This window comes from Castanea sativa, chromosome 7, assembly GCF_040712315.1.
Source record: "Castanea sativa cultivar Marrone di Chiusa Pesio chromosome 7, ASM4071231v1".
Lineage (NCBI taxonomy): Eukaryota > Viridiplantae > Streptophyta > Magnoliopsida > Fagales > Fagaceae > Castanea > Castanea sativa.
In genome coordinates, this window is record NC_134019.1 from 31,526,608 (window position 1) to 31,598,696 (window position 72,089).

The following is a 72,089-nucleotide window of genomic DNA, read 5'->3' on the forward strand; positions in this document are numbered from 1 at the left end:
TTGTGAATATAGAAGGTTTTATAAGGAACCCTTATAGAATTTAAAGTCAATTATCACATACACATACAAACATTATAATAATGATGTGAAAAATTGTAATGCCTATATTAGAATTATTTATTCTAGTTGTAATTTGGGCTATGCAATATAGAGGAAAATTTAACAAATTATGACTATGGCGGGCAAAAATTGACACGTCAACATCCACTTAGTTTCTTAGCTTTCAATTTTTACCCGCCACAATTGGTGCTATCTGTGGGGAGGTCTCCTAAGGTACCCTTGCAAAAATATTACTGTTATGGCCAGTCCTAGGCGCAGTGGATCGTTAAAATCCATGGGCTCTTAAAGCAGAGACCATTTTGTTAATCTCGAGCGAAGGAGGGACCTTCATGTGGCTCATACTTCAAGTGAAAGGGCACTCTCCATTCATTCTGAGCGAATTGGCCAGCATGAAGCCAATCACCATTTGAGTGATGAGGAGCTGCATAACCTGGAGAAAAAAGTGGAATGATTGCATCGACATCTTCGTCGCAGAGCTCGAATAAGGGAGGTTAGAACACCTTCCCCAGATCAAAATTCAAGTATCGGAGTAGATTTTCGCCTAGTGAATCATTCACGTCGTCATCCCATCAAACTTTTGGACGAAAGCAATATCGTAGAAGGTCCAGAACTCCACCAAGAAGGAGCTACGGGCATAATGCCATGGGAAAGGCTCTCCTTCAGATATCCCACTCCTTTTTTTCTTGGCGCATTGAACAGGCTGAGCTCCCTCGTTGCTTTAACCAGCCTACCTTTACCATTTATAATGGTAGGACCGATCTTGTTGAACATGTTTGTCACTTTAATCAAAGAATGACTATCCACTCCAAAAACAAAAGCCTTATGTGTAAGGTTTTCCCCTTAAGCCTTGGTCTGGTTGCCATGAGGTGGTTTGATAGCCTTGAGGAAGGGTCCATACATTCCTTTGAAGAGCTAACCAAGGCATTCTGGGTAAGGTTTGTGACATGTAGCCGAGTTCCTAGACCCCTAGACTCTCTATTGTCAATGTCCATGAAAGAGGAGGAGACTTTGAAAAGCTATTCAGATATGTATTGGGAAGTTTATAATGAAATCAATGGAGACTTCAAAGACGTTGCTGTGCGAACCTTCAAGGTAGGCCTCCATACACATTTCGACTTGTGAAAATCACTAACTATGAAACCACCTTGGAGTATGCATCAGCTGATGAATTGGATTGAGGAACATAAAAGGGTTGAGGATAGTCGGAACTCTGGCAAGGGAAAAGCCAAGGTCTTCAATCCTGATCGAAGGGATATCTCATCGGGTCAGTTCACATCCTCCCAACCGAGGAAGGAGTTTTTTATTCAGGCTTCTCGTAGCCTTGTTAGCCCTCAGGCAGTAAACTCGGTGTTCAAAGAGCCAATATATCGAGTGTTAAAGAAGATCAAAAGTGAGCTTTGCTTTAAATGGCCGAACAAAATGGGAGGAGATCCCACTAAAAGAAACCAGAGTTTGTATTGTCCGTACCACCAGGACCGAGGCCATACAACCAAGGACTGTAGGGCTTTACAAGCCTTCCTTAACTAGTTAATCAAAGCTAGCAAACTAGAACAGTTTTTACAACAGCCAGATGGTCAAAAAGATTAGCTCGCCGCAGGGCCACAAAGAAATGGAGCTCCCCAATCATCCCTGGGAACAATAAACGTCATTTTTGAGGCCCCGAGGGAATACTCTCATTCAGTCGGTAGGGTAATGGCGATATCTTCGCAGTTGGATGGATATGAAGAAGTACCGTGCAAGAAACCCATGATTTTGGAACAACCAATTTAGGGATTTTCGGAGAAGGATAAGGAAAGGACAATTCAGCCGCATAACGATGCGTTAGTGGTAACCTTGCAGATAGTGGGATTCGACGTGAAAAAAGTAATGATTGATCAAGGTAGTGGGGCTAAAATTATGTACCTTGATCTATTTAGGGGTCTAGGGCTTAAACTGGAGGATTTGAGTAACTATGACGTTCCTTTGGTCAAGTTTGATAGGAAAGTTACGATTCTAAAGGGTATAATCCGATTACTTGTACAAACAGGGGAGAAGGCGGTGAGTGTGAATTTCATAATGGTCGATGCCTTTTCTCCGTATTCTGCCATTCTCGCGAGACCATGGCAGCATGCTATGGGGGCGGTCTCCTCAACTCTGCATGTAAAATTAAAATATCCCACTGGCAAGGGGGTAGTTGAGCTGGTAGGATGCTAAGAGGTGGCCAAGCAATGTTTAGTGGTAGCGGTTAACCATCGTGCTCCCAAGGTCCAAGGTAAGTCCTTTGGAGATAGGTCACGCCTCATTTTCCTTAAAAGTAGCCTATTTTCACTATTAGGATTTAGAGTGTAATTACTTGTGGTTATAAGTGGTATTTTCGTGCATCTGCATGGTTCCTTCTTTATTTATTTATTTATTTTTCTTTTTTGTGCTTGTTTTCAGGTAGTTAACTAGTTATCATCTCCTTCTAGGCTTCAACTATCTTCCCCAAAATTTAATAAAAAGAAAAGAAAAGAAAAGAAAAGAAAAGAGAGGGCTATGTACACAACATTTTTACAATATGTTCACAATAATAAAAACATGAATATAGGTGGTAAGTTGTTATTGAATCTACTATTGAAATTACATTTTTGCTCACCAATAAAAATATGTAATAACTTGTCACTGGCATTTTTCAAATAAAAAGCCTTGAGCATGAACACAATAGTAAGGCTAATATAATATCAATATAATTAGGAATGACTTGGAGACATTAGTCAATTACTAAACAGCTTATTATTATATAATTTCATAATTCTCATATACACTATCAAAGATCTTATAAAAATGAAATAAAAGGGCAAAAAAGATAGCGTTCACTTGGCACAACCATAACATGTAGGACACAAATATTTATTTTGTAGTATATGACATAATATGATATGAACATAAGTTTATATAATATTGTGAATGTTTTGCTAACAATAACTAATGTCTAATTAACATACAATTTCACAATTCTCATATATATATATATATATATATAGTGTACCAGAGATTTTTATAATTTCTCATCAAATATTTTTTTTAAAAATTTATGTTTAGACATATTTTAGTCATAGTTGTGCAATCTATTACTGTTAGTATAGTGACTCATTAAGAGCATGAATTGAAACAATTGAAATTAATGATTTTGATGACTTAAAAAAAATTTAGGATTTAATTTGAAGCTACTCCCAAATGTAAGGAAACTTCGTAATTTAATAAAATCTTTAGAAAAGGGTAATCACTTAACGCAACCAAAACTAATAGTACCAAGATTTTAATGTATGATGCGGGAATAATGCTAATTCATTTGATGAATTTTTTATTTTTTTTATTTTGTGTGGGTTCTAGTTAGCTCAGCTGGTAAGTCTCTGATGGTTGTATAAGAGATCTGGGGTTCAATTCCCGCCTACACAAAAAATTGATTAGTGTTTTAGTCTGATAATAAAGAGCAATTACCAGGAGGGGACGCCATAGGTTATAACTCTATCAAAAAAAAAATTGATGAATTTTTATATAAGTTTCACTATGTATGGTTGCAAGACCCCTTAAAAAAATAATAAATAAATAAAAAGAAGAAAAACTATACGAGCAGAGTTGCACAATTGATACTGTTGAATAAGACTAAATTTATGTACACACCTAAAAGATGGGTTATGACTCCTGTAAGGTATTGTCCTAACTTCAAGAGTAACGTTAATTTACCATCAGTGCTCAATTCTGGTTCCGAGACTGCCACTAAAAGTTAATTAACAATGGAGATAATACCATATATAGTATAGCAGTGGAAAATCATGGTAGATGAAATTTAAATACATGCCATAAACAATTTTCTGGCTCAAGTAGAAAGCAAGTCAGGAGAGGAAGTTAGAATGGTGTAGCGAATTCATACCACTGGCTCGATTAGGTTAACAAATGCCTGCTATTAACAGAGGAAGCATTTGAATGCCCTGAGCATTGTACAAAAAGAAAATGGAAAAAGGAAAACAGTGACTTTACTACAGTACTGTTCTTCCTGTGGACTGTCATGGAGGTTGAGCTACCCTTACCAGAAGATACCAAATTTGGCCAAGAAATTAGTTAGTTAAAAACTTAAAATAGGACCACATTGTGTGTGTCCTTAATTTGGTCAGATCACTCTCTGTGTCCCAGTGTGTAGGTACTCAGTTGTTCAGTGATTTTCTTACTACATGCATGTACTAACAACTGGGCCACCATGGTTCTAGCTCTACCATCATATACTCATATATCGGAATGGTTAACACCTGCCCCGATTACAACACATTTTTTTGCAGATTAATATTTAGTACATAAATGGGTTAGTAATTGTATCACCATGTTCAGATTTAGCATAATATACTGGTTTGTAAAGCTTTGAATTGTTAAGAGTTCAACATCATCAAATGTGTATCTGGCCTATGTGAAAGATTATTTGCTGGATCGATACAAAGCTTAAACTATTTAGAAAAGATTTCAATCTTTTAAACTTATTTTCATTAGTTTTTTTTTTTAATACTTAAAAATAAAGTTGAACAAAATTACAGCTTTTTATTTTTTATTTTTAAACTACAGTAAAATGACAGCAACCAAACAGCTTTTTCTGGCGAGGGGGGCCTTTTTTCTATTTTTAATTGTTTTTTATTATTATAAATATTCTGGGTTTAGTACACACTGCATGTTTTAGAAACATGCGTGTTTCTAGAATAAAGCTGGCAGTGGTCTTGTTCCTCTCAATTTCAAAAGCATCTCTGTTTTGTCTAAAACTTTTAGTACCACTGAAAAGTGTTCCAAAGCTAGGCTTTCAGGCTCTCACTCACATGAACTTCAACAAATTCCTTTGAATTCAGGCTGGTGCCATTGTTACTTACATAAACAAGATATATATATATATATATATATATATATATATATAAAATCATATAAACTTGGATCTCCTAGAGGCACATAGAAAAGCTGAGTGTATTTTCATTTTGCTATGATCTGTATTCACATGCAGTGTCATAAACAACTTTTGCATAACAACTGTAGCATCTTTTGGACTACTGAGCTTTAACAATGCCAACTACCCAGTTCTGAAAGCATTTATATATTAAAAAAACAGTCAACTATTTGCTTTAGGAACACAATTGTTCAAATTCTCAATTCCTTAGGATACCAAAACCCATAAATTTTCCATTATGACTAAGATTTTCATGTTTTTTTGTTAGAGGAACTTTTTCTTAATACCTATTCATGACTGAAGCCACTTCTTTTATTCACCCAAAATTTAATCCTACTTGTTTGTAGGTGGTAAAGCTAGGAAGAGATTACTACTAGTTAAGTTTGGAGGTAGTTAATAAGGTACACCATGTCGGTCCTGATGCTATGATACATCCACAAATGCATCAAATGCTAAAGGCTTGAAGGACCAGTTGAGCAATGAGCATTCACAATTCACAAGCACAAGTTGGACATAAATTGTGTACTTAGATAGGGTTATCCAAGTAGGGGACCAAAGGTAATAGCTAAATAAGGATGGAAACACTGAAGGAGGAGGAAGCTCCCATAATTATTGAACAATTCTTATCATTATTCAGTATCAAGATGCCTTGGGTGTGTCAAGATTGTTAGGTCTCTGCATAATTGTAGCAGATCATAATAAGAGTTTCAACTTTCAAGCTATACAAGGTTATATTAAGGCCAGGGGTGGTGCGCATACAGTTGGTACATCATAGACTACTTATTGTGCTACAGAAAAATCTTGAAATGTATATTGATTTGCATATAATGTTAGTAGATGGTTTTGCAGAATTACTCTGATTGTACTTTGGAACTACTCTCTTTCTCTCTCTGCATAATGGAAAATACCAAAACTAGTTACTACTACCAATTAATTTTACTATAAATGCTAATAAATTGGTCCCAATTTAATACCATAATAAATTCAATTGTTTAAATTACTTTTTCTATAAGGTTTTTGGAGTAAAATCTGTATTTTTTTTTTTGAGAAAAAAAACTGTAATATGGATGGCAATAATTACATATTATGTGTACGAGACATATAGTTGAAATTGTGTTTTCAAAATTTTTTAATTAATTAAAGTCTATGCTGTGTATCCAAGAGTTAGACCCTTTTAAATATACACCACTGTTAATTCTTTAAAACTTTTTTTTTTCTCTCCTTGTGTGTGTGTTAAAAAATATTTAGTATTCTAAAAAAAAAAAGTTTAAAGTATATACGACAGTGGTATAACTGAACGTGTATAACAACAATTAACGTTATAATATTACCAATCGTTGCTGTTACATAATTATTGAATCTTGCAAAACATTGCGAACTAACTCATACCATATTACGAAATTGGAACAACTAAAAGATACCATTACATATTAACCCCACAAGAATCCAGTGGAAGAATAATGGCCAATTCGAAGCCTTTCAAAAAATTTCCTTGTAGAAATGTTGGAAGAAAATGCAGGTTTCTTAAATAATTTAATGACAATCTCTAAGAAAGATAAGACAATGGTAATGCTGCAAACATTAGCTAGGATTTTGCCAAAAGGGAATCATGGAGCCAAGGCTCAAAAGAGTCAAAACTAACATTAATGGGGTACCATATCAGAGGACACCTTCTTCTTCTTTTTTTTTCCCTGTTGTTTGTCCTGGTACTGAAAATTCGGCTTAATTCATGCGACACCACATTAAGAATCAAAATGGAGGAGAAAATAAAAATATCAGAGGTTAGAGGACGACTAATTTAGGACTAACCTACTTTCATGGAGGGACATAGCAGCCAGTAGGAAGAACTGAGTAACAACACAACCATTTTGAGAATATACGTACATGTATCCAAAAAAATATATATATATACACGTACGTACATGAAATTAAGACCCATTCGGCATACCATTAAAACATATTCACCAGAAATTTTGATTCTACCTGTACTGTACTATTGAACGTGAATGGGAGGTGGGGGATATCATATCGCAGATACGGCATTCCATTATAATATATTGTAGGGTATTAATAGTTCAGTAAAACTAGTATGAATGCCAAAAACTACTTCTTCTGTTATCCAGAGTCTTATGAGTTATGTCTCTTTCTCAAATAAAGGAGTTTTATGTTTCATTGCCCAAAAGAAAAAAGAAGGTTTTTGTCTCCTGATCCAAAAAAAAGAAGGAAAGTAGTATTTCTCAATGTTCTCCTTTGGTTTGAATCCCGGTCCCTTCCTCTATAAAAAAGAAGAGAAGCTTTTAAACCCTAAGAGCAATCCCATCAGTATGTGTATAGTCTTCTAAAATAGAAAAAAGAGGTAATTACACTAAACCCACCTGTAGTTTGAGCGAAAATCACTTTGTCTACCCGTGGTTTGAAAAGTGTCACTTAACTCACCTGAGGTATGTTCTGTTTGTTTCCCGTTAGCCACTTTTGTTAAAATCAGGGGTAAATAGGTATTTTTGCTCAAATTTTATGCCTCTCTCCTCTCAAAACAAAAAATAGCACAAAAATTCAAGAGAAATAAAATAAAAAAGTGAGAGTTTTGAAACCTTCCCTGGATCTTTCAAAAAAAGAAATATCCACCTCTCTCGTAACTTCATTTATATCCTGAAAAATCTATCAACCTCACCATACAAATACAATCAATCTCAATCTCTCTTCCTTTGTACTTCTCTCTCTCTTCTTCAACACTCAGATCTACAAATACCTTCAAAGCTCAGAAAAGCTATGGCCATGTGCAATGATGCTTTCTATGATTCTCATTATTGCTTCTAATGTTAGCATTTTCCCAACGTTACTTCCTTGTAGATTCAACAACAGACCCAGCAAATATTAAGGTTCTCAAAGATCTGAAAAATGGTCTCAACCCAAAGTCCATTGTACCTGGTTCTTGTCTAAGTTCACGAGACTTTTCGTTGGACCCATGTGATCACATCTTTAGCAACCAGATCATCAAGAAGAACATACCCAAAAAAATAAAACCCAGATCATGAAGAACATACCACTTTTTGGGTATGTTCTTAAGAGTTCGGTAATCAAACATCACCGACCACCCAACCCCATCATCAGACTTTCTGACCTTCACCTCATTGTAGAACATCTTCCCCACTATCGAACCAGTCATAAACGACATCGGCATCGTCACGGACAACGACGACGCCGTTTGGGAATTGGAGCTCGGTGCCTTAACGTAAATGCTATTGTTGTTGTCGTTTTTGTGGGTTTTACCATCGGATGAGAATGTGAAGGTCGAGGAAGATGAGTCCTCGGATTGGGGTTCTTGGGTGTTGGCAATGGAACTGAAGAGATGAGTTTGGATTTGGGATTGGGATGTGAATGTTGTGAAAAATTTTGGGTTTCTTTTGATGGAGTTTAAGGTTTTGATAATTAGTGAATTTTCCATTGAATTGAGATTTTGTTTTCTGTGCTCTGGGTTTTGCTAGAAATGTGTTTGGGTTTTGACTATTTTTTATTCCCAAAAACACTTGCATTTGCAGAGAAATTTTACTCTTGGAAAAGCTTTGAGTTGGTTGGTCAGCTTAGGGTTTGGGCCTGTGTTGGATATTGTTTTTGGGTTCAACTTCTAGTAATTTTTCAAATTTTTGGGTATGTTCTTCATGTTCAAGATTTGTGTGAATGGAGAGAGAGACAAAACCCTCCCTTTTTTATCTTGTTTTTCTTGAATTTTTGGGCTATTTTTTTGTTTTGGGAGGAGAGAGACATAAAATTTGAGCAAAAATACCTATTAACTCATGATTTTAACAGAGGTAGGTTACGAAAAACAAACGGAACATACTTCAAGTGGGTTAGGTGACACTTTTCAAACTACGGGTAGACAAAGTGATTTTCACCCAAACCACAAGTAGGTTTAGTGTGATTACCCCTAGAAAAAAGGTATCCATTTTATTCATTTTGAGCAAAAAAACACACACATCAGTGGGTGTAAAATTGTGCATTTATGCACAATAGTTATAGTAACCATGCATATATATACGATTACTGTAGCTCTTCTATTTAATATTTTAATATTTGTTTCTCTCCTCTCTGTACCTCTAACTCTCACCTCATTCTCTCCCTCTTTTTCTCATTTCATCATATCAACTCTCTTAGCTCACAACTCTCTCTTTCAACTCTTAAATAATCAATGGATTTGCGATTATAGATCTAGAATTGGAAAATTTTGGACCTAGTTAGGGATCGGGTTAAGGAAAAGCACAGACTTAGCCACCACGAGCTTCTTCCTCTGGGGACAGCGCAGACTGTAGATCCTGCTAGAGAAGCAGAGGATACCGTTGGTGAAGGCATTGACCGGAGCTTGTTGAGCGACGGCGTTGGAGGGCAGTGGAGATGACAATGGGGTTGCACGGTGGAGAGAGATCGAGGAGGAGAGGAGGTAGAATAAGTTGACTCGATGAGTTTTTGTGCATATATGCTGGGTTTGTTTTTGTGTTATGGCTTGTGGGGAGGTTGGTATCGGCGATGTGGCCTGTTGGTTGCCTTTTTTTTTTTTTTTGGTTTTTTGGTTGAGCTTGAAGCTGCCGTGATAGTGATTATGGGTGTGGGTTGGTGGGTTTTGTGGATTCCGGTGTGATCGGCTTGTTCTTTGGGGTTTTTTTTACTAGTTTTTTTTTTTTTTTTGTTGGATGCTGGTGTAGATCTTGTTGCACAGTGGGAGGCCGGAGGCGTCGATCTTGATGATGGTGGTTACTTGATGATGGCGGCTGCGTGGGTTGTGTTGAGTCTGTGAGAGAGATGACAGTAATAAAGAAATGAATATTTTATTGAATAAATGTGTAGAATAGATAAACTAAAGTGGGTATTTTGTAAAAGTGGGTGTGTAAAATAAAAAAAGTAAGTTTTTTTTGCAAAATAGATGAAAATTTTACACTAACTTATGTAGTTGCTCTAATAAGAATAGAAGCTTTTAAAGGGAAGTTAATTATGGGATTTTTTTTATAAAAAAAAAATTGAGGGAAGTTAATTATAGTTATCCATCTTCAACTATGAGAATTACTGAACTTACAAACTAAATGACAATTTTAATCAAAATTGTAATTCGAAATTTGCAATCCAAACTATCGGATTAATAGAAGTTTGGCCTTATAAGCTAAATTATGTGACGCTGCCCTAAATTATGGGACCATTCACAAGAACAGTATAAATTTTTTTAAAAAAAAATTGCAATCAATACCCTAATTTCAATATTAATTTTCCCAATAATCCATTAATTTGATTGGTGTAGTGAACATTATAAAATTCATTTCAAACTAGGGTATCGATTACAAAATTTTAAAGAAAGGCAAAGAGGTTCTTCAATTTAAAAAAGCTAATTACCAACTGGTGATTAAATCTGTTGAGCCTACGGATGCAGAATAAATAAATTCCTCTTCCCTAAACACCTTCATAGAATTGTTTTAAACTCACAGAACATGGATATAACCATAAATTCATTCCTCTTCGTTGAAATTAAACTCACAGAACATGGATATAACCAAAAGAACAGGAAAGCTACAGAAGGGAAACACCCCCATAAGTTGCTTTGTGAACTGTTTTAATAGAAGCAACATTCATCATGGGAGATGGCATCCAGAATAGTTTAAATTTTAAACATGGGTGAAAAGAGAGAAGGATAACACCACTGTTGTAACCTTACATTTTTAAGGCATGAATAAATTGAAATGTCTTTTAGCACCGCTGATATGGTACAAGTTTCATGTTACAAAAAGTTCTTACTGTAATCTACTATCACTGAATTCTGCTTCTACATAAAAAATTTGGAACTCTTTGAGATATCACAGTGAAGAAAAAATTGTATCTGAGAATTACCCATCCTCGGCAGCATTTTTATTTTTATGGTCTTAGAGGGCTTTCTTTATTTGAAAGAAGTTAGAGCATTCCTTGTGAGCGGCTTCAACATCATCTGGAGATGCCACCGCAACCACAACACCTTTATCTTTAACTGCCTCCACTGCATCCGCAAATTCCTTGAAGTCTTTCAAACTGTGAGGAAAAGAGGATAAACTTAATATATTGAACTAAATGTCATAGGTCATATACCAAAAACAGAAAACTTTGAATTTATATGCGATGAACAGATTCTAAGGCATCGCCCAACCATTGCTTCGACGCTAACTAAAATTTTATTACTTTTTTTTTTTGAGAGATAATTACAATATGCTGTTAACTCTGCAACTCGAATCTTTCCCCCCTTAAACCCCCAAGCACTTTATGCATAGAGATGTGCCAATTCAGCTACAAGGCCTTTGGCAACTAAAATTTCATTACTTGATTAGCTTAAAAGAATCTATATGCAATATGAACATTTTAGGCCTTTAATTTATAAACCAGGCAAAGTCAATAAAGCTGTCTGCAGCAAAAAAGCATTATTTTAGTGGAAGTGAGTACATACAGAAAACCTCAGATAACAGTAACTTTCGGGTTTAATGAAAACAATGTCAATTAGAAGGAAAACTCAAATTCTCTCTCTACCTACAGATCATTTTGCATCAATTTAGTCCAGTTTTCTTAGAAGTGCCAACCATTTAAAATTGCTCAATCCATTTTTGTCATAATTTCCTCAATGGGAGAAAAATAATCGAACCCCCCCCCCCCCCCTCTTCCCTTTTTCATTTCATAGTCTCTGGCCTAGCTTTGGCATACTTTACAACACGAGTCCATGCATCAATTAAGAAACATCCTCTTTTACCTGGTTGATAATATCTCTCCCCGTCTTCTTTGCCTTTCTTCATCTGTGATGCCCAACAAATGCCGCAACAAACTAGAAAAAGAAGAAAAGGAAAGGGTAAATTAGAGTTTTACTCATGCTAAAAATAATAAGAGTATGTGTAGAGTCCAATTATTATCTAACATTAGCAGTGACCTCCCCTACAAGGTATTTTGCCTTTGAGCCATGATGTGAAGTTACATCTTCAGGCTTATACAGTTAATATTTTTCAAAGTAACTGTTAACTTCAAGTGCAGAAGCCACCTTTTAAAGACTGCTGTCCACATACCTGCTATAACCTTTGGCATCAGGAAGCTGATATGAATCCACATCTCCGATGGTCCCAATAATAGCTTTTGTAAGAGTATCGTCATCCATTTCTAACCCACGGAGAAAGTCTCCAGTTCCATTGTATACATCAAGTGTCTTTAACAAGTTGGGGTCACGATAAGATAAGAAGGAGAATACTCCTAAACAACAGAACCCAAAATGTAAGATTCTTGAACAACGTATAACCCCTTAACAAATAGGTAAGGGCACGAAATGTTACCCGAGTGAGTATCAAAGTCACAGAAGCCTCCATAAGCCCCACCACTAACACGCACACGATCCCATAACCAAGTATTACTAATGTATTTTGAAATTACATATGCACTCCCATCAAGTTGATAACCAGTTTCATAAAGGTTAGCTGCTTTTCCAACATAATTAACCTGCAGAACGTAAATAATAACATGTTATAAAGAAAGCTACAAGGAAAAACAAGCAGCAGGAGGCAGGGGGAAAAAATCACCTGAGTTGGTATCACAATGGCCTCATTTTCTGAAGGAAGTCGAGCATTCCAAGTAGCTGTTCCAACAAGAGGGTTGCTGGGAAGTGAATCAAGAAATTTGCTAACAAACTTTCCAGAGTCTGAGAGGATTCTTCCATCAGCAGTCATATTTATCAAGCAACCATTCCTCGAAAGTATGGACTTGCGAATCTCCTCAAGAGATGAAGAAATTTCATCCCAATCTTTATCAACTTTCTCTTCAAGAGTTTGTAAGAATTCCAGGTAACTACAAGACCAGAAATATAAACTATATCAGGGCCATCCAGTTTGTAATTCTGAGAAAGTGGATCTCGAAAACATATATACCATAGAACTTGAAACTTTTGACATGTGTACCAAAGCATAACATCTATAGCTATAAGAAACATTCAAGTCCTCCAAAGCACAAACACGAGTACAAGTACAGACATGACATGGCAACACAAGCAATTTCTGAAAAATGATAACATGACATGGCGAATACAACACAGATATGACACTGGTACTGCACCCCAAATGAGGTGTCTATGCTTCCTAGTTCAAGTCATCATGTGTAATTTTACTGCATTCACAAAGTCCTGGACATGAGCCTAGTGTTTTTTTTTTTTTTCGTGAGACCTATAATCAAGAAAAGGCATTTCTATAGTTCAGTATATAATATAAATGTTAATTCCTAGACAGTCCTCTCACTGGAAGGGTAAATGCTTAAACAGAGTAAGGAGTAAGACAGATGTCAATGTAGCCTACATAGATTAGTCCAAAAGAAAGATCACTTCAAAATATTTAAATAGTCCAACCTGACACCACCCATCTGTTCAGAAATCCACCCAGCAACATTTAACTTAGCATCCATCCTTGCAGCTGCAACTCCATGACCACCACCTCTTAACCGGTTCTGAAAACAAATATAAATTGAGATTTAATGACGAAATGTTAAGGTCCAGCTGGGTTGCCTATTTTTTCCACAAAATTCTGTACATACCTCCATTCTAGCTTTGCTTTGGGCGACAAACTGCTTAAACCGCTGCTGATCCGTAAACTGGACTTGTTGAAGAACACGGGTAACCTATATATGCATGAATCCCTCAGTCACTCATTATCCACAGAAGTGTACTAAATTAATGACACTGTATAGCAAAAAGCTAAACAAAGTATGAAGTAGAACTGGCTGGTTGTATGGTTACTATGGTATACTATAGTGAGAAGCGGTCTCTATAGACATCCATTTTTATAATAGTTGAAGAGGCCTCATCAATGAAGAAAACATTTGCAAACAGACGATAGTCAATTGGTAATAGATATGAAAAAATTTAATAGGACCCAGTAACTAGACAAACAAGTGTTGATTTATAGCTGTCTACAAAATGAATAATCAGGCTTGCAGCCCCCAACTACTTAAGCATGGAATCTCTATTCTTTGCACAATGTTTTGTTCCTTTCCATTAGGTGTTAGAAATCAATAAATCAACAAAAGGTAACAGAAAGCAGTTAGAAGACTTGAGAATAGGCAGAGGTTCTAAATAAGCCATACAAAGATCCAAATTTCCTGAGCAGTGAAAGCTATGTAAACTTTACATGTATATATATAAATAATAATAATAATAAGTTTTGGCTCCAGAGGGGAGGGAGGGAGAGGGAGAGATTTAAACTAGTGATTTCCAGGCCAAAAGGTGTGGTCCCCAGCCAATGTAAACTAATTACCACAATATTTAAAATGATTCAAGTGGTTCAAATTATGTCATTGTCAATCTTGATGATTACATGTGAACTCTGAAAAGAATAGATACCAGGTTGAATAGGTCTTCAGCACATCCTGCCATGGCTTTGCCTCTAACAATTATATGGCAACATGGATCCTCCCTGCCCCGTACAGATGATGTGAATGGAAAAACTGATATTCCTCCGGTTTTTCTTCCTATTAACTGATTAAGTTGCACAAAAGTCAAGTCTTTTGTACCCATCTCCAGCAATGATTGGCTGTTAAGAACAATATTAAATAGTCAAAATATGTGATCTAAATCATCCTAGAAGAAGAAACATATACATTATCATCAGTATTAACACTGCTGTTACATTGGCATTAACATCCTTCCCTTTGCTTTTAGTGTCAATATACATTTACCCTATCGAATTAACATTCTAGAGGTTGCTCTTCCTTTTTATGAGTTTTGGTAGAGCAAAAAGGCTATAGCTATAAAAGAGACATCAAGCTGAAAGATTGGACAAAAGAAGCCCTCACACTCAGGCACCACAATAAGGAAAAGAAAAATGGAAACCTCAATGTAATACACATTTGGCAGGTCCTTGAAGGATATTGTAGCATAGTTAACAAAAAACACTGGCCTTTTGAGCAGTACATATAATCTTTCTTTTCAGAACTTAATGTGGTGAAACATCTTGTTCTGTTCAGATACTGATAGAATGGAATTATGGAAAATGACATATCAATACCAAGTTCAGCAACAAAATAAACAGTGGTTCTTTAAGGCAACAACAACTCACCAAAAAAGTGGTACCAAGGGGAGAAGCTCTTGCTTCAGTGAACCCATATTGAAGACAACCTCAGTGTAAAGGACATCATTTGTGAAGAGGTCATGCTTCAAAACTTTTACTCCATCTATATCCCCAACCTACAGTGAACAAAGTGCTCAGTATGCTCTATAACAGAAAAGCAAAAGAAGAAGCCATGTAGGACATCCAAACACGAGTTACTAAAGGTAATGATAACCTCTGTAGGAATGTGAATAGGTTCTTTTGGAATGTCTAGTAGAGAGAGGCTTGGGACACTTTTTAGAGCTTCTGGTGGGTCAGGAGTTTCCTGCTTCAGTCGCAACTCCTGTGTAGCACGTGCTAGCTCAGCAAGATCTTCCTCAGTCATACTTGCTTTAAGTTTCTTCAAGATTTCTTTCTCAGCTTCTTCTTCACGAGAAGCTTTATCAGGATCAGGCTGATGCAGAAAATACCCCCAACATATGATTAATACAAAAGCATCACATGCACACAGCAACTGAAAACATTTACACTAACAAGATTTGGTGACTACCTGCATTTCTACTGTAACTCGATGAGGATTCTTCAAGATGAATTTCTCTATTAGAGGAGAAAAAACAGCTTTAGAGCCTTCCTGTGCTATTCTGGCTTTTAGGGCCACTAAGGGTTTCTCATACTTTAATGGCTCAAAGGGGTCCATATCATATATCCATTTCCCCTGAGAAAAAAAAGAAAACGGAACAAAGAACATACGTGAATATAAATAAATTATGATAAGGATGCTGGGCTTGTAAAACAACAGAGACAGGCATATCATATCTTACAATGGATCGAAGCATCAGTGACAAACCACGAGGAAATGATCCAGTGTTGTTTTCCCTGAGAGAAAACTCAATTGTATTCATGGATGCCTCTACAGCATCTGCATCGAAACCTTCATCTGCTAATTTTTTAAGGGTACTCACTACTAATTCTTCTACCTTTTGAATGTCATCTTCAGAGACGCCCTTCAACCCAATGCTAAACTGAGGCTGGAGGAGCTCATCTTCAACCCCACCACCAACAATGGCATCTCCTAATCCACTTTCCAGCAAGATTTTCCTTAATGGAGAAGCAGGAGTTCCCAACATAAGATGGTCCAAGAACCCAAGGGTAAGCTCAGTTTCCAGATCTAGGGGCTTATCAGAGAGCAACCAATTAAGGCATACCATATTCTTCTTCTTCATATCCCCACCCTCACCAGCAGGATATTTCTCAACAATCCTCACTGGCTCTGAAAATAGTTTTTGTGTTCCAACCTTTGATTCATTGGGAGCAGTACTTGCATCAAACATATCTAGATACTCTGAGAGAAAGAGTGTAACGCGTTACATTTTAAATGAATTTCACAGAATCCTAAAATTATCATTGAGCTAAACAAAAAATAAAAATAAAAACTTGACATCAATGTAGACTGTAAATGCTTGGTAGCGATTGGTTTGACAACCATTCAAAATTGAAAGAATGAACTTTTTTATCATTAGTTTAAGTGTCATTTTTTGTGAAAGAGAGACAGTGAGAGAGAGAGAGAAAAAAAACGTAATGTCTTTAATATAAGAAACAGATAATGTAGTATGGTTAAACACCAAAAATTACAAATTTGTAATTTTTCTTTCATATGTAAAGAAGTTATGCACAAGCCACCAAAGAACAGTTATTAGTTTTAGCCTTTAGGTTTCCATGGTTTAATGGTTACACAAGTCTAGTTTTGCATCAAATTTCTTTTGGGACGAATCACTCATGTACATCAGGGGCAAGGCCAGGGATACAAGACAAAAGAAGAAAGTTATTGGGGCCGTATATTCATAAAAGTAGATGTCATTTGTTACCACTCAAGATCCGAAGGCGCTCAATTGGATCATCATCTCCATAAAACCATATTCTGGCATTGCTGGGGTGATAATATTTACGGTGAAATTCCTGTAAATTTTTTTCAGAAGAATAGCACCAATCGTGTCAAACCAAAAGAAAGAATATTCATAACTTCATTCGAGGTCACATGCATAATAATGTGTGCAGATAAAATTCATGTATGCTACTGGAAAGAAGCCTAAAAATTTTCTAAGACATGCTAGAGAAACCTTGAATGGTAAAACACCAAAAGGTTTTCACAAACTCCAAAATAAGGAAGTTAATAACTTGTAACCCAATCCTAAATATTAAATCTATATATCAATGACATTGAAAGAGTCCTTGCAGATGTCACAAAAATCAATCAACTATCTCCAAGTAAAGCCGCAATAGTAATAGTATTATTATAAATACAATGTTTGTAAAAGTGTGAGGTGCATTTAAGCACAAAGGCCTCCAGGAGCCTAGGTGCAAAGCACAAGTGCTCGCTTCATTGAAATAAAGTGCACATTCTTAAATTATGATCTAGTACATTTGAAAACACTTAATATTGTACAATATGACAATTAAGTGATCAACTAATCATAATATCAAATAAATTTGAAATCAACTAATCTATTAATTACAAGGAGAGAAAATTTATGATATTAACAAAAGACATTGATGGGATGCCACCCATGGCATGCATCCAATCATACAAGGATCAAAAGATAGCCTCTGTTTACAAAATTAGGATGTTCAACTCTATCAAAGACCCTCTTGTTTATATCACTTAACGAGTCATGCAATTAATATATGTGGATGGTCATTTAAATTGCCACATACTAGGTTGGAGTAGATTCCTCTAAACCAGTTTAACGGAAAACTTGTACTAAATAAAAAATAGATTTTGAGCTATTGAATAGGCCCCCCAAAAAAAACCAATTGATATCTACCAACAATGGTGTGAAAATTAAAAACAAAATTATTGCATGGGCATATACCAGAATTTCATTCCATTTTTATAAATAAATAACTATCATGATACAACATTTAGGTTAAGGTAATAACTTAGTTACCACAAAGATACATCAGCTAAATTACTGCTATTTGAAAGTTACACAATCTTAATACTAACATAGTTAAACAAGAATCTCAACATGGTGCACGCATCAAACCTTGAATTCCTCATATGTCAGTTTGGGAATAACTCGTGGATCACCCCCACTATCAACACCATAAGTATTGTCTGGGAAAAGAGCCTGTGCCAAAATTTACAAGAGCTATCAATAGAATAAAAATAGAAACAAGTTTTTTTTAAAATAATAATAATAACACAAAGCTTTTGGAGAACAATGGACATTTGGCAAAAATAGAGATCATACTAGTAACACTGAATTCAGAAGTTCCTTCCAGCACAAGTCAAGCCATATGGTTTTACTGGTCAACTCCAAGTAACATCAACATACATTGTGACAAATAAATGTGTGCCTTAGTGGGAGTACTATTTAAAACTGCACCTTTCCAAAGTATAGCTTTTTAATACCACACTTTTTCTAAAGTACAACTTTTTCAAAAGCCCCTTTTCAAAAAAGGGAAAAACAAGCTATACCAAATGGGCACTTGATATGTTAGTAACACGAATATTTGGCATGGCCTAGACCCAATGACCCTATCAAACTCCCAAATGCATGAATCACTATGATATTTGAGCACAAATAAACACTGGATTCTTTTCTTTTTTTTAATCGGTAAGAAAAGAAATTCATTGATAGAAAAAAAGAAAAAAAGAAAAAAGAAGACTGACCGAGGCCAGTACACAGGGAGTATATCACAGACACTCCAAAGGAGAAAAAAGAAAGCATAAATTAACCAAGAGCATGTCCATAAACTTTAAAATGTCTGAAACTAGACCAGAAAATGGAGAATGAGCTTGCTACCACTCAGAAAGTGCCCCCGCTAGCTGCAATCTAAGTTGAACAAAAATGGTCTTTCATTTCAAAGTTACGCAGATTTCTTTCTCTCGAAATAGTCCACATCACACAAGACAGAATAGCCCCCCCAGATACTTGAATACGTCCTTTTACCACATAGACCACAGCAGATTTCTCTCCTCAAATAGTTTACATTAAAAAAAAAAAAAAAATTTGCTCTAAACCATGTAGTTTATGATTTTGTATTTTGTATTATGTATGAGTTTCTAAGTATGATTTATTTGAATCTACTTATACAATCTGCCATATTATTAAGAACTACTAGAGTATGATACACAATAACACAGTACCAGCGAGAGAGAGAGAGAGAGAGAGAGAGACCATCACACGAATGATTGATTAATGATCAATGCATAATAAAAATGGGAAAAAAAATAAATAAATAAGTGAAACCAATCCAGATGGGATCAAAAAAAAAAAAAATTTACAGTCAAATTATCAGCACATGGTATAAGAAGATCCTTTGGCTGGACTGATCAATAAACTTCCAACAGATCAAATTTTATTGAGAATGCACCACTTGTTCTGCAAAGGTATCAAAGCCTAAGAAATAATACACACACACACACACAAGAGACTTGCCTGTTGAGCTGCCCGTCCTAATATATTATCAGGCTGAGAATAGACACCTTTCATCTCGTTGAAAACAACACCTACAAATAAGAACAAAATCATTTAGGAAGGAAAGGAAATGCATCATATGATTAGGAGTCAGATGGATTCCAAAAACAGGAAGCTTGAAACTCATCCCAAAGGTATAAAACACTCCAGAACAATCTGCAACAGAACTAATGACCTTTATAAGATATATCTTCTGAAGGATTGTTGAGTTCATAATGCCAACCCTCCTGTTGGAAAGTCTGATAATCCTCCAAACATTTAGGGAAGAAGACAGCATCCAGGTATACATCTACCAGATTATAGAAATCCTGTTTGGAGAAAATAAACAATCATGCATTAAAATCCGAACTAGACCCAAGATTTAAAACATCACAATTCCCAAATTCCATTCTATCTCGCTTTTACCTTTGTGTTTGTTGAAGCAACTGGGTAACAAGTCCTATCGGGATATGTGAAAGCATTCAGAAAAGTGTGCAAGCTCCCTTTCAATAATTCAACAAATGGCTCTTTCAAAGGATACTTTCTTGACCCACACAATACACTGTGTTCCAATATGTGTGGAATCCCAGTGGAATCATTTCTACATTAAAATTTGGATACAAGAAGGTGATTAGATCTTGAGCAACTATCACTCAAACATTAATGAGAGTAATTTCCACAAGAGTTCCAAACAGTGCAATTGTTCTTCCATAAAACTGCTTGTAGCTCAAAATAAAAATAAAATATAATCCCAACATACAGCCATAAATTTTCTCTACACTCAATCCTTTATTTTATTTATTTTTAAATATTTCCTAACAACTAAGAAAGCACGAGCTTGATTCAATTGGGGGGGGGGGGGGGGTTTCTATTGTTAAGTTGCACACGCGTTTGGTGAGTATTTTTGCTTGAATACACGTTTCAGAATCAGAATTACAATTGTACTTTTTGGCCCAAAAACACTGAACCAAAACGGGCACTTGAACTTGTAACCTCACTCTCCATCCCATTATTATGGGAGGAGGAACTGCCAGTTTGGTGGCAGCAGCTTGATCCAATGCTAAACCTAATTTAAACACTGTCGCATCTCACATTCATGCAGACCGGATTCCCTCTATTCCAAAAAAAAAAAAAGAAGAAGCCTTAGAAATGACTAATTGACAATAAATCACATTCTTTACTGCTAATACAATTCCATTTCTAATAATAAATCGTAGTCTGCATATATATTCATTTTTACTCTTATTGAATGTTTCTAAATTAGAACATGCCTGAATCAAATTCACCATTACATCAAAACGCAAAATCCAAAAACCGTAACTTGTAGATTAAATTCGCACAATGAGAATACTTACGGTGGAGTGCGAAAGACAATGCCGAAGACCTTGTTCTCGTCGTCGTTCAGCACCGACATGACCTCGGCACCGGTCTTCTTGTGCTTGAAAAGCACGGCTTTCGACTTGCACTCTCCGATGACCTCTTCGGAAACTTTCTCGAACCCGAGCTTCTCCGCAGCCTCATTGTCAACCCCTGCAAACTCTGCAAAACGCTGCGTTTCAGCTCAATGCAAACTCCAAATCCATATATCATAGCCTTTAGGGTTTAAAAATGAGAATTTACCTGAAGGAGAGTGAGTGTGGGAAGTGGCGACGGCGCGTGGGGAGAGAGAGGAGAAGTGTTTTCTGAGGTTGAGTGAAGCGGCGGCGGCGGCGGCGGGGGAGGAGGAGGAGGATGAAGTGGCGCGGAGCAGTCGGTGGCGGAGCGAGGATTTTCTGGTGGCGGGATTGGGGATTATACGGTGGCGTTTAGGAGCGAGAGAAGAGGAAAAGCGAGAGAGTCTGTGAGAAGAGCGGAAGAGTAATCTGTTGGAAGAGAGAGAACGAACTAGTAGAGTTGTTCTGTCCATTTTGGATAACAGAACAGAATAGAAGGACCCTAAGCTATATGAGAATTTATTAAAGACAGAGAGAGTTGGGGTTGTTTTTATATATTGGGAGTGGAGGGAAATATCTGGAGAGAGTAGAGAAGTGTAGCGTGGATGGGTGGTTTTGAAAGTGACAAAATGGTGAATTCTTGCCCAGAGAAATATAGTTAAGAGGGTGAGCTTGGTCTTTTCTTGCTGTGCCGTGCAAGAGATAGACAACAATTATTAGGAAAATAAAATAATTACCAAATTTAGATTATTCTCTAATTCCTCAAAAAAAAAAAAAAAAACTTCGATGAATCAAGAAAATTGAAAATTGAATTTGTTCTTCAAATTTTTATTACAATTTTAAAAACAATTAAAAGAAGCCTTAATATTTTTATAATTCCATTTTATTACATATACATTACCTTAATATTCATATCCCTCTTATTACACGTGCAGAACCTTAATATCCATTACATTGACACCAAACAAGAGTTCATCTTGATTCAATATTAGAATTATATTGTTTTCATATATATATATATATATATTAGACTTATATTGATTATTACCAATAATTGAATAATTTGTGTTGGCAAATATTTTATTCATAAACTAGTGTATAACTCGTGCATATGCACGGTACAATTAAAAGAAATTACAATCACACACATATATGAATTTAAATTATACTCTCTTTTATTTTATTTTTATATTTTAATTCCTTTTGAATATACACATGAATTTATTATTTTTTTATTATTCATTGAGTTTTGAATAATTTATTTATATTATAATCTTCGTCTTTTGCACCTCACAAAATTTTTTTTAAACAAAAAATTTAAATAGGACACGTGACGCAAAATTAGGCAACAATTGGAATCTAATTTAAAACCTAATTAGATTTTTTTTTTTTAAGCTTTACTTACACACACACACATATATATAATTTATTCCTTATCAATTTTAGGCCCCAAAATTTTTTTTTTTTTGGTGAGAAAGTAGAAAAATGCTAGTTTTTTATTTATTTTTTATTTTTTTTTATGAACAAAAAGAGAGGGCGGGGGCGACTATTGTAACTCACCCTCCTGGGCGTGACCATAGGGGCATTCCCCGCTAGGGAATGTTGGATTGGGACATAACTAATGTGATTTGGGGTGACCACAAACCTCACCCTAAAAATGCTAGTTTTTATTTGTTATTGTTCGCATGTTATGATATTTATATACCCACTTTAATTTTTTTTAAAGGAAAATTTACTCACTCTAATTGACTGCGTTTTAGAGTAATATTAGAGATAAAAACTTTTTTTACAAAAAATTTTACAAATTGCTGATGTGGTGAGTGATTATTAGTAAATGAAAAAGTGATGTTACCCACTTTAATTTTTTTTTAAAGGAAAATTTACCCACTCTAATTGACTGCGTCTTTAGAGTAATACTAGAGATACAAACTTTTTAACAACAAATTTTACAAACTGCTGATATGGTGGGTAGTTTAGTAAATGAAAAAGTGACGTTAATGATGGGTTTTAATGAAAACCAATAAGAAGTTGGTCACATTAATAATTTGTAAAAATGTTGTAAAATAGTGTCTCTAGCATTACCTTTCTTTTTTTTTTGATGAGAAATAAATAACTTTATTATGATGAAGATAAATACATAGCATCTTGAATTACAAAAGATTCAATAATGGGTGGAGTTTCCTCAATCCAACTTACAAAGTTGTTAATTCCTTTGGCATATCTTGCCAAAGTATGAGCTGGTTTGTTGCTGTGTCTTAGTACGTGGAGAAAACAAGTGGCTCGGAAGAAATGCAGCTTTTGGTGAATCCCATCAATAAGGTTTGCAATGGCTATTGGGGGAGTGATCGTTCTAGTGAGGGCGTCGAAAACTGTCCGTGAGTCAGTTTCAAACACAACATCTCTAACTCCAATATCCCATGCAAAGGTGACAGCTTCATCCATTGCTTTTCCTTCTGCTTCCAATGGACCTAGCGGTAAGGGAAGGTGTTTGCTCATAGCTGCAACCACCGATCCTTCGTGGTCCCAAATTAAGACACCTACTCCCACAGAGTTGAGCTGGTCGAAGATAGCAGCGTCCACGTTGACCTTATACCATGGTGGAGATGGTGGGACCCAGCGTGGGTCCATGGCGTCCCTATGTTGTGGTGGGCGATGATGCGCTAGCTGGAATTCGCAAAGCAGGGTGCGAGCTTTATGGAGAATTTCATGACACGTTTGTCTTGGCTGGCCTACACGTACTTGGTTTCTACTAAACCACATGCACCAAGTGATAGTGATAATGAGTTCAAGAATATCATTTCCAACGTGCTGCATGTATATGAGGTACCAAAGCCAATCCGCAAAATCATGGAAATGGATTCCATGCATGTCAAAAGGGATGCCCGAGATAGCCCATAGTTCAACGGCTTTTGTGCACTCCCAGAATAAGTGGGTTGTAGTTTCCGTCGCTAATCCACAAGCTTCACAGAGGGGCTCGTCAAGCACCTTTCTATGACAGAGATTCTCTTTGGTGGGGAGGATATTACGGCATGCTCGCCAAGTGAAGGTCTTGATTTTATTTGGAGCATGCAAACTCCAAATCTTTTTCCAGAACGAGCTTATATCATGGCTTGTGGAGGGGGACCCAGTGGTGCTTTGCAAATGCAGAGAAAGGGCGAGCTTGTAGGCACTATTCACAGTGAAGGTTCCTCTAGGTGTGTAAGCCCAGACCTGTCGATCTCGGTTCCCATTTTTGTTGATGGGGATGCTTAGAATTTTTTTTGCATCATGGGGAAGGAAGGCTACATTGATCAAGTTATGTTTCCATTCACCCACCGTGTTGTCTATAAGAGTGCTGACAGTGGAGCTTTCGGGTAGGACACTGTAGGGTGGAGAGGTGATCATAAAGGTGGACGGTTGAGGCAGCCACTTATCCTTCCAAATATTGATGGATGCTCCATCTCCAACCTGCCATCGACAACCTGCCTTGACAATATTTTGAGCCGCCATAATGCTACGCCATGCATATGATGGCTTTGAACCTAGTTCAGCATGGAGGAAGTCACTGTTGGGAAAATAGCGTGCTTTGAGGACACGGTGCACCAGGGAGTGTGTGTTTGTTTGCAATCGCCATCCTTGTTTTGCCAAGAGTGCTAAGTTAAAGGTTGGTAGATCACGAAAGCCAAGTCCACCGTCTTGTTTTGGAGTGCAAATTTTGTTCCAACTAAGCCATGCTATCTTGTTTTTTCCATTTGATTGTCCCCACCAAAACCGACGAACCATGGCAGTTAAGTCATCACAAAGTGTGTCAAGGAGTTTGAAGACACTCATGGTGTAAGTGGGTATAGCCTGTGCCACTGCTTTAATAAGAATTTCCTTCCCTGCTTGAGAAAGCATTTTTTCCTTCCAACCTGATAGTTTCTTGTCAAGCTTTTCCTTTAGGGCATGGAAAGTGTTCGCCTTAGAGCGGCCAACAAGAGATGGAAGGCCTAGATAAGTCTCATGCTGCTTGATTATCTCCGCCCCAAACATAGTTTTGATGTCTTCTTGTAGTGCATGTGGTGTGTTTCGACTAAAAAAGAGAGAAGTTTTCTCCCTATTTAGCTTTTGTCCTGAAGCAAGTTCATATGTTTCCAAGATATGTGTGAGGTGGCTGCATTCTTCTAAGGTTGCTTGGCAAAAGATGATACTATCATCGGCGAAGAAGAGGTGTGAGATATGTGGGCCTTGTGGGCAGGCAGCGACACCTCGGAGAGCACCAGTGCTTGTGGCTTTGCGAAGTAGGGCTGAAAGTCCTTCTGCACAAAACAAAAACAAGAAGGGGGAAATGGGGTCCCCTTGCCTCAAACCCCGAGTAAGGGTGATGTGGCCTCAGGGTTTGCCGTTAATCTTTATAGAGTAGGTAACAGATGTAACACATTGCATCATGAGGTTAACCCATCTACTATTGAAGCCCATTTTATACATAATATTTTCCAAGAAACTCCACTCTACCCTATCAAAAGCCTTACTCAAATCAAGCTTTAAGGCCATTTCCCCAACCCGACCGTTTCTCTTTTGGTTTAGATGGTGCATTGTTTCAAAAGCAACTAGGACATTGTCAGTGATGAGACAGTCAGACATAAAAGCGCTTTGGTTTTCCCCGATGATGTGAGGGAGGAAGCGTTTTAGTCGGTTTGCAAGGACTTTGGAGGCCAATCTGGAAATGACATTGCTTAGGCTGATGGGTCGGTATTGAGTTACCTTGGTGGGATTTTTTATCTTTGGGATGAGGGTGATGTGTGTCTCATTAAAGTTAGGAGGGATGATGCCATCATTTCAAAAGTTTAGAACAGCAGTCGTAACACACTCACCAGATAAAGACCAAAAATACTGGTAGAAAAGAGGGGGCATGCCATCGGGTCCCGGGGATTTCTTTGGATGCATGTGCTTCAAAGCTCTGTGGACCTCTTCTGCTTGAAAAACCTGGGTTAAGAAACTGTTCATCTCAGCAGTGACCACTGGTTGGACGGCATCAATAGTAGCTGAGAAATCGGTGGGCCCATTTGTAGTGAAAATGTTGGAGAAATAGTCTAGGATAATGTCTTCCATGACCTGGTCGTCTTCTTGCCAAACGCCGTTGGAATCACATATGCCTTTAATAAAGTTTCGGTCTCTTCGGTTTGAGGCTTTTTGGTGAAAGAAGTGGGTGTTACGGTCGCCATCAGTGATCCATTGAGTTCTTGATCGTTGGTGCCACATAGTGTTTTCAGTGTCCAGCCAGTTGTTAAGAGCGGAGCGAACCTCTTGAATCTCCGCTGAATTCTGGCTAGCATTCAACTCGAGACACTGGAGCTTCTTTTCAAGTCTCGAAATCTGTCTTCCCACGTGGCCGAATTCTAGCTTGTTTCAAGTTGTCAAACGCTCGCGGCAACTGTCAAGGCAGTTCGTAATTTGAGCGTCGTCAGGTTTGAAAAGGCCATCTTGCCATGCGTCTTGGACGACCTCAGCACAACGAGGATCACGCAGCCACATCGCTTCAAAGCGGAACAGCCGGCCCAAAGGACGTGGACTGGCAATGGGCGGACGAAAGCGGATAGAGAGTAGGGAGTGATCCGAGGTGGACATTGGAATATGATGAACAGTAGTGCCAGGGAAGAGAGAACACCAACCAATAGTAGCTAGTGCTCGGTCTAATCTGATGTGTATGCGACCTTCTATAGGATGATTTCTTGACCAGGTGAAATGAGACCCAATATAACCAAGGTCGAGGAAGCGGCAATGGTGGATGACTGTGTGGAAGCGATCCATCTGTCTGGCTGGCCTTAAAGCGCCACCTAGTTTCTCTGAGCGTTTAACTATTTCATTGTAGTCCCCCACGCAGAGCCAAGGGAGGGTATTGTATCGGCCCAAGGATTCAAGTAGGGTCCAGGTTTCTTCCCGTTTGCTTGTATCAGGTTGTCCATAGAAGCCAGTGAGCCTCCATGTCAGTCCTGTAGTTTTACATACAACATGGGCATCAATAAACCAACGAGAAATTTTTTTGATATGTACCTTTGCATCAGATTTCCAAAGGAGTGCAAGACCGCCACTTGAGCCTTTGGAGGAGACTGCAATACCCTGATTATAAGCACAACCCTGTTTCTTAGCATTCAACTGATCGGTGGTGAGCTTTGTCTCCATGAGGAAGACACATATGGGATCTTCTTTGTCCAATGCTCGTAGAAGAGCATTAACTGTCCGGGGGTTCCCAAGCCCCCGGCAGTTCCAATTGAGGATACTCATTATGTCCGGCGGTGCTGCGTAGCAGACACCGCCGATCCCAGGTTTTCTGCAAAAAGTTTGTTGAGTGTTTCTTGTCAAGAGAGTTGCTATCCAGAGTTGTTGTTTTAGAGTTTTTTCGTTTGAGGTCTTTTGCATGCACGTCATGGGTTTGTGAAGGTAGTGTATTGGGTGGTGGGACAAGTCTTTTCCAAGTTTTTAGCTTTGGCTCATTTATTGGTGCTGAAGTGGAGGAGGGCAAATTTTCTGTAGTTATCATGGGGTCTGACATGTTGGAATGGTTAAAAGAATGGTTTTTGGAATTATGCATGTGTTCAGGTGTGGCTTTATTTGGTGTAATTAATGGGAGTGAATGTGGGTGTATGACGTTATCATTTTGCGTAACGTCTGGGATTGTGCCGCCTGAATTCCGTGTAGGTGGGGTATTTAATTCTTGGTCAATCACATTAATGTGACAGTTGAAAAGATTCGGGTTTGAAAGGATATCCGTTGAATTCGGGGCATCATTATGGTTTACTGGGAATTGCGGGGTTTCCGTTTCCGGCGTCGGAGTTGCCTTGTGAGGAGGTGGCGTGGGTGTATTGGTCAAGAAAGTGGGTTGTTTCGGTGGTGGGGAAGGTGGGGTATTTTGTGGCGGCGGACAGGGAGAGGCATATTGTGGTGGTGGATAAGGTGGGATGTGTTGCGGTAAGGGTGTTGGGCGGGGAGTACGAGGAGGTTTAGTGGATGGCGGGGTTTTATTTGTCACAAGTTGAGGTTGCTGGATGTTTGTCATGGTGGCACGTAGCCAGGGCCCATATTGCTGGTTGTCTGTGCTTGAAGTATCGGAGTTGTCGGTCAAGAGCTGGCAGTCTCGCTCGTCATGATTTAACAGGCCGCATTCGTAGCAATAGATGGGCAATCTTTCGTACTGGAATGAGATCCATTGTGGGTCCTGGTCCCCTACATTCACGAAGCGTCCACGACAGAGAGGTTTAGAGATGTCAATGTTGACTCGTACTCGGATATATCGGCCATGACACTCACCAGTAGAGGAAACATCAACTTGTTCAAGTGTACCAAGCGTGGTTCTGATGGCTTCTGCGTTTGCTCGGTTCATACGCCGGAGAGGAAGGCCGTGGATTTGCATCCAGAAAGAAGCGTTGGTGAAAGTGGCGTCATCCACTGATTCTTCCTCCTTTGGTTTATATAGCCCGATCAAATATTTGTCAAAGGACCAAGGTCCCTGTGCAAGGATTTTCATCGGATCAGTCTCATTGTCAAAGAGTATTAACACTGTGTTGAGACCAAGGTCACGGACCTCAAAGTTCTGGATAGAGCGCCACATGCTCCGGAGTGTGCGTGATAAGGCTTCCACATTGACTCTGCGTTTGGTGAATAGTTTTGCCACTAGAACTTTGTTGTTGCTTTCTATCTCAGGGGTGAGGTTGACGAGTTTCTGTTCAGTGGAGTGTAATGATAGGCGGGCCCATCTTCTAGTGAGATCATCCATGGTCAAGCGCAAGAGAATTGGGGGCAAGGGAGACAAGAGAGGGAAAGAAGTAGCGTGAAAAGTTTCCACCAAAGTGGGGAAAGGGTGGCCAACACGAAGTGGGCACTAGGCTTTCATCACCGAGGCTCACAAGAGACAACGAGAGAAAAAAATCTCACATCACATCAGCCTTACCGACTAGCATTACTTTTCTAATAAACTTTACAGTGTTTCATAGGAATGTATTTAATATGATTTTTTTTTAATACTAAGTATTTTAACACACACATGAAAAAATGAGAATGGGTCTCAAAGAAATTGATAGTGGTGTATATTCAAAATGATATAACTCTTGAATACACAACATGGACTTTAAACCTATGAATTGAATCTATGAATTCTCTAATTATGAGTTAAGCCCATTAAACATTCAACAATAGATGTTTAGTGGGATCCTTATACATTATGCATGACCAGCTTCCAATTGAAATTTAATCTTTAGGATAAATCAATGCAATTAAGAAAGACTCAGAAATTTTGAATTTTTGAATGTATAAAGCTATCGAGAGAGATCAATAATTCTCATTGTTCCTTAAATTAATGAACTTGATTTAATTTATTGGGATCTTTTATCGGCATTTTTTTCTATTAATAATGTTTTATAAACTTTTCACTTTTGGACTTCTGAATTTGGAATAACTTACTTTCATGCAATTTATTTTGTTCAATAAACGATCAATATTTTCATCAGTGGCGGCTCCACTTGTATATGATGGTGGTCTTAGGACCATCCTCACTTGCCAATTTTTATTATTATTATTATTATTTTTTTACACTTAACAAAAAAATTATATAAATAATTAGTTTAAACAAATCTATTGTGTGACCACCCTAATTTAAAAAAAAAATGTATATATATACTTATAAAAAAAAATTATATACTAAATTAACCTATTTTGACCACCCTAATAAAAATGTTAAACACTCTGACTTGAAAATCATAAGAATTTGAATTCAACAAAAAAAAAAATAATGCTACATCCATAATATTTTCATAATAAATATTATGTGGTAAGATATTACTAATTCTAATTTGGGCACAATATTGACTTGTTTTACCCACCAATAACAGCTTGTTGTGTAAGATTTATTATGAAATTGTTGTGGTCACTTTATTATACTTATTTTAGCACATTCAATTTCCACTTTATTTCTTATTAGTTTTTTTTTTTCCTTTCACTTTGTTAGTACAAAAAAATTGTACTATTTAATGTATTTGTGTGTGTGTGTGTGTGTTTTTTTTTTTGTGACGATATATTTAAGTTGTCTCTTTATTAAATTTTGTATAATTTAAATTTCTTAGTGACTACCCTAAAACAAATTCCTAGAACTACCACTAATTTTCATGATCGAGGGTATAGTACTATTTGTAATAGTTGTCCTTTTATATCATATTAACAATAAAAAAATTGTTAAATGAAAAAAAGAAAACTTGGCTAAGAATACCGTACTTTCATGGAATTTATTGTGTTCAATAAACGATCGATATTTTCATGATCAAGGGTATGATAATATTTGTGGTAGTTGTCCTTATATATCATATAAACAATCAAAAGATTGTTAAATGAAAAAAACAAAAGGAAAATTGATTAAGCATGATTTCTTTCCATGCCCATGAATTTACATTAAATATTTTTTTTCCTAGCTTTTCTAATATCATTAGGTTGTGGTAAGTGGAGCCGTGGAGGAGGAACAAGATACATACATACATACATATATATATATATATATATATATATATATATATATATATATATATATATATATATATTTGTAAGAGTTCTAATGAAATTGTTATTGGTTTGAAATCTCTTTTAAAGAGAAATATATCAAAAATCTGGAGTTCCTTTTTGTTCAAATATTCGAGAAAAATAAAACACATAATCAACTTGAATTCATGACAACTACTTGAAATCATAGTAAATGCTTAGATTTGTTGTCTCATTTTTACTTTTCATGAACAAAATATCAATTAAAGACGAGGGTTTCTTCAAATAAGAAATAACAGTGATAGTTATTCAATCAAATAATACTAAGCATGTTTCCTATTTCTTATTGAAAAGCAAATAGGCTTTTTTATTTTTTGGTGCAAAATAGTGCTCAACTTTATAGGTGACAATTTTGATTAGTTAAATATATATATATATATATATATATTTTTTTTTTTTTTGCAAAAATGCACTTTTAGTCCTTACATTTTGAGTCAATTCCCATTTTAGTCCCAAAATTGATTTCGTTACTAATGTTATTCCTAAAAAAAAGAAAATCGTTTTTAAAATAATCCTTGCCATCAGCCAACCAACGGAAAAATCCTATGTGTCTAATGGGATGCCATACTTGCTAACATGGCGCTGACGTGACCATTAAAATATTATTAAAATAGATTATTTGGCATTTTTAAATGTCATGTCAACATTTAAGTTAATAAAAAAAGGCCAAATCAGAGTATTTAAACTAAATTAAAAAACAAACCTTTAATTTCTTAATATAATTTAAATTGAAAATACAAATTTGATTTAAACTGAAATTTTAATTTCTCAATTCTCAATTAAATTTTTTTTTTTATCACAATCCTCTGCACCAAATCTCAATCCCAATCCCACAAACCCAAGTTCCCCAACCCAACATAAAATTTTCTTAGTCACCAACATCACAACATCAATATAATCCCTTTCTCTACCCATTGTTCTCTCACTCTCGGTCTCTTTGATTTCTCTTTGATTTGCTCCATACCTAGACACCCATGGCCAGAAACAGCAAGCTCCAAAACCCAAACACCTATGGCCAAATAAAACAAAACACTCTCTTTAATCTACCCATAAGCCTATGGCCGAAGACTCCAAGCTCTACCTCTCTCGACCACGAGCCGCCGAGACTCGATTGATGAGGACGACGATGAGACGGGGTGGCCGAGGAGTCATTTCGTGGTCAAGATGGCGTCGTTTGACGAGTGGCTAAGGAGGTGGATTGTGTCATTTCGGTGTTGGGGTGGGTGGTGTGAAATGGTGCTGTTGGTTTCGAGGAGGTAGAAATGGCGCCACTAGATCTGCTTCAAGCACAGATCTGCTCCTGATAAGAACATAAAAAAGGAAAGAAAAAAAAAACCATTCAGATTTGGGTTGGAGTTTGTGTACAATTGATTTTTGTGGAAGAATTTGTGTACAAATCAAGGAAGTCAATATCGTACCGGAGGCTGTACCGGTTTGGCCACCGGTACGATATATTTCGGATACCGGTCAATACCGGTGTGCCGTTTTGGGTTTACCGCTATTTTATACACACACACACCAAAATCTCTAGAACCATGTTTATAAACATATAATATTTCACTTATATTATAATAAATATAAAAGTTTATCATAAAATATTACCTTAATTCAGAACAAATTATTCATAATTTTAGACTTTAGTATCAATTAAAAGAAAAAAAAAAAACACAATATAAAAAATAGAAAGCTTAGTTGTTCATTGCATACTAAGAAAACAAATAATACTAATAAGTTAATGTAAATAAGTTACCATTATGCCCTTACAAAAATTCAAAAATTACAAAACAAAAAAAAAAACCTTTTTTCCATATCGGCCGGTACGCCCGGTACCAGCAGGTATTGCCCGAAATTGGCCGGTATGGTCGGTATTTTATCCGGTACAATATAGAAGTGTACCGGTACCGGTGCACTGGCTGGTACAATATGTACCAGCCGGTATGGCCGGTACCGGTACAGTATCGACCACCTTGGTACAAATATTGGAATATTTTGGGTTTCTATTCTTTTGTTCTTGGGATTGAATATTCTGGGTTTGTTGTTCTTGTGTGTTCATAATCAAGATGAATTTGGAATAGGAATTTGATAATTTGAATGTGAAATTTATGAGTTTATGGGGTTTATGAGTTTATGGATTTGCTGGAGATTAGTTGGTTTGTTGGATTTATTTCTTGTTTTCTTGGCACTGATGGAGATTGGATTGGGTTGCTGGGTTTGTTTCTTGGATTTGGGAAGAACACGAAGAACAAACTGTTATGTTCTTACGCAAAAATAATGAAAAGTAAAAAAAATTAAATTAAATTAGATTTAAGGCTTTTTTCAAAAGATTTAATTTATTTTTTGTTTAAATTTTCTGACATGGCTTTTAAAAAAAATTAAAATGTTGACATGGCATTTAAAAATGCCAAATAATCTTTTTTAATAATATTTTAATGGCTACGTCAGCGTTCTGTTAGCAAGTAGGCCATCCCATTAGACACGTAAGATTTTTTCGTTGGTTGGCTGACGGCAAGGACCATTTTAAAAATGATTTTCTTTTTTTTTAGGGATGACATTAGTAACGAAATCCATTTTTGGACCAAAATGAGAATTGACCCAAAATGTAGGAACCAAAAGTGCATTTTCGCCTTTTTTATTTTATTTTTTATTTTATAATAAATAGTCATTGAACTTTTATTAATAAGGCATAAAATTTCCATCAAGGATTTCAAGATTGGTTACATCGCCATGGATGTCTTCTAACCAAATTTGGGGTTCAAACAAATGATTCGCTAGTTTAGCAAGTTTGTCTACTACTGCATTACCATCACGCTTGACATGTTAGAAGGAGGCATTTCTCAAGGTTGATGCAAGGATCCTTGAGTCATCAATTATGTGTCCAAATGAGGCCAAGCAAGGTGCATCTGAGGTGAGGTGACTGTATATGATTCTAGCGTCTCCTTCAAAGACCACATCGTGGAGACCTATCTCAATTGCAAATGTAATGGCCCTTCGACAAGCCAACACTTCTAGTTCTTCCACAGACAATGGTATATTTATACGTTCCAAAAGTGCTGCAATGACCTGGCCACCTGAGTCTCGGACCACAACACCCAAACCAACTGAATTTGTGTCCTAAAAAATTGCTCCGTCACAATTGGCTTTGTACTAACAGAACAGGGGTGGTAACCAATGAATTGGATGAGCCATTGGTTGTTGAAAAAGAGGAGTGTCTTGAGCCATTTGATACTTTTGAAGCCGCTGCACTGCATCACTATAAATCTGCGTTAGCAGCATTGCTAGAGAGACCATTCTTTGTGCATTTCAGTTGTACTAGATACTCCACGCAATGTAAGCAAATAACTCAGCCAATCTTGGCTGCTTTTGGAGAATGCCATGGAATAGGTCTTGAAAGCTAGCAAATCTGTCAGCCAAAAAGGGGCGGCATTTTTCCATTTCCCACCACATAATTTTCTCCATCGGACAACCCCAGATTGCATGGATAATATCTTTTCTTTCACAGCAGCAACGCTTACAAGTAGAATCTTGTGTGATGTGTCTTTTCTGCAAATTCATCTTTGTTGGTGACGAATCATTGCTAGCCCTTCAAATGAAGTGGCGGATTTTGTTTGGAACATTTAAAGACCAAATGTCCAACTAGAATTTTTTGTGTGCACTTGAGTTGGATGGACCAGGAGCTGCAGTAGCAGCTTCATCAGAGAGGAGGCGATATGCAGACTAGGTGGAATAGCATCCATTTTTTGTCCCTGTCCATATAAAGGAGTCCTTGCCATGAGTTGAACTCAGAGATAAACTGAGTATGGATCTTGCTTCATGAGGCAAAAACTCCTCGACAACTCTATCTTCAATCCAACTCCCAGTTTCCTCATCAATTAGCGTGCACAACCGAGTGTTACTTGGGAAATTTTTTATAGGCGATATCACATGGCTGGAGTGTTGGTCTGGTAGCCATTTATCACCTCAAATAATGACAGATTTCTCATCCCCTATTCTCCATCTCCCACCCATTTGCACAACCTGGCGTGCTTTCAAGATGCTTTGCCAAGCATACGACCCATTCACTTTGACACTGTCATCAAGGATTGAACCATTTGGAAAGTATTAGATTTAAATACCTTGTAGAAAAGAGAGTGTTGGTTGTGCAGCTACCTCCACATTTGCTTGCCCAACATGGCCAATTTAAAGTTTTCAATATCCTTAAAGCCCAAACCCCCTTGCCATTTTGGCAAACATAGTTTTTTGCATCCAACCCAATGTGTTTTCGTAGACTCACCCTTATAACCCCACCAAAATTTCCTTGCATAAGGATCTAGGAAGCTTGAAGCACCCCATGGTGTAAGTAGGCATTGCTTGAAGGACTGCTTTAATCAACACTTCTCTTCCTCCTTGCGACAATATCTTTTCTTTCCAACCTTGCATTTTGTGCCAAATCCGTTCTCTAATGTAGCTAAAACTTTGCGTTTTTCCTCTGCCAACAAAGGAAGGTAAACCAAGATATCTTTCATAGTGGGAAGTGGCTGGTACACCAAGAAAAGTCTTAATGCTTTCTTGCGTTGGCTAATCAGTACTAAGATTGAAGAACAATTGTGTTTATCTCTATTTATTTGCTGACCAGAAGCTGCCTCGTATTGATGTAAAACATCCAAAATGGAGTTCCAATCTTGGGTGGTTGCATGGCAAAAGCGCACATTATCGTTTGCGAAGAACAAGTGTGAAACCTTTGGGCCAGCCCTACAAATTGAGACTCCTTTAATTCAGCCAACTTGTTCAGCTTGCTGTATTAGTGAGTGTAAGCCCTTAGCATACAAAAGAAATAGATATGGTGATAGAGGGTCCCCTTGACGGAGTCCTCTGTTGGGTGCAAAGTGACCGTGGGGTTCTCCATTTACCAATATAGAGTATGAAATAGATTGAATGCATGAACTAATAAGAGAAATCCACCTATCTGCAAAACCCAATTTCGCCATTAGTTTTTCCAAGAATACCCATTACACTTTATCATATACTTTGCTCATATCGAGCTTGAGGGCTATGAACCCAAATTTCCCTTTCCTTTTTTTTTTTAAAATTTTTTTATAAAGTGATGAAGTGTTTCAAATGCAACAAGAATGGTATCTGAAATTAATCTATTAGACATGAAGGCACTTTGAGTTCTGACACTAGCTTATGGGGTAGTTTTTTTAGGCGGTTTGCTATGGTTTTGGAAATAATTTTGTAAAGGACGTTGCAAAGGCTTATAGACCGAAAATCCTTGGCTGTTTCAGGTGATTTTGTTTTTGGTATTAGGGAGATGAGGGTATGATTTAGGTTATCTATCATTGAACTTGAATTAAGGATATCAAGAGAGGTGGCAATTACATCCTTACTAATAAAATTCCAGCATGATTTGAAAAAGAATGGTGACATACCATCGGGTCCGGGAGCTGTTAGAGGCTTCATTTAATTCAAGGCTCTTTCTACCTCCTCGATAGTGAACTCACATGTTAAATCTGCATTCATTGATGGTGTGACCTTGGCTTCAATTCCTTGAAGAATCTAATCAAAACTTGAAGGGGTTGTGGATGTGAAGAGCTGCTCGAAATAGTTCACCATGGCCTCTCTGATTTTATTATATTTTTCCACAACTTAACCATCATCCAAAATCAGTTTTGAGATGAAATTTCTTTTGTTTCTTTGAGTTGCACAGTTGTGCAAATAGGCAATGTTGAGATCGCCACTCTTTAGCCAATCAGTCCATGATCACTGATGCCACAAGCACTCCTCTTTCACCATAAGATCATAGACTTCCCCTTTAAGAGTTCGCACCATGTCATGCTTAGTACCAGCCATTGAAGTCGCCTCTACTAGTGCTAACTCCTTTTTTTCTACTAACATTCGATGGATGTTACCAAACGATAACCTGCTCCAGTTTTGAAGGCTTGCTCTACAATCATCCACTTTTCCTATTAACCTGCCCACAAAATCTCCTCTCTTCAGCCTTCCCAAGCTTTTTTAATAACCCCTTCACACCTTTTATCCTTCAACCAAACAGCCTTGAATCGGAAAGGCCTTGTTTTCTTATAAAATCTTCTGTTTTCATCGTTCGAGCATAACCACAATGGGCAATGGTCTGATAAAGAGCCTGCTATGTGATGCACCATAACTATGGGGAATAAAAAGGACCATGAAGGGGTAGCAACCCCTCTATCCAAATGTATCCAAGTCACCTCACCATCAAATTGATTTGTTGCACCAAGTGAAAGGTGCTCCAACAAAACCCAAGTCCTAAAATCCACAAAAATCCAATGCATCTCTGAACTCTCTCATCTGCCATTCCCTTCGTATGGCTCCTCCCAATTTTTCCTCGGATTTAGTGATTTCGTTAAAATCCCCACGCACAGCCATGGTAAATCCATCTTGAGACATAAGTCTTTCAGTAGTGTCCAAGAATGTTCCCAGTTGGCCGTTACGGGATTTCCGTAGAAACCTGTTAATCGCCAAGCATCATCCATTCCTGGCTTAACTACCGCACCAATATATGTTGGTGAGGAGTCAAGTACTTTGAGATCAATTCCATATTTCCAATAAAGTGCCAAACCTCCTCCCGTGTTGACACGTGGGACAATGAAGGCGTTTTCAAGACGGAGCTTCGAACAGAGTTTCTTCAAATAGCACTCCTTTGATCTTGTCTCCATGAGGAAAATTATGGACGGGTTGTATTTCTTCACCATCTTAGTGAGTTCCAGAACTGCACGTGATTGACCCAAACCACGGTAGTTCCAACTAAGGCAATTCATTGGTTCTGGCGGGGCTGTTTTCCAGGGCCAAAATGGGAAATTAACATTGTTTGTCAAACAATATAATTAGTATGCACTGTTTTCAAACTATATATTTTACTAACATCTCGAGTTTAAAAGACTTGATTTAGGGCCTATGAATCAAGTCTCAAAGACTCGATTTTCATGGTCTGATCACATTTGATGTGGCGTTTTTTTCACGTGGCGTCTACTGAAAATCGAGTTTTTAAAACTCGATTTATTAGCCGAGCATTACTAGCAAACAAAAAAAAACACTTTTCATTTAATACATTATCAATGCTAGCAAGCTGTATAACACAAATCAATGGACTCTCTTTTCTCCCAGTCATTCAGACATCTCTCCTCACCTTAGTCCTCTCTCCTTTCTTTCACTATGTCTGCTCTCTCTTCTTTCAAGAGCACAGACCAAAGATGCTAGGTTGCTAGGCGGCAACAACAACGTGGATAGGTGGTGGTTTCGACTACGAACTGCAGAAACCCAGCCATTAAGTTGACTCGGTTCACCGGTTTGGTGGTGGTGGGGTTGTTGTGGAGGTCGCGGAGGTTGATTTTGGCTGTTGGTTAGTCGGTCTTGGGTTCATGACTTTGGGTTTGCGAGTTGGGTGTTTTAGGTCGGTGGTATATATGGGTGTTTGGGCTGTGTGCAACGGTCATGGTGGGTTAGATTTTGGGGTTCATCTGTCACGGTGGTTGTTGGTGTTTTGGTAGTGAATGGGTTTTCCTGGGTTACGATCAGTGAGTTTGTGGGTTGCTTATGGTAGCATTGAGTCGGTGGTTGTTTTGTTTTGTGTGGATGCGGTGGTTGCGGTCACCGTTGGCTATTAATGTGAGAGAAGTAGAGGGACGAGAGAAGAGAGAGGCCAGGAAATGTTTTTAATCTTATCTTAATTTTTTTTTTCCTAAACAGAGAATGGTGTTTTTTGGGTCAGCTTATAAATCGAGTCTTAGAGACTCGATTTCCAGGTGGATGCCATGTGGAAAAAATGTCACATCAAATGTGATCAGACCATGGAAATGGAGTCTTTTAGACTCGATTTATAGGCCCTAAATTGAGTTTTTTAAACTCGAGATGTTAGTGAAATATATAGTTTGAAAACAGTGCCTACTAATTATATTGTTTGACAAAAAATGTTAATTTCCAATTTTGGCTTGTTTTCTAGCCTCCACCACTTCAAAATCATCACCATTGACATGCTGTAGTGTTTGTTGGTGCTTAGAAGGAAGATCAGATGAGCACTTACTTTTAGTGAAATCACGTTTTTTCCTTGAGAGAGGTTCAAGACTTGTGTTTTCATTAGAGTTTGCAATGTGTACTTGGCGAGACCAGGTCGGTAGAACACGATACTGGGGAGATACGTTGGATACCTTAGCCGTCTCATGAATCTCACGTGCATCACTTAGCTGAGTTGGACTTGGGGGAATATTTTTGACACGTGGATTAGTTTTAGATTGAGTAGTTGCATTTGAGATTTCGATACTATCAAACTTTGCTATCTTTGAGTCAATCTCGTTTAACTGCAGATCAATCTCTTTATGGTGCATATCAGAAATAGCTTGAGTATTAGGACCAGACTTTACCACGGCTTTATTGTCTCCCATTATCATAGGCACGTATCTTTACTACGAATAACAACTATCCCAACGTTATGCCCCTGTTTAATACTTTCCAAATTTTCTGTAACGGTTTCTGCCTCTCTGCTTCGCCCACCCTCTGCTTCCAGCTCACTGGGTTTCATGGTGGGGAGTACCGAATTATCGTTCTCCATGGAAGGAGTGGGTGTAGTGGTAGAATTTTTCTTCTTTGCCTTGTAAAATCCTTAGACCGTAATTTCACTTTTTTTGGTCTAAACATATGCCGAAGCTCTTAATCTTGCTCCAATTTGTCTCTCCTCTGGCTTTAGTGTCCCCTCACTTTTGATCCAAATATCAAAGTCCTTGTTGTCATGAGTAAGACGACCACACCAATGACATAAATTCGGTAGTCTTTCATACTTGGAGCTTACCTAAATTTGTTTTCCATCCTCAAGCAAAATAAGGCGACCATGACACAAAGGCATAGATAAGCCTATGGTAATATTGAGACGTAGAAAATTACCCCCATTAGCTTCCTTAAACTTCTTCGGGCGAGACACTTCTCCAATCACACTGCTTAGCTTCAAACCCGTTTCCAATGTCATGTATCATAAAGGGATGCCATGTAGTTCAACCCAAAAACTGGCCCTTTCAAATTTGATGTCAATGATAGGAGTTTCTTTTTCATACATCTGCATAGCAACCAGATGCTTGTTAAAGCTCTAAGGTTCACTCGAAAGAATTCTGTTCACATCTCCCTTATTGTCGAACGTAAAAAGAATTATATGATCATCAAGGCTCTTAATCTTGAAGCCATTGCGAGACCTCCATAATAGGTTGAAGGTTCTTGCAATAACATCCATGTTGAGCGCCCTCTTGGTAAAGAACTTTACTGCTATTGAAAAATCATTGGAACTATCATCTTTGGTGAGAGTGCAACCCAGGCCCTCTCTGTCAGACAATGTGAGCTGACTCCAATTCTGAGTGAGGTCATCCATGGTTGATTGAATGTTTGCTTTATCTCTCTCTACTATTTCCCAAATCCCTTGCAAAAAAAAAAAAAAATACCACTAGTCGAAAAGTAACACTGTTACTCCATGGGACAAAACAACACCTTCTTTTAGAAGGGACAAACCAATTGTACTGAACAAAAGATGTTGATGAGCAACAACTCCTATTTCAGAGAAACTTAGGTATTAGAGGATACCATCGCTCTCCCTTGGTGCGGTTGTCACTTTACAAGTATAAATACTTGTGGGGTGTGGGGGGCGAGGGCCAGAGTTCAAGTCCAAGAGGGAGCTTCACACACATATACACTTAGATTAGGCTAGAGTAGAAATTCTAACTTGTATATATAAAAAAAAAAAAAAAAAAGGTATGAGAGGATTTTCAAAAAAATTTAAGTAGCGGATTAGTTAGATATTTGATTAGTTATATATGTACTAACTAATATATAATTGGCTCTATTACTATGAATTTAGATGGGGATTCCAACATAAGCCCTTCCATTTTGTTTATAGTTGTGATTTTCCCCCTTGGACAACCCCCTTTATTCTACAACAGCACCCAAAGGGCCAGGATCGTCTCTTCTTGCCAGAGCTGCAAGGCCCACAATTGAGGCGGTGAGGAAAGAGATGGAATCTGGCCCAAAGATACAAGAAGTAAGGATCCCAAACAACCACACTATGGGCCAAAGCATTTTCATTCTAGTATTCTACCAACATGGATGAAGTCCCATGTAACAAAATTAGAGAGAACTTGACGGTCTAGTCTGGATTTTCAAATCATGCATAGAACTTACAAGTCACCACAAAAAAGTTGAGTTTGTTTGTTTTTGTTTTTGTTTTTTCGGAGAATGCACAAAAGTGGTGAATTGATGTTAAATCGTTTATTGGGGCATAAATATAGCTTGATAGCAGCATGGTTTTTTTTTTTTAATAATAATAATACCACTAATTTTCACATATTTTACCAAAAGTCACTTATAGTTTGGCACGTCGGACGAATGTGTAATACTAGCATTTTTGTTATTAAAATCACATCCTTGGTGCCTAAAAGAAATGATATGATAATGGTACACCTTCTTTTAAGACAAGGCTCCACCATTTTTTTTTTTTTGAAATATTTACCTATGATAGTTTTTAGTCAAGCCTTACTTTATAACAAAAAAAAGTTCTACCTAACTTTTTTTTTTTAATATCAAGTTCTACCTAAATTTAGTTTACCTTAATTTTTTTTCCATAAAAAATAAAACAGCATTTTTTCTACCAAAATTTTTTTTTTTGAGAAATTTTTTTCCTACCAACCTAACTGTATGTGGTGGAGAATATTATTGGTTCAACAAAACTTAAGCAACAATACAATTATTGGTACGACTCATATGAGAACATGATCTAGCTAGGAACCATAGGCTCCTTTGTTCTTTTGTTTTTTAGTGAACACGTGTTTTTAGCAAAATTAAAAAAAAAAATAAGAAGGGCATGCTTAACGTGAGAAATAAAAAAAGTAGACTAAAAGGAGCATTATTATTCGTCACCAATCCTAATCCATCTCGAGAGGATCAAATTATGGGGCTTATCCTAAGCCATTTGTAAAAGTGCATTTTAAAAAAAAGTAGCGGTTTTAAAACGTGCATTTTGAAAATGCAATTTTAGAGTGTTTGACAAAATTTGTAAAAAGTATGATTTTTCAAATATTATTTTAGCTGCAAATTACAAAAAAACCTTTATACACCAATATTTTTAAATTCAATTTTATATATAAAATCAAAGTATTCTATTTATTAAATAAATAAAAAATTACACTTGGAGGGTGAAGACACCACTCCACATGAAGTACTTCACCTAACAAGGTGCCCTATCACCTGCATACTTTTCACTTTACCAATTTCATTTTACTCCTACAATCTTACTTTTGCACTTATCCTCGAGTAACACTAACAGTTACCCTCACCGATCAGATACCCATCCTTTTATTGTCCATGATACTTTCCATTTGAGGCTTGAAGAAAATAAAGAAGATGAATATGAGTCCTATAGCTTTTTGAGGATTTAGCAGGCTATGGAAGGAGTAAGAGAAGGGCGGAAATGAAATGGAAGGTGAAGCAGAAGTGAAGGTACGATGGAGGAAAAAAATGAGAAATATTTATGCGGGTTCTTTGTTCAAGTTTGATGGGGGTATTTGGGTAAATTGCACTTTAGAAAATGCGTTTTACAACACTTTAGAATGGTGTTGTCAAATTCGCTGGAAATACTTTCGTTTTGAAGTCGCGTGTTTTAAAATCACAAACGTTAGAACCTGTACAGCCAAATAGGCTAAAATTGGCGTTTTGAGTCCAAAACACCAGTTTTTATTCCAAAAATGTAGAGCCAAACGAACTGTATATATCAAGGTACATAAATAAGAAGGGCATAAATATAGGTTGATTGCAGCATGATTTTAAAATAATAATAATAATAATGCTAGTACTACTTGCTTTCACACACATTTTATCACAAATCATTTATAGTCTGTCACGTAGGACAATTGTGACAAAGTGTATAATACTAGTATTTTTATTAAATCACATTTTTGGCGATCAAAAGAAATGATATGATAATGGTATGCATTCTTTTAAGACAAGACTCCACTATTTTTTTTTTGAAATATTTACCTTTTTTTTTTGTTGAGAAATTGAAATATTTACCTATGATAGTTTTTAGTCGAGCCTTATTTTATAATAAAAAAATTTCTACCTAACTATAGTTTACCTTAATTTTTTCTTTCCATAAAAAACAAAACAGCATTTTTTCTACCAATTTTTTCTTTTGAGGATCGTATTATATATCAAGGTGCATTCATATTCCTCCTTGCTTCAACGATGGATTCAGGGACCAGTGAAGTAGTACATGAATTCCTCCCATATTTCCGAGCATACAAAGATGGGCGAGTGGAGAGAAACTTTGGCACCGATATAGTCCCTCCATCAATCAATTCCCAAAGTGGCATTTCCACCAAAGATGTTGAAATTGTTAAAGAAACTGGTCTATCAGCCAGAATTTACATTCCAAGTACCATTAGTTCAGGCCAAAAGTTGCCTGTTCTAGTGTACTATCATGGTGGGGGCTTCTTTATGGGTTCACCATTTTGTCCAGCATATCATAACCATGTTGCTGCTCTTGTAGCTGAGGCTAATATAATCGCAATTTCTGTTGATTACAGATTAGCCCCAGAACACCCTGTGCCAATAGGCTATGAAGATTCATGGATTGCACTTCAATGGGTTGCTTCTCACTATAATGGTCAAGGCCCTGAGGCCTGGCTGAGAGAACATGGTGATTTTCAGCGTTTTTTTCTGGCTGGGGACAGTATTGGAGGCAATATTGTGCACAACATGGCAGCACAAGCTGGGGTTGAAGGTCTCCAAGGAGTGAAATTATTAGGAGCTTGTTTGGTTCAACCTTACGTTAGTAAAACAGAAAGTGTTCACACTGGCGTGGAGGACAGATCATGGCTTTTTTCATGTCCAACAACAAGTGGTTTCGATGATCCAAGGATAAACCCGGCTGAGGATTCGAGGCTTTCGAGGCTAGGGTGCTCCAAGGTGCTCATTTTTATTGCTGAGAAGGATGATATGAGAGAGAGGGGTTTGTTCTATTATGAGACATTGAAGAAGAGCGGGTGGGAGGGAGAGGTGGAGATTGTGGAGACAGAAGGAGAGGATCATGTGTTTCATTTGTTCAACCCAAATTGTGAAAAGGCTCTGGCCTTGTTGAAAATGCTGGCTTCTTTCATAAATCAAGACAAGGCTTCTTAGTACTTAATTAGTACTTGCCAATGTCTTAGTTACTATTGAACTTGTATTAGCAATAATTACCTGATAGCAGGTTATTTAGCTATATTTCTGAGTTTGTGATGAGCTTAATTGCATTATAATAAAGGTGACAAGAACAAATGTCAACTCGCGGTGTTGATGGTTGATAAAACGCATTACATTTACAGCATGCTAAGCCAATTCGTATGAAATTGTGTTATTCCTGATTAAAGTCATTAAATTCATATGATTTTTTTTTTCTTATGGTATGTTTGGATGACAAGATTTGGGCACATAAATTTGGATTTGAGTTATTAAAATCCAAACACTTTGTTTGAAGGTATTTTGATAGTTTACTAAGGGTCAAAATTTTGGATTTAACAAATTCATCAAAGATTTTAAACCTTTGGGTTTGTTTGGTTAGGGAGATAGAAAAGTTGGAAGATAAAAAATTGTGAAAAGATGGAAAAGTGAGAGGATAAAAAATACTTAGTTTTTCCTCATGTGTGTTTAGTTGGAGGGATGAAAAAGTAGAGGGATGAAAAACTTCTTTGTTTGTTTGAGAAAAAAAAATGAGTTGATGAAAAATGTAGTCTACACAAATATACTCTCATGCCTTTATTAAATAAAATTAAAATAAAAGTAACAAATTAGAGGGGACGGGGGGGGGGAATGGATGAACCAAAAAAATAAAACCAAAACAAATGAACAACAACATCAACAAAAATTGAATGAGAAGTACCAGAAAAAGTAAAAAACCAAAAAAGAAAAGCAGAAAACCTTAAGAAAAAGAAAAAGAAACATATGAGTAACATAAAAGACAAAAAAAAAAAAAAAAAACCAAATGAAAAAAGGGAAGAAATGGCCAAAGAAGAAAACACAAATACGGAATACCCTCTGAGCTATGCGCAAGAGGTCACATGGCCTTTTTGGTCATTCTAATTTTTTTTCCCTAATTTGGAGAGATAGCATTTTGGTGGTTGAAGAAAACACTCAAGCCTTACTAGTTTTCTCTCCTTAAGGTTCACCTAACCAAACACTCCAAAAATCATTTTATTTCCTCTCTTTTCCATCATTCTTAAAATCTACTCAACCAAAATGGACCATTATGAACGAAAACAAGGAAGATAAAAAATGGGGGAGGGATGTGTTTAGTTGGGAGAGAAAATAGGGAATAAAATAGTGAGATTGTATTTTCACCTTGAGCCCACCAAAACTCCATCTTTCCAAATTTGGGAGAAAATACCATGAAAAAAAAGTCTTGCTTTTTTGGAAAAACTACCCCAGCCCCGCAATTAAATTTTGAACACTTTTCCTTCTTTCCTTTTTTGACTTTTTTCTTATCTTGTCTCATTCTTTCTTAATTCTCACTTTTTTTTTTGGTTCTTAAACTTCTTGTGTGTGTATTTTTTTTTTTAATAAAATAAAGTGCCGATTTATACACAATTTTTTAATAAAAATATAAAGTGTTTCTTTTGTTTTATATAATAAGACATACAGTGAATTTGTATAAACACTTTTTTCTATTCTTTTTAACTAAATAGTTTTTCATCTCTTCAATTTTTCACTCTCTCAACCAAACATATACGAGAGAAAATTAAATATCTTCTATCCTCCAACCAAACTTCCACCCCTCCAACCAAACAGACCCTCAATCCTTTAAAAATCCGTATGACATATTGAAATATTTATAGATTTGGAATTAAGGCATTTTAAATCTATCACTTTAAAATTCAAAATCAAATTCAAGTATTTAATAACAAACTTAAGGAGGAAATAGGTAGGAAAGTGGTCAAATCACTTTTAACTATGAGTGAATATGGGAAAAGATAGTAGGGGATCTGATTATTGTCTCTTTGTCATGAATAATATTATCTGGACGAAGCATCTATTTAGAAGTGAACTACCTATGGCAGTTACACTAATTTTAGTTACAAGTCATTTAGAACATAATGTAGAACAGTCGGCATAGGCCTTCCTGATGCAGTAAAAGCGCCGGAAGTCAACTCAAGATCAAGGGGGTGCCAATAAAGGCCATTAAGGTGACGATGTTAGAATTGCTAATCTCTCTTTTCTCAGTCACTATGGTTCTAGAGTCTAGAGTCTTGACTAGGTAACTGCACCCCGCTTGATTCTTCTTGCATAGATTGTATTATAGTCTATGATACAAGTACTTGGTTTTGAGAAACTTCGAGGTCCAAAACAAATTCTTCCCAAAATGCGAGGAGTAATCATATTGCATTTGTGATCTAGACCAAATTGGTCGTGTACTCGGTTATAATTGTGAAATATATCATTACCTGAAAGTTGCGTCAGATCCCAGTTCCCATCGTGCTCCTATCTTGTCGCAAAGTAACTTGAAAGCATAATTCCTATATGACCAAGATCAACCCCACTGCCTCAGCCAAAAAAAAAGAAAAGGACCAACCGGTCCAACCCCACTTCTTTTCGTCACTCTCATCTTTTCTTTCTACCCATATGGGTCGTGACCTAGGAAGCACGGGTGCGGTGTTTGGGCCGCCACACCCACGTCCGACGTGGGGACGCGCAGGCAACACCGCTGCTTGTGCGTCCGTGCCGCGTCGTCCTTTAAAAAAATATTTTTTTCGGCGCGATACGCGCCGACACGGCGCCGATTCGGCCCGAATTGGATCGTTTCGGCCGAATATCAGTGTATTTCGGCCGGGAAAAGGAAATCGGCCTGTGAGGGAAAAAAAATTAAACCGAAAATACCAGTGGACTGGACTGGATATTAATACGCCGCTGTCACCGGTAGACTGAAATCGTATCTTTGCTTCTTCGTCTTCTTCGCTTCGTCTTCTTTCACGGTCGTTCTTTGCCGGAGTGCTTTGTCTTTTGTTCTGTTTCCTTTTAACTGAAGAGTTCTGTTTCTTTTCTTTTTGATAAGAACAACTTCAAAGCCCTTTTTTGTTTTTTGGGCCTCTCTCACCAAACACGTGGGAGCCACCTCTTTCTTTTTTTTTTTTTTTATTTTTTATTTTATTTTATGGGAATCTACACTTTTTTTCTTTATTTTTTTAATAGGGCTACACTTATTTTAATACCTGTTACATATATTCTTTATTTTATTTTTAACTGACCAAATATGTGAGCCACTAACCAAAATTTTAAAAAAAATTTATTTATGAGAAGTCTCATCTATTTTAATACTTTTGTCAATAATTCAAGTGCCAAAAACTTTTGTATACTTATTACTATTTACTTATTTTTCTATTATTATTATTATATGAATTTTCTATTATTATTATTATATAAAAAAATGCTTAGCAATATATAAAATATATAAATAAAAAAGTTTCAAAAATATATATAAATAAAAATATTTTTAATACTTTTTTAATCGCCGCACCCCGCCGCACCCACACTCGTACCCGCACCCGAATCTGAAAATGCACCCGTGCTTCATAGGTTGTGACAGACTGACTGTGAGTCATGCTTTATTTCCTTTTCAGCAAGAGTGAAAAAAAACTGTACAAAAGTTTGATCTTAGCTGAAAGGCTTGTAAACTTTACTAAATAAATTTTTTTTAGGAACACGTCTATTTTTATACCCAAATCCATGCCCTGTTTATTCATGATAAATTCATGTTCTGCTATACAATTATCTCGTGCTATGTTACTATAAACTTTACTACATAAAATTTTTTTTAGGGACACGTCCATTTTTATACCCAAGTCCATGCCCGGATAATTTGTCAACTTTTGATTGGATTTTGAAACTTTCACATAGTTTACTGCATGTACATAAAAAAACTGAAATTCAATCAACAGTGGAGACATAATAAGAAGGATGTGAATTTGAGCGTCGGAATAGGTGAAATACATACACACACACACACACACATATATATATATATATATATATATAATCACAAAGAATAATTGGTAAGCTTTACCATTTTCCTTTTCTCATTACCTCTGCACACACAGTCCTTGAATCAAATAAGCTTTTATCATTGCGTTCTACTCTTTGAAACAATTATTTATCAAGGGTGCATTGAACTTCTTCCGCAGCTTCAAGCCTTCAAGAATGGACTCAACAACAACTGAAGTTGTGTTCGAGTTTGGTCCATATTTCTGGGCATACAAAAATGGAAGAGTAGAGAGATTCTTTGGCACCGACAAGGTTCCTTCATCAATCAATTCTGATCATGGTGTTTCCTCCAAAGACGTTTTAATCGATCAAGAAGCCGGCTTATCAGCATGTATTTTCATTCCTAGCACCAATAAACCAGGCCAAAAGCTTCCTCTCTTAGTGTATTATCATGGCGGGGCCTTTCTAGTTGGATCACCATTCTGTCCCACATATCACAATTATATGACTTCTCTTGTAGCCGAAGCTAATATAATCAGTCTCTGTTGATTATAGACTAGCCCCTGAGCACCTTATCCCTATGGGAAATTTGCTAAAATTGAATTTCTCATTTTGTAACTTAATGATACACGGCCTTATATACAAATCACAGTAACTAACTTAGCAACTATAACAAACTCTTAACAAAGCAACTAAACAACTAAAAGCTCACATGTGCAGTCACGTACTTCACTAAACAATATAGTAACTTAATGATACATGGCCTTATATACAAATCACAGTAACTAACTTAGCAACTGTAACAAACTCTTAACAAAGCAACTAAACAACAAAAAGCTCACATGTGCAGTCGCGTGCTTCACTAAACAATATACAAACCAGTAAACTATATGCAGTATAAGCTATATACAATTTATAACTAAACTACAAGTAGCTTAGCCAAGTACACTGATCTGCTCTGCCTCTTCATGCCTTGAATCTTGATGCTGCTGCTTTGATCTGTGATACTCCCTCTCAAGATGGGCACCATTGGAATGAATATTCAGAATTCCCATCTTGTTAATTAAGGTTGTGAATTGAGTCAAGTTCAAGGCCTTTGTTAACAAGCTTGCCAACTGAGATTGACTTCTAATGTTCGTCAATCTTATAACTCCATCTTGCACCTTATCTCTCACAATATGACAATTTATTTCGATATGCTTTGTACGCTCATGGAACACAGGATTAGACCCTATGTGGACTGCTGCCTCACTATCACTGAACAACAGAGCAGCCTTGTCATGTGCAATATTCAAATCTTTTAGCAAATAGAGAATCCATGTTACTTCACATACAGCCACAACCATTGATCTGTACTCGGCTTCTGCAGTGGATCTAGAAACAGTATTTAGTTTCTTAGATTTCCAGGAAATCAAGGAATCACCTAGGAAGATGCAAAAACCAGTAATGGACCTTCTGGAATCAGGGCAGGCAGCCCAATCTGCATCTGCAAAGGCTTTTATGTGCAGTGAAGTGTTTGATGGAAAAAATAAGCCTTGACCAGCAATCCCTTTAATGTATTGGATGATCCTATAAGCTGCCTTCAAATGAGGTTGTCTAGGCTTAGACATAAACTGACTTAACCTATGCACAAAGTATGTAATGTCTGGCCTAGTGATGGTTAAGAACAATAGTCTACCTATTAACCTTCTATACATCCCAGCATCATGCAATAACTCACCCTCATCCTTGCTCAATTTCAAGTTTACTTCCATAGGACTTTTAGTAGGTTTGCAACCAAGCAAGCCAACATCATGAACAATTTCAAGAGCATACTTCCTTTGACACAAGGAAATACCCTTTTGTGATCTTGCAACTTCCAAACCCAAGAAATACCTCAAATTGCCTAAGTCTTTCAACTTGAAGTACTTATCCAAAGACAACTTGAGATCTTCCATAGCTTTAAGATCATTACTAGCAATAAGTATGTCATCAACATAGACTAGAAGTGCTATAAAAAGCTTACCATGCTGCTTCACAAATAACGAATAATATGCTTTGGACTGTACAAAACCAAGCTGCAGTAGGGTAGTTGAAAATTTGGAGAACCATTGTCTTGAAGCTTGCTTAAGTCCGTATAATGACTTGTGCAGTTTGCAAACTAGCTCCCCCTTGCCATCCATCTCCCCCTTGCTGTGCAAACCAGGAGGAAGAGACATGTAGACGTCTTCATTCAAATCACCATTTAAAAATGCATTATTAACGTCTAACTATTGAAGAGCCCATCCATGCACAGTAGCCAAAGCCAAGAAAAGCTTGACTGTGACCATTTTAGCCATAGGGGAGAATGTCTCAGTATAGTCTAAACCCTGTTGCTGAGTGTACCCTTTTGCCATAAGCCTAGCCTTATACCTTTCAATGCTACCATCAGCCTTATATTTGATGCGAAAAACCCACTTACATCCAACAGCCTTTTTGTTGGGAGGCAAAGGGACAATAGACCAAGTGTGATTCTGTTCTAAAGCTTCAAGTTTAGTTGCCATGGCAGCCTCCCAATTAGGATCACCAATAGCTTGATGGTAAAATTGAGATTCTTTAAGAGCAGAAATGCTATTGCAAAAATGAGAATAGCTAGGGGATAACTTGTGAGAAGAAACAAAATTAGCTATAGGATACTTAGTGGAAAGTGTATTACACTTATAGGATTGAAGATAGGCAGGAGGTTTAGACACCCTAGAGGACCTTCTAAGTGAAGAATCAGAAGGATTGGGTAAGGATGGAACAGGATCAGGTTGCAAATGAGGATTATCAACAATATCATTAGGTAAAAACACAGATAAGTCTTCAGGAAGATCAGAAAAATAATCTTCAAGAAGCTAAGAAGGAGGATGATCAGTGTGATCAGCAATGTCAGGAACATGATTAGATGAAAGACCATCAACAACAGGAATAGATTTAGAGTGTAAATCATCTATAGGTAAGGGTGGAGCATTTGGAGTACAAATCTGAGACAAAGGATCAGAGGGAGAGGGAGAAGTGGAAGAAGGAAGAGACTGAAAAGGGAAAACAGACTCATGAAAAACAACATCCCTCGATATAAAAATTCTCTTAGAATGTAAATCAAGCAGTTTGTAACCTTTAACAGCAAAGGGATATCCCAAGAAAACACATTTGATAGCTCTAGGATCAAATTTAAGTCTATTTTGAGCCAATGTAGAAGCAAAACGTAAACAACCAAAGACTCTAAGAGAGCTGTAATCAAGAACTTTGCCATAAAGCAATTCAAAAGGAGTTTTATCATGAAGAAGAGGTGATGGCAGTCTATTGATAAGGTGCACAGCAGTGAGAATGCAGTCACCCCAATAGGCAATAGGAATATTAGATTGAATTCTTAAAGCTCTTGCAACACATAAAATATGTTGGTGCTTCCTCTCCACAACTGAATTTTGTTGAGGAGTGGCAACACAACTATGTTGAAGGATAATGCCATAAGTCTTAAAGAATTTAGTCATTTGAAATTCAAGGCCATTATCAATTCTAAAAATTTTGATGGCTTTATTGAACTGAGTTTTAATCATAGTGTAAAAGGAATGTAAAATGGATCTAGTGTCAGACTTAGATTTCATGAGATAAACCCAAGTTGATCTAGTACAATTATCAACAATAGTAAGAAAATATTTATGTCCATCAACAGTAGGAACACTATAGGGACCCCAAATATCACAGTGAACAATGTCAAAAGGAGAATTTGATAAGTGATTAGGAAAAGGAAAAGGAAGTCTTTTGTGCTTTGCAAGTGGACAAATCTCACAATCTTTATTAAAAGTACAAACAGAATCATGAAGTACATTCTTTAAGGAAGAAAGTTTAGCATCTGAGGGATGACCTAATCAAAGATGCCATATAGAAGAAGGTACAACAGTATTATTGAGTACATGAGATTGAGGTTGACTAAAAACAGACTTGAAAATAGAGTTGAAGATGGATTGAAAAACCTTGGAGTTGATTGGAAGGGTACAAGCATCTGAAGGGCTGTGTTGTAGCAAGTACAACCCATCATGAACTTCACCCACACCAATCGTCCTCCAGCACATAAGGTCCTGGATAAAACAGAAATTTGACAAGAAAACAAGACAACAAGAACAAGTCTTAGTGAGTTGGCTAACTGACAAAAAATTAAAGGAAAAGGAAGGAGCACAGAGAACATTATGAAGGATAAGAGTGGATGAAAGTGTACAATATGGTGAATTCAGTGAATAAATGAACAGAATGTACAATATGATCAGTTGCCCCAGTGTCAATAACCCAGTATCTTCATTAAAGGTTGTTCTATTAACTATATGTGTAGAAAAGATAGAATGTCTCAAATCAGAATTCCCAAAGAAGGATATACCTGACATAGTGAGAGCATTGTTAGGTTTAGTAGCAGTTGTAGAAGAAGCTACTGGTTGATCTGAATGAGGCTTGATCACACTATTGGCCATATGAACATCTTTAGAGAGGTGGGCAGGAGCTTGTATCTGATTGCCTAGCATAGTCAGAAATTGTTGGCATTGCTCCTGAGTGAAAGTGAACTGAGCAACATCATTGGATGACTGTCCATTCTTTGTAAGATCATCTTGAACACTCACTTGATTCACCATTGAAGTCTTCCCTTTAGGCTTAAAACCAGGAGGGAACCCATGTAGTTTGAAACACTTCTCCATGGTATGACTAAGTCTCCCACAGTGAGAGCAAAGGCCTATCCTTGCCTTTAGAATTCTTTCCTCTAGAAAAAGCAGAATTGAAACCTTTCACGGTAAGAGCAGTGGACTCAACATGAGCATTGGAATTTCCCACATTCCTCTGCCTCTCTTCTTGAATCAAAAAGGGATAGACTTTGTTAATGGATGGAAGTGGCTCCATTAACAAAATCTGTCCCTTCATTTGAGAATAAGAATCATTGAGCCCCATCAAGAATTGCATCACTGAATCTTGAATATGAAAATTCTCAATTCTCTTGGACAGATTACAAGTGCATTTTCCACAAGTACAAGTTGGATTAGGCCTGAAAATCTTGAGTTGATCCCAATACACCTTTAATTAGTGAAAAAGGTAGTAATCAAAGAATCACCTTGATTGATTGATGCAATATCCTTTTGCAACTGGAAAATCCTAGGTCCGTTTCCTTGAGAATGTGTATCCCTAAGGTCATTCCAGATTTCCAGTGTTGTGTCTCTGTAGGTAATACTGATTCTGATTTGAGGTGAAACTGCCTTATTCAACCAAGAACCAACCATATTATCACAGCGAATCCACGCATCAACAGCTGCTGGAGTTTTTATCAATGGAGACGAAATAGTGATAGAGCCATCAACAAAACCAAATTTGTTCTTTGCAATCAAGGCTTTCTTCATGGATCGAGCCCAGGCATGATAATTCTCACCAGTCAAAACTTCAAATACGAGCATAGCTCCAGGACTTTCAGCATGGTGAAGATACAGAGGATTCGACATGTCTTCAACCAGCGCTAGATCTTGCTCAGATGAAGTGGATGAAGAAGAATTTGACACAGACGCCATTGAAGTAGCTTCAAGCTTTCAAGAACGAATCTTCAAGCTTTCAAGAACGACAAGAACATGAAACCTGCAAGCTTTCAAGAACGACAAGAACATGAAACCTGCAAGCTTTCAAGAACGACAAGAACATGAAACCTTCAAGCTTTCAAGAACGAAGCTTCAAGCTTTCATGGACGACAAGAACGAGACCCACGAAACCCTAGAAATTTGGGAATTTTGAGAGAACGCTCTGATACCATATGAGAGATTTGCTAAAACTGAATTTCTCATTTTGTAACTTAATGATACACGGCCTTATATACAAATCACAGTAACTAACTTAACAACTGTAACAAACTCTTAACAAAGCAACTAAACAACTAAAAACTCACATGTGCAGTCACGTGCTTCACTAAACAATATACAAACCAGTAAACTATATGCAGTATAAGCTATATACAATTTATAACTAAACTTCAAGTAGCTTAGCCAAGTACAGTGATCTGCTCTGCCTTCTGCTCTGCCTCTTCATGCCTTGAATCTTGATGCTGCTGCTTTGATCTGTGATAATCCCCATAGCTTAAGAAGATTCATGGGCTGCACTTCAGTGGGTAGCAAAACACTATAACAATGAAGGCCCAGAAGGCCGGCTGAGTGACCATGCAGATTTCCAGCGAGTTTTTCTGGCTGGAGATAGTGCTGGAGGCAATACAGTGTATAACATGGTAGCTCGAGCTGGAATTGAAGACTTGGCTGGCATAAAAATATTAGGGGCTTGTTTAGTCCATACCTATTTTTGATAGGAAAGATTTTGGAGAGGACAATTATTGACTTTTTGTGTGTCCTAATGCAAGTGGAATCAATGATCCAAGAATAAACCCAGCAATGGATTCGAGGTTGTCGAGCCTCGGGTGCACCAGGGTGCTAATTTGTGTTGCAGAGAAGGATGTGCTTGAAGAAAGGGGGTTGCTCTTTTGTGAGACATTAAGGAAGAGTGGTTGGAATGGAGAGGTGCAGATTGTAGAGACAGAAGGAGAAGAGCATGTGTTTCGTTTGTTCAACCCAGATTGTGAGAAGGCAATGATCTTATTGAAAAGGTTGGCTTCTTTCTTTAACTAAGACAGGGCTAACTCCTATATATAAAAAAAAAAGATGGCTAATTAACTAAGCTTTAGCTAGCTAATTGTGATGGTTTTTACAATAGGAATTATGTGTTGGGTTATCGATCTCTCTGCTATGAAACATTTTAATCTGAGTCATTATGTGATTAGAGAAATGAGAAGTATGTAGAGTTTGATAAAACCATTAATGAGTGTTCATGTTTTGTTCTAAGTATTTATGTTCAAGTAGTAGGGTGTAAGAGTGCCATCATGGCTGGATTAATAAATGTATCTTTCTTCTTCTCTTTCCCTTTGCCTTCTTTTCATAATAAATGCATGATGTGAGGATGGATATCTTTTCTAAGAGCACTCACAGCAGTGGTGCTATATAAGTATATTGCTATTTTTTAACTTCTCAAACACCAAAAATGATGCTCCAGCAGTGGAGCTATAGCAAAATTTTTTTTGCTTCCAGCTACAGTGCACATCTAAAGATAGATGTGCACTGTAGCTCAAAGGTAAAAAAAAAAATATTGTTTTATTAAATTTCTCTCTCTCTCTCTCTCTCTCTCTCTCTCTCTCTTTCATTTAAAAAATATTTTCTCTTTCTTTCTTTTTCTCACTCTCTCCGGCTTCTCTTCTTTCTTTGTTTTTCCTTCTGTCTCTTTTTTTTTTTTTTTTTCTCTCCCTCATTTACTCTCTGCTTCGCCGACCTGTTCTTCGCCGGCCTGTTCATCTAATCTCTGCTTCTCTTCTTTCTTCATCGCCGATCTGTTCTAGATCGTCGATCTTCGCCGACCAGTCCTCCATTTCACCGCCGACCACATCTTCATCGCCCATGTCACCGTCCCATACCGCCGACCCATCTCGCCCAGTCCTCCATCTCACCGCCGATCCAAGCTCCATCGGCACCGCCTTCATCAAACTCAAGAACGCCGCGGATTTCGTGGCGTGGCTGTGGCTGGATTTCGTGGGTTTCTCTGTGGCTGTGTTGGTGTGGTGGTTTGTGATGGTTTTTCTCTATGATTTGTGTGGGTTTGTTGGTGTGTGTTTCTCTGTGATTTGTGCGGTGGTTTTTGGCTAATTTGGATTTTTGGCAGTGGTTGTTGTTGTTGGCTTGCTAGTTGTTGTTGGATGGTTGTGGGCAGTTGATCTTGGTTGGTTGGCAATGGTGGTGGATCGGTTTGTGGTGTTTTTTTGTTTTGTGGGTGTATTATTTATTGTAATAGAAATATTATTTTATTGTGATGTTTATATTATTTTATTGTGTTGAAAACTAAAATAGATCCACTGTTGCAGCATGTTTTGTAAAGTGTATAGGTAAAATAGATAAAGTAACTTTTTGTAGAGCTAAATTGCTAAAATTTTAGCTCCACTGCTGTGGATGCTCTAAACACTTCTTTTAAAGTAGACGAGGGTTATTCTTGATCTTTGTCTTTGATATTATGTTAAATTATTAATTGTTCTAAATATTTAAAACTATTAAAATATAGTAAATTTATTCATTTAATCACATACTTTCAATAGATTTTTCCAATTAGGTTTGATATAGCAGAGAATTGGTTGTTTAGTGGTTTGTATTTTGTGTGTAATTACACACAAAGTACACACAAGTTTGCTATGAACTAAAAATGGTGACTTGAACGTTCTAATTAGGGAGTCAAGTTCGGGGTTTTGTTTTGAATGAAAGACATTGTGATAAAAAAATTGCGCCATTGGTCAGTTGATAGTTGTAGTCCAAAATCTCTCTATTAGGACCTGATCAAAGAGGTTGGGTCAAACAAGGCTAGGCTTACTTGAATCGAACCCCTATGACCAATACTTGGGACTACCTATCTTAGGCCTATACAATTTTTCCCCTCCAATGGTAATTGAAAGTGTGTGGACTGAATTATGATAGAGCTGAATAATAAATGGTTTTTTTTTTTGTTTCTTTTTATTTTCGTTTTTAAAGTCTTACATGGTGACTTTAGATATGTATTAAACTTTCTATACTGTTGCAAGTAGAAGTAATTGTAATGCACTTCTCCACCCAACCACAAGATGCTATCCTGTTTAGAAAATTCAAATGTTTCGATAACATACTTTAATACACTATTTTTTAAATAAAAATGTACAAATTTTCAAAAATATTTTCATTAGTTTAAACTCTAGCAAAAAGAAGAATATTGAATTATAATATAAAATAGAAAAAAGTAAGATAATTTATTTATTAATTTTTTAAAGAGTAATATATTTGGGATATCCCAAAATAAAACAGAGAACTAATAATTTGGGATAGAGGGAGTAGGGATTGATCTAGGATTTCATGTTATGGGGCCCAACTATAAGCGAAAAAAAAAAAAAAAAACTAAAAACTTCATATAAGTATCCATATAGTATTAATAAACTATAAACCAAGATAACTACACAAAATTATTATTTCTCAATATACTAAGATACAATTATCTACCAACAAAAATAAAAGATTACTTTTTTTTTTTTTGCATCTCTATTTGTCGCCTATTCCTTACTGCTGCTCCATTACCTACAAATAGTCAAAGTGTCAAACACCAAACAATATTATATTTTCTCTACGTACTCTTCTCTCTCTATATATTATAGCTTTATTTTAAGGTTTTGAATTTTGTTATGGAGATCATTCCACAAAATATTTGGTATTGGTGCATACTGATGCACTGCTTCGAAATAACGCACATGATATATGTGAGGACCCAAATTAACCCACAGCCCAAGAATCACCCCAAACTATGGCCCAATAAGCCCACTACAATAGATTTGTTAGAGAATGGGTTGAATATTGATCACTTAACAAGTTAATGTTAATCACAATAAGATAAGATGCCAATGAAATGACTAAGACCACAAATTATGAAGAAAAAAGAATCCTTAGTCAGGCCCAAAGAATGCCTATTATATATGTGTGTGTGTGTGTGTGTTTCTTTCTCCTTTGAACAAATATGTCAACTCTTTGTTACAAAGTTTTCTCTCTTTTTCTCTGGATCCCTTGCATAAGGATCTTCATTTTTCTTTTATATTTACAAATAGATTATTTTAGTCCTACACTTGGAGGGCTGAGATTGCATTCCCAGGATTTTTGTCTCATTCGGAACATACTAGTAAGCTTCTACTTTGCAATCTGAGCTGTACCACCATTGTTCATGGTCATTTCCTCATTAATGAGGTCAGAGAGTAGTTGTCTTGCATTTAATGCGGAGGAGATGACTTTTACACCCTTCTCCCTTCATCCTCCTCATAACTTGTGCCAAGTTTGCTTTCTTCCCTTTGTGATATTTTAACTTCATGCGCCTCCCATGGTTGATGCTCGTCTCCAAGGCTAGCTGGTGCTCGTCTCCATCGTTAACTAATGCTTGTCCCCGAAGTCTGAGATGCATCCTTGGAAATAACCTTGATAGTTCATTTAAATGGGATTAGGGATCTTTGTCCTCACAATATATATAGGTATTTATTTATTCAAATACCAAACAATCAAAGTGTCAAACACCAAGCAATATTATATTTTCTCTACAAGCTCTCTCTCTCTCTCTCTCTCTCTCTCTCTCTCTCTCTCTCTCTCTCTCTCTCTCTCTCTCTCTCTCTCTATATATATATATATATATATATGTTATAGCTTTATTCTAAAGTTTTGAATTAAATGGAATATTTTAGTACTAGTGTATATCGGTGCATTGTTCCAAAATAAAGCACATGATATATATAGGTTTTTATTTATCTATTTATTTAAATCTTCATAAAAGAAAATAGATTAGTTGTAAAATATTATATATATAAATTTTGGTATTTTTGTAAATAAGCAAACACTTTTAGGGTATTTGTAAAGTAGATACTTTCCAAGAAGTTTCCAAACTCACCTTTTCACTCCTACCCACATGACTCTGCTCCTCTTTTCTTTTATATTCATTTCTTATCTTACCTAACACTCCCATCATCTTCTTCTTTCTTTTTGTATGTTTCTTTTCGTTGTGCCTTTGTCTAGGGTTTTTTTTTTTTTTTTTTTCACATCCTTGGTTTCACACTTTGCTGTCTCCAGCCTCTATCTTTCAGTCTCTAGCTCTCTCTCAACTTTCTCTAATTTTTATTTTCCTGAATTTGGTTTGTATGCAATTGTGGGTTTAATGGGTTTTTAGTTTATATATATATATATATATATATATATATATATATTGGATTGAGCTGGGCTCTGGGCTGTTTGGAGGGGCTGGCTAATGGGGTTAAACGCTTTTAAAGAGAGAGATTAGCTATTAAAAAGACAAAATAAACATAATAATTTTTTTTTTGGGCCATGGGGGCCCAGGCCCCTTAGTGATTCCGTCCCTACGAGGGAGTATTAAATTTTAACCAAAATGCAAAACTCACCCTCCAAGTTTCACCATTTTTCATTTCAGTCCTTCAAGTTTGTATTTTGTCAATTCAGCCTTCTAAGTTTCAAATTTCCTCAATTCAGTCTTCTGTTAACTCACCATCCATATATACCGTTAGTTTTGACCATAATTTAATACTTTATTATATGATTTATTTCTTAATTTAAGACAACATTTTCTTATAAACAAAAAAACCAGAAATTAAAATAACCCAATTACCCCCCCAATCCATATCATCTGAAGAACACAAAATCCCCAGCCTAATCCAATATGCGAGAGATTGAGAGGGAGAAAGAGAGAAATATTTATAACTCAGCAGCTTAAGATAATGGGGTTTTTAAAATACAAATTTTAAAAGAGCAAGAGAGAAGAAAAAAAAAGTCAAAAAAAGTGAGAATAAAACAGGACCTACAAACCCGTAGCAGTTGTGAGGAACAACAAAGCTTGAAGACACCAACCAATCCACAGGGACACAAACTTCTCCAAACCAAACACTTTCCGATCCTAAGGCTTCCCAGATACAACAACACAAAGCCTCACTTTTCATCCAAATTTTTGGTAAGTACATGCAATACAATTATACAACAACAACAATAGCAATACTAATAGTTAAGGTAAAATAAAGAAGACCCAAAAAAGAAAAAACTGCTCTTTGAGGAAAATATAAAAAGAAAAATGATAATTCAAAGAGCTATGAATTTTTTTTGTCACTTTAAAGCTGTTTTTTTTTTTCTTTCTTCTAATTGTATTTTCTCCCATCTATTTCTTCTTCTTCTTCTTCTTCTTCTATAGACCTTCTAGAGTGGAGTTGAGCCACCAAGAAACCTTGGAGCAGAACCACTGAAAACACCTCCTTCTCCCTCTCGATCTGTCTTTCACCCTCTTAGTCTCTCATATTTGGGTTAGGCTAGGGATTGTTTTTTGTTCTTCAGAAGAGGTTGGGTAGGGACCGTGGGGTAAATGGGTTATTTTAATTTCAGTTATTTTAATTAACATTTTTTAAAATTAAGTGATAAATAATAAAATAAAAATTAAATATTAAATTATAGCCAAAACAGCATCTTTTTGGGTAAGTTAATAGCAGATTGGATGTGAGTTAATGGAGGACTTACTTGAGGAGATTTAAAACTTAGAGGATTGAAATGAAAAATGATAAAACTTAGAGGGTGAGTTTTGCATTTTAGCCTTAAATTTTTATGGATTCAGAGTTTAGAGTTTTGTATAAATAGATTTATCTATATAAAAAAAAGGAAAAATAAAGCTACAAAATACTCTAAAGTGCATTGCATCTGTTTCTAAAAAATAAAATAAAATAAAATAAAATATCATTGCATCTAACATGAGTCACAGTTACACGCAACGCTGAAGTCCTAGCTCTAACCTATATTGGTCCTGCTCAAAGGAAAATGCCATGAACATCCTTCCACGTGATATTTCTTTGACATCAATGTTTGGATTGTTTCTGCTTGAGTGGTTCTTTGCTAATGGAAAAAGATAGATTTTTCAAGTCTCTCTAAAGCATATTCCAAGCATTAATAAAATACATTTGTGTCAGTTTGGTTGATCAAGCAATTAACTAGTGGTGTAACTGTGTTAGAACCGTTTTTCCTTTGTCTTGTATGCGTATTTGTTTCTCAAAAAACAAAAGTATAATGACATGCTAGTGATCTTTGATTAGTTTTATTATATTATTATTATTTGATAGTTACAATGAGAGAACAAAATTTAAATTATGAACATCTCTATGAGAAATACAAGGAGACATCTGCTAAGTTATAAGACTCTTAATATTACTATTTATTAATACTACTTTTAAAAATTGTGACCTTTGATTAGATGTTCTTAATAGGAATTTGACCCCTTTGCTCCTTTAAACTTAGTGTAGCAAAGAAAAGAAAAAAGTATAGCAACTACCCTTAAGTAAGTAGGATTATAAATTTATGAACCAAACCGTTTATGAGCACTATAGTTTAAGTTTGAGAAGAATTGTTTATATTCATTTATTTAGTAAGTGAGCCAAGTTTGTCTTTAGGTTCAATTATTAAAGGCGAAACTACACGGTTGGTCTCTAAAGTTTGTTTTGTATGCGCAATTGGTCCTTTAAGTTTGAAGCGAGCATAATTGGTCCCTCAAGTTTTAAATCTGAGTTGTATGAGTCCTTTTACTAACTATCGTTAGTGGTGTTACTTACGTGGCTAATAGAAAAATGACTTGACATTATTTTTAATGATGTGGCATATTTTTAATTAAAATAATTTAGTTTCCACGTTAGATGAAATTTAAATCATATTGACCCATTAAAAACAAATTTGATTTTTGTTTAACAAAGGCACGACAGTGTGAGAGAGAGAAGGGGAAGAGAGAGATTGATGGCCACAAGAGAGAGAAGGGGAGGGAGTGAAGAAAAACCCAAGCCTAGCCGCCGTCGCTGGCAATAGCCCAAACCCTAGCTACTATCGGCGACAACCCTGCTTCTTTCGCACAACCACTAAACCGTTGCCGCCTCCCTGCTTCTCTCAACAATTGGCTTATTTACTTTATAGAATTGGCTTATTTATAGGAAACCAAATAGAATGCACTAGTAGAGCAAATATATTAGATAGCTAGAAAGAATTGGCTTATTTGCTTTATTGAGGGCATATAGGGTCTTCTTGCTGAACATTGTTGTCATTAATCAGCTAGGAATAAGTAGCTCTTGATTTGCTGAAGTCCTGGGAGCTATGTGTTCAAACTCGTGCTTATTCATAGGCTATTGACAAAATCAAATTATTCTTTTTTTTTTCTTTTTGGGTTTAATATGATCACTTTGCTTAGTATTTGATGGTGTCATGTTTAAAATTCGTAATTTTGTAATTAATCAGATGAGTTGGGATGTGGTGGATAGTGTGCATTACTTACATTCTTTAATTCTTATCCTCCTTTCTCTTCTTGCAGTAACTTGTATTTTGTCTCTCCAGATTTCATAACAACCCAGATTAATTAAGGGTGAGATTTTTTATGGGGGTACATAAGGGAGGGATTTTTTATTTGGTCCACAAGGGAGGGAATAGGGATTTAGATGTGAAAGGAATTGCTGTTGGTTTATAATTTCTCTCTTTATTCTGAAACAATTTAGTATTGTGTTCTGGGATTCGAGCATAAATGGTAAGGGTATAAGGTTGTGTTGATGACACTTGGGAAGTTGGAGAGAAAGAGAGGGGGGGGGGGTGGTGATTCTGTGAATGTGCTTTGTCGGTTCCATTAGGAATTAGTATATTACTCGAACTATTTAAGTTGTCTTGTTTGCTATGGCCCAATGAGCTCATTCATTAAATAAATAAATTATTTTCTTCAATGTCCTTTGGAGCTTTACCCCAATACTGACCCACATGTTTTACCATCTAGTATAGTTACATGGTATAATTCTAAGGATGATATGCTACATACCAATTTGTAAGTAATTGCACTACGGGTTGAAGATTGTATTCTACTTGTATTTTGTCTGAGATCAGCTAAAGCCATGTGTAGTAAAATTCACTTTTATTCTTAAATGTAAGCATGAGTGGAACTTAATTATCATTCAATAAAGCAAAAGTTGCTCTCATTTTGGTAATGGAGGCTTCACATTTAGGTTCAAGTTTTAACTATCTCCACCTCCACTAAATCTTGTTGTTAAAAATAACATTATTAGCAACGCAATGTGTTATACCATGTTGTGTATGCTAGAGTGGATACAGAAAGGGAAGCATAGAATAGGAATACTGAGAACACGAGGGTTACGTGGTTCAGCCTTGTCGGCATACATCCACGGAAGAATCCCTTAAGGGCTACATCTTTAATATATAAGAGTGTAGTAGAATAACCTGTGTTATAATGAACCCTAACATGAGTATATATAGGCGACTAAATCCTAGACTACTAGTACAAGCAGGAGTGGGCTTGGACCTTTTATATTATGCTAATATGTCTAATATATCTCTAACACTTGCAATCCCCTTGGGCACCAGCTTTCTGCCTTTACTACTGTCTCATCTATCGTGGCCTTTGCTATTGCTACTATCTTTCTATACCTTTACAGCTACAACCAAGTTTGCAACTCATGATGGCTTGGTTATGGTCCACCTTGCACCAATCAAACTACACAGGACTCTCACACTCAACTTGCTTAATATCATCGTTATAGTCACTGATATGGAAATTTATAGTTATTTCAGCTTCCACTCCTCGAAACTTGATCGCAGCCCGATTGCCTATGATCGAAAAAACCCGAATTGCCATAACATTCCCACAAGTTCATTTTATCCAAGATAGTAAAAACTACAACCATTGCAATTTGAATAATTAGAAACAGTTCATTTTTATGTACCTATCAACAGCATGAGTAGCATCAAATCCTCCTACAAAAACCAAAAACACCCAAATTATCATATCCTAACTCTCAAATTAATCAAAAATCCAAAACAATAAAAATTAATAATCCTTACCCAAAAACACTTGCTTTCCCTCAATCCCTAAAAAGAAAAAAAAAATATCATTGCCTCAAAATTTAGACAAAGAAAAAAATAACCACCAAAACTATAAAATTTTGAAATGCAATTACTGATAATCAGAGTTTAAAAGTAACAAAATTACAAACCAAATATATGATTCCCATCGACTAGTTCTTTGATAAAACGTAGCGCCTTGATACTATGAGCTTTGAGACTTTTTCCACGTTGGCTCTTCTTGACCAGAGGTTTCTGTTGCTGCTAAGGCACGATCCATTGCTCCACAACTTTGCCAAAAAATCGAAGTGAGATCCAACCACCCCGCCACGACAGAAACTCCTCCGTCTCCGGCCACTAAATATAATTGTATCGTTTGATTGTTGTGAATACTGTAGTCGTCCTCATCTTCTTCTTCTTCGTCTCCTCCATGATCGATATCGAACTCTTTGTCTTTGCTCTAAAAGATAATGGCCGGCTTGGAATTGTTCAATCTCTCTCTCTCTTGGGTTTGTGAATCAGATTGTAAATGAGTTTTAATTTAGTATCGGATTAGGATTAAGACTTGAATTAGAATGGGTCAATTTTTTTTAATGTGTAAATTCATTTTTTTATATTTTATAATAAAAAACATGCCACATCATTAGAAAAATGTCAAGTCATTGTTTCGTTAACCACGTAAGTAACACCACTAACGGTAGTTAGTAAAAGAACTAATACAATTTAGTTTTAAAACTTGAGGGACCAATTATGCTCACTTCAAGCTTAAGGGATCAATTGTGCACATAAGGTAAACTTGAGGGACCAATAGTGTAGTTTCGCCATTATTAAATGAGTCAAGTTCAAATACAATCATGTGTTTGTAAACACATGGTTAAACATAAGCTTCAATTTAACTATATATCAAATTATATAATTATATGTATAAATATATAATTATATAGACTTGAATATATTGGATTATGTGAGTTTGTAAATAAGTTATCAAATTATATTTTGTGTTTTTCGATCCTGTTCATGTTTCTGTTATCTTTTGGTCGTGAAAACTTTGTGGGCTTTACATTACGTGGTGCAAAGAGAAGAATTTCCCATTGTTCTTATTCATGGATTTGGTGCCTCTGCATTTTAAATCTAAGTGTGTTTTTTTAAAATAAAATTTTTTTTTTATGGGTTTGTGTTCTTAGATTTGGGTTTGTGTTGTTGTTGTTCTTGCTCAAGACACACTTAGATCTCAATTCATGTGATTTTTGGTTTTTAATTCTGTTATTAATTTTTTTATTTAGTTAAAATTAATAAATTATAATTTTTTTTTAATTTAGATGCTGACGTGGCATTTTTAATGCCAAAATAAATTTTTTTATTATTATTTTAATAGTTTCGTTTGCCACCTAGGACTTTACTGTAAGGGCACTAACAAAAAGGACTAAAATGGATGACGTTTTTCTAAACAGGGAACTAAAAGCGGTGAAAATAAAATTTAGGGACCAAAGTGAGAATCGCCTAAAAATGTAGAGATGAATATGTGGTTTTGCCTATTTCATAATACAAAATCATTATTTCATAATATAAAATCATTCCATCAAGTAACTCAAATAATATAATTTAGATTATAATTTTTCTATTAATTATTAGCATAGATTTGTGAAGAGATTACAAATTTCATTAATGATATTTACTATATATGGGTGTAGGGGTGTTAGGCCTAGCAATATTTTGTATCCATGTGTATATTGGGCTGGCGGCCTGGTTTGAAGACGCTTAATTGTCCAAGGACAGAGTAAGTGTTGTTAAGAAGGTCAGCTTTGATGAATAAAGAAAGAAGTCAAGTTACAATGGTCCGAAGAGAGGTGTGTCCTCGACTGAACAAAGCCAAGGTCCGAAGGGGTGGTTTGCCATCTAGGGCAACGTCCCAGGAAATTCTATCGATATAGATAAGCATCACAAAAATGTAGGAGAGAGGGAAGTCCTAAAATATCTAAAGAGAAAGCTGCTACCACTGCATTGAATGCTCTGTAGCTAACTCTCTAGCCACATTAATGAGGAAGTGATACCTGAGTAGCAATGTTCAGCCTTACAGCTACTTCCAAGAGCTTCAGGAATGTGCTAATGGGACAAGTATCCAGGCCAACAATCTGATTCATACATAGAGGGTAGAGAGAGAAGGAATGATGATATAAAAGGGAGAGGAGACTCGCCGGATGGGGGATCGGAAAAGAAAGGGAGAAAAACATTGTAGATTTTTTTTTTGAGGAACAAAAACATTGTAGATTGAAGAACAATATTTGCAATCTGTCATTAAGTGTGATATATAGAAAAACTAGCCTCCTCAGACTGAGTCCAATGACGATTTTCCTTACATATAACTGCTTCACCTTTGTTCTATAGTCATCTTGGCCCATTACAATTGATGTACAAACTCATTAGAACCTAGATTTCAAACCCACTCTCTACAAATTCATTGTATTGGGCTCTTTAAGCCTATTTCCTTTCTATCTCAGGCTTAGGTACAAATTGTGTCCTTACAATTGGCGCCGCATGTGGGAAACCTTGTGTTTTAGTGAGTTTAACAATATGGTAGGATCAGGTCCACACCAAGCGGAGTCTATGGGGTCTTAACATCAAAATCACTTCCTTAATCTTGAACGGAGTAGGGATCGGGAGGGGAGTGTGCACACCACCCACACTAGCAGGAGTCAATCACGAGGTGGGAGCAGTGTCTTTCATGAAGAAAATGTCAGAGCTATGCAGTTGGAGATTGATCATTTGAGGAGGAAGTTGCATCACAAACGACGGAAGCGAACTTCTTCCATTTCTGACCCTTGTTTTAATGATGGTGGGGATATCAGTTATAGGCTCAGGTCAAGGACTCCCCCTAGTGAATTATTCTCATATGAGGAGGACAACCCTCGTGACCGTAGGAATAGGAATTCATCTTGCAGAGGCCTGGCGAATGACGCTATAAGTAGAGCGTTGAACCAGATTTCTAAATCACCCTTTATGCGTAGAATTGAAGGAGGAAGGCTTCCTCGACGATTCACTCAGCCAACATTCACCATGTACAATGGTCGAATAGACCCCGTGGAGCATGTGAGCCATTTCAACCAGAGGATGGCTGTGCACTCTAAAAATGAGACTTTGATGTGCAAGGTGTTCCCATCTAGTTTAGGACCTGTGGCAAGGAGGTGGTTTGATGGTTTGGGGGCAGGTTCTATTGGTTCCTTCAAGGAACTCACCTGGGCGTTTGGATCTCGCTTTATTACGTGCAGCAGGGTTCCTCAGCCCTTGGATTCTTTGTTGTTTATGACTATGTGACAAGGGGAGACCTTAAAAACTTATTCAGATAGATACTAGGAGATGTTCAACTAGATTTCTAAATCACCCTTTATGCGTAGAATTGAAGGAGGAAGGCTTCCTCGACGAGTCACTCAGCCAACATTCACCATGTACAATGGTCGAATAGACCCTGTGGAGCATGTGAGCCATTTCAACCAGAGGATGGCTGTGCACTCTAAAAATGAGACTTTGATGTGCAAGGTGTTCCCATCTAGTTTGGGACCTGTGGCAATGAGGTGGTTTGATGGTTTGGGGGCAGGTTCTATTGGTTCCTTCAAGGAACTCACCCGGGCGTTTGGATCTCGCTTTATTACGTGCAGCAGGGTTCTTCAGCCCTTGGATTCTCTGCTGTTTATGACTATGTGACAAGGGGAGACCTTAAAAACTTATTCAGATAGATACTAGGAGATGTTCAACGAGATCGATGGGGACTTTGATGACGTGACCATAAAAACTTTTAAGGTTGGCCTACTTGTTGAGCACGGTTTGAGGATATCATTAACAAGGAAACCGGTTAGTAATGTATGTTAGCTCATGGACTGCATTGATAAGTATAAGCGGATAGAGGAGGACCAACAGTTAGGTAAAGGCAAAGCAAATGTGGTCTTTTAGGATAGGAGGGACTTCAGGTTAGATAAGTACAACAATAATCGTCCTCGGCAGGATTTTTCTGGGTAGTTTGGGGCTACTGCTGCACCATAAGCGGTTAATGTGTTGTTTCGAGAACCAGTGCATCAAATCTTGGAAAAAATTAAGAATGAACCATTTTTTCAGTGGCCAAAATAAAATGGGAGGAGACCCCACAAGGCGCAACCAAAGCCTTCATTGTCAGTACCATTATGAGCGAGGACATATTACCGAGGATTGTTGAACTCTATAGGGCCACTTGGAGCATTTAGTCCAAAGTGGCAAGTTAAAGCAATTCTTTTATCATCCCAATGGGTAAGAAGGCCAACAGGATCAAGATCTTAGAAGAATGCTTATTCAAAACTACCTTTGGGTACAATCAATGTCATTTTTGTTGCCCTGGGAAGAGTTGGTTCTTACCACTCTAGTGTATTGTCTGTAACCCAGCCACTTGTGGGGGCACCCTACCTTAAGCCTAAAAGGAGTAGGATGGAGGTCCGACCAGTGTTGAGTTTCTCTGATGAGGATAAGGCTAGTACCTTGTAGCCATATGATGATGCATTGGTGGTTACCCTCAGGATAGAGGGATATGATGTGAGGTGAGTATTGGTTGATCAAGGCAGTGGGACAGAGATTATGCACCCTGACTTGTATAAGGGGTTGGGGCTAAAGCCTGGGGATTGGACTAATTATGATTCATCCTTGGTAGGTTTTGATGGAAATGTGGTTATACCACTAGGGCCGATCAAACTACCAGTGCAAAGTGGGTCGGAGGTGGTGGAGGTCAACTTCATAGTGGTGGATGCGTATTTTCTCTACACGGCCATCGTGGCAAGACCCTGGCTTCATGCTAGGGGGCTGTTTCCTCCACCTTTTACTTGAAAGTGAAGTATCCATCTGGTGACCAGGTTGAAGAGTTGGTAGGGAGCCAGTCTATGGCTAGGCAGTGCTTGGTGGCCACAATTAGGCATCAAGTTGAAGGAGAGTCCTCAGCATCAAATAAGAAAAGTTTGTAGCAATCAAAGGAGTCGGTGTTATTAGAAGATTCAATGGACGTAGTAGAGTGTGAAGGGTTAGAAGAGGTTATTATTAGTAATAATAAGGAGAAGTACTTTCAGGTCGGAGCTCAACTGCCTCCTCGGGAGAAAGACGAGTTGATGATGTTTCTTAGGGAAAACATTGATGTATTTGCTTGGAATGCTTACGAGGCCCTAGGAGTGAATTTGAGCTTTATTTGTCATCATTTGAATGTTAGCCCAACTGTCAGACCAAGGAAGTAACCACCTCTGCGATCATCTAAGGAGCATTTCGAGGATGTCAATAAGGAGGTGATTAAGCTCAAACAAGCAGGCGCTATCAATGAGGTATTTTATCTTGAATGGTTGGCTAATACAGTGGTAATGAAAAAGAAGAATGGGAAATGACGAGTATGTGTAGATTTCACAGATTTGAACAAAACTTTTCCTAAAGACCCTTTTCTAATGCCTTGTATAGATCAATTGGTAGATGCCACTGTTGGGCATCCTCAGATGAGTTTTCTGGATGCCTTCCAAAGATATCATCAGATACCCCTAGCCTTGGACAATTAGGAGAAAACAGCCTTTGTCACTCTTACAGGAAATTATCATTACAAAGTAATACCCTTTGGTTTAAAGAATGCAGGGGCTACCTATCAAAGGATGATGACCAAGATGTTCGAGTCAGAATTAGGTAAGAATATTGAGGTTTATGTAGATGACATGGTAGTGAATAGTAAGATGGTGTCTGAGCATGTGGGAGACTTAGGGAATATCTTTGAGATATTAAGGAAACACAAGTTGCGCCTCAATGCTTCCAAATGTTCCTTTGGCATGGGATCAGGTAAATTTCTAGGTTATATGGTCACTCATCTTGGAATTGAGGTTAATCTTGATTAGGTTAAGGCAATTTACAGTTTATAACCACCTTGGAATCTTAAAGAAATTCAAAAATTAACGGGAATGACTGCAACCTTGAACTGATTTATCTCTCAGTCCGCGGATAGATGTAGGCCTTTCTTCTAGTTGTTAAATAAGTGGAAGGGATTTGAATGGACAGAGAAATGTGTTTTGGCCTTTCAGTAGCTTAAGGAATACATTTTTCGGCCACCTATTATGTCCAGGCCCGATGAGGATGAGGTTTTGTTTGCTTATATTGCTATGGCTTCCCATGCCATTAGTTTAATGCTGGTACGGGTTGACAATGGTGTGCAGAGGCCAGTTTACTATGTGAGTAAGTCGTTGCATGAGGCAAAGATCCGTTACTTACCATTGGAAAAGGCCTAGCAGTGGTGCACGCTATGCGTAAACTCCCCCACTACTTCCAATCTCATACAGTTGTTGTCTTAACCCAACTTCTGCTCAAATCATTACTTCGAAGTGCTGATTACACTGGGAGGATTGCCAAGTGGGGTACAATCTTGGGGGCCTTTGATATTAAGTACATGCCTCGTACCTCTGTTAAGGGTCAAGTTCTTACAGACTTAGTGGTCGAATTTGCTGAACCTTCTACAGAAGAAGAAGAAGACAAGCAGAACATGGATGGAAAATCAGTTGGCATGATCTCCTTACAAGAGCCTACATCTTGGAAGGTGTATGTTGATGGTGCGGGAAATCAAAGAGGATCAAGAGTGGGACTAGTTATAGTTTCTCCCGAGATGATCGTTCTTGAAAAATTCTTAAGGTTAAGGTTCTCGGCCACAAATAATGAAACTAAGTATAAGGCCCTATTGACTAGGATGGCTATGGTCTAGAAGGTGGGAGGAAAAACAGTGGAGATGTTCTTAGACTCAAGATTGGTTGTTGGACAAGTAGAAGGAGAATTGGCAGCCAGAGATCCGAGAATGCAAGAATACTTGAATCAAGTGAGACATTTACAGTTAAAGTTTGAGTCTTTCACCTTAGTGCAAGTCCCTAGACTAGAAGCAGGCATACCTATGCTGATTCCTTGGCCACCCTTGCAATATCCTCGGCGTAGAGTTATTCCTTAAGAAAGATATATTGCCTGAGGAGAAGTCTGAAGCGGATAAGATTCGTAGAGAGGCTCCTTGGTTCTAGCTATCTGAGGACCAAAAGCTGTACAAACGCTCTTTTTCTGGACCTTCCTTGCTATGTATACACTCTGAAGTAATAGAGCTGCTTCTAGAAGAATTACATGAAAGAATTTGTGAGAGTCACACAGGAGGTAGATCCTTATCTCATAGGGCACTCATCCAAGGATACGGGTAGCCAAATATGTAGAGGGAAGTGCAGGAGTACGTGAAGAAGTGTGACCAGTGTCAAAAGTTTGCATTGAACATTCATCAACCAAAGGGCTTCCTCAATCCTTTATCCAGCCCTTGGCATTTTACTCAATGGGGTTTGGATATTGTAGGACCCTTCCCAAAGGCAACAGGGAATAGGAGATGGCTACTGGTCGGCACAAATTATTTCACCACTGGGTTGAAATTGAGCCACTGTCAAATATCAGGGACTTGGATGCAAAAAGATTCGTTTGGAAAAACATTGTGACTAGGTTTGGAATTCCTCATACCCTCATCTCAAACAATGGCCTTCAGTTTGATAGTAAGGTCTTCAGAAGATATTGCTGCGATCTAGACATTACGAACATATATTCCACCCTAGCTTATCCATAGGGGAATGGACAGGCCGAGGCTGTCAATAAAGTAATAGTGAATGGGCTTAAGAAGAGGTTGGATGATGCGAAGGAAAAATTGGTGGAAGAATTGCCACACGTCCTTTGGACATATCAAACTACCCCTATAGATCCACGGGGAAGACACCCTTTTCAATGACTTATGGGGTTGAGGCTATAATTCCTCTCGAAACCGGTTTTCCAACACTGAGTACGAGCTCTTTCACTCTAAGCAATAATGATGAGTTGTTGGAGAAGGGCTTGGATTTGGTTGAAGAGTGGAGGGAAAAAGCCATGGTTCAATTGACATATTATCAACACAAGCTCAAACAAGGTTATGACTCAAACGTGAAGTTAAGGCCACTGGTGCCAGGGGAATTGGTATTAAGGAAGGTTTTGGGTATTGCAAAAAACCCAGCATGGGGAAAATTAGGGCCCAACTGGGAAGGGCCATATCACATCGCCTTGGTGGCTGGGATAGGGGTATATTATCTTGAAGATCTATATGAAAATGTTGTACCACGTCCTTGGAATGTAAATAACTTGCGAATGTATTATTATTAATAAAAGTCTTTTCTGTTATATATCGTTTATTACATTATGCATTACATTTCTAATTTTCTTAAGTATCAAACAGAACCTTGATCATGTCTGGCTTCTCGGACAACATACCTTGGGTAAATTGATATTTTTAATTATCTCTCTAAATATTAAACATAATCTTAGTTACGTCTGGTTCCTCAGACCATTTACTTTGGGTAAATTAATACTTGATATCATTTTTCTAAGTATGAAATAGAACCTTGATAATGTCTGGCTCCTTGGACCACATACCTTGGGTAAATTGATATTTTTAACTATTTCTCTAAGTATTAAACAAAACCTTAGTTACGTCTGGTTCCTCGGACCATCTATTTTGGGAAAATTAATACTTGATATCATTTTTTTAAGTATCAAACAGAACCTTGGTCATGTCTGGCTCCTTGGACCACATACCTTATGTAAATTGATATTTTTAACTATTTTTCTAAGTATCAAACAGAACCTTGGTTATGCCTGGCTCCTCTGACCACATACCTTGGGTAAATTGATATTTTTAACTATTTCTCTAAGTATTAAACAGAACCTTAGTTACATGTGGTTCCTTGGACTATCTACCTTGGGTAAATTAATACTTGATATCATTTTCCTAAGTATCAAATAGAACCTTGGTCATGCTTGGATCCTCGGACCACATACTTTAGGTAAATTGATATTTTTAATTTTTTTTTCTAAGTGTTGAACATAACCTTAGTTATTCCTAGTTCCTCGGACCACATACTTTAGGTAAACCAATACTTCTCATTATTTACCTAAGTCTAAAATAGAACCATCCATGCTGAATGGACATTCATGAACATCACTTAAAACATTTGTAAGTATGTCAAATGTATCTACTAGCTAATCAGGACCTGATTGTCTTCTCCCCAAGTTCTTTAAACTTACTTAGTCCGAGGTGGATGAATATTCTGTTGTTATGTATA

General features: G+C 37.0%; 3 protein-coding genes and 1 pseudogene across 3 annotated transcripts; 2 read left to right on the forward strand and 2 right to left on the reverse strand.

The window, feature by feature from the left end:
• Positions 1-10,680: 10,680 nt before the first annotated feature.
• Positions 10,681-21,580, reverse strand: LOC142643357 (presequence protease 1, chloroplastic/mitochondrial-like). The gene is made up of 19 exons (XM_075817945.1): positions 21,150-21,580; positions 20,885-21,068; positions 19,956-20,130; positions 19,726-19,858; positions 19,512-19,582; positions 18,114-18,197; positions 16,935-17,025; positions 15,891-16,411; positions 15,620-15,784; positions 15,305-15,523; positions 15,079-15,206; positions 14,364-14,553; positions 13,559-13,642; positions 13,374-13,471; positions 12,559-12,823; positions 12,316-12,478; positions 12,055-12,235; positions 11,748-11,819; positions 10,681-11,041 (listed from the first exon to the last, which is right to left on the reverse strand). Exons 1-19 carry the CDS (start codon positions 21,433-21,435, stop codon positions 10,900-10,902), a joined length of 3,252 nt encoding a protein of 1,083 aa, XP_075674060.1. The 5' UTR covers positions 21,436-21,580; the 3' UTR covers positions 10,681-10,899.
• Positions 21,581-26,329: 4,749 nt separating this feature from the next.
• LOC142644317 (uncharacterized) lies at positions 26,330-28,694 on the reverse strand. The gene is made up of 2 exons (XM_075818957.1): positions 27,472-28,694; positions 26,330-27,251 (listed from the first exon to the last, which is right to left on the reverse strand). The coding sequence occupies exons 1-2, from the start codon at positions 28,692-28,694 to the stop codon at positions 26,330-26,332; spliced, it is 2,145 nt and encodes a 714-aa protein (XP_075675072.1).
• A 13,999-nt stretch (positions 28,695-42,693) lies between these two features.
• Positions 42,694-43,807, forward strand: LOC142642760 (putative carboxylesterase 2). Its single transcript, XM_075817181.1, has one exon. It carries the CDS (start codon positions 42,728-42,730, stop codon positions 43,661-43,663), a length of 936 nt encoding a protein of 311 aa, XP_075673296.1. The 5' UTR covers positions 42,694-42,727; the 3' UTR covers positions 43,664-43,807.
• A 3,903-nt stretch (positions 43,808-47,710) lies between these two features.
• LOC142644318 (putative carboxylesterase 2) lies at positions 47,711-54,153 on the forward strand (annotated as a pseudogene).
• Positions 54,154-72,089: the final 17,936 nt, after the last annotated feature.

Bases quoted from the DNA above. Each gene is read 5' to 3' on its own strand.
- LOC142644317 (XM_075818957.1), bottom strand. From the start codon at position 28,694: ATGGATGATCTCACTAGAAGATGGGCCCGCCTATCATTACACTCCACT. The intron at 27,252-27,471 runs GTCAGACCCCAT...AACTTTTTGCAG, and splicing joins TCTTTTAACCATTCCAACAT to AAAACCTGGGATCGGCGGTG.
- LOC142642760 (XM_075817181.1), top strand. From the start codon at position 42,728: ATGGATTCAGGGACCAGTGAAGTAGTACATGAATTCCTCCCATATTTC.
- LOC142643357 (XM_075817945.1), bottom strand. From the start codon at position 21,435: ATGGACAGAACAACTCTACTAGTTCGTTCTCTCTCTTCCAACAGATTA. The intron at 19,859-19,955 runs GTAAAAGCGAGA...TTCTCCAAACAG, and splicing joins TTGCTTCAACAAACACAAAG to GATTTCTATAATCTGGTAGA. The intron at 15,524-15,619 runs GTAGTCACCAAA...TTTCTGCATCAG, and splicing joins GAGTTACAGTAGAAATGCAG to CCTGATCCTGATAAAGCTTC.